A 53,886-nucleotide genomic window follows, 5' to 3' on the forward strand; every position below is an offset into this window, starting at 1 on the left:
TGCACACCCCTAAATGTATATGGATTAGTTTTAGGATCTCTTTGGAGGAACAGAAAGCTCTCCAGAATTCATAAAAAAAAGCTTCATTTGTGTTCCGAAGATGAACGAAAGACTTACGGGTTTTGGTGCAACATGAGGGTAAGTAGTTAATGACAGAATTTCCTTTTTTTTTTTTTTTTTTTTTTTTTGGTGAACTATCCCTTTAAGGTTGAACAAGTCAGCTTTTAGATTTCATAGAATCGTTTTCCTCAGGAATTTACAGACATAAGGTACAAGCATTAACTCATATTAAAAATTACCATTAATATCCTGTTGATATAAATAACATAATTATATTATTGTGAGGAATTTTACTGTTCTAACCTTTGTACTCTGTCCACAGGTTGAGAAACATTTTCGGGATGTGGAGAGCCAAAAATCAGTGCCGCATTCACAACAAGCTCAACAAACACAGAAGGACTCTGCTTTATCATCATGAGCCCAGGCTCAGAGAGAGGAAACAATATGCTGACAAAGGAAGTGTTGTTTGTTTTAAATTAATAATTTCTGATGTTTTTCTTTTTATTTTTATTTTTTTTTAAACCAATTGCCAGACAAAGGTTGAGATAGCTGATACTCAGCGTTTTGAGCAGGGATGACGGTCCTACACATCTGAAGAGAAAAAATGCTTCCACTGACAAAAGAGAGGGCAAAAATAGAGTGCTGTCTTAAAATATCATTTCATATAGAAAACATCCTTTCCAACATTATTAACTCACTAAATCTACCATGCTGGATCTCCTTTTTTTTTCCTCCTGTCATTAAATAACCCATGTGTTTTTTTTTCATCTCATTTGGTTTGCCATCAGAACTACATTTTCACATTTTCTGTTCAAATCCATGATCTTGCTTTGTGCCACATTTTTTAGTGGTAGAAAGGGTGTGAGGGTGGAACAAAAACAATTTTCCCAAGTTAGACTGGATAACTATTGTATGATTTCTTTAGCAGCAAATACAGGGTTTATTTTGTAGGTTTAGGATTATCATGGGCTGAAGGCACAGTATGGGAAATTGAGTTGCACTTAGCATCTACCCAACATCTTATTTTTATATAAAACTCCCTTTTTTTTTTTACTTTTGTCACTTTTTAAGTGATAGACGAAGGAGTAACACTCTTGAGTGCTGTAAGCATCCTTTCAGTTTACTTGTAGAACGTGGTCTTGTTGTCTCTCTTCAGCTCCAGGTGCAGTTGACCAAGAGAGAAATGGAGAGCCAAGACTACTTGGCGGTATATTATTGTCATTTTCTTCCATATTGGTCCTGTACTTGCCATTTTGAATACCTCTTCCATAGTGGGACCATTTTCTATGATGCAATGTTTGTTTGTATTATTATTATTATTATTTCCAAACACATCCAAACTGGAAGGGTACATGCAGTGACCAATGAGAGACTCACACCTCTCTTTGACTTCTTGCATTCCTTCGTTATTCCAGCGACGGTCAATTTTCTTCAGATATGTGTCAGCGTAAGACGGCTCATATCTTGCTCATCTCTCGCGACAGAACTGATTTCTTTCTGAACGGGAATATTTGTAATCACCTGTTTGGGAAAAAGAAATGTTAAAGTGATATCTTGCCATGTTAAGAGACTGGGACGGGGGGTATGGGTGGCACTGGCTCGAAGCCAAAATCCTCCCCATCCCAGCCTCGTGAACCTCGTAGCCTGATTGAGGCTCAAGCAGTGGCGCCAAGCTGTGACGTGTATCCGGGTTGCATACCAGTTTATATCGCTGTGTGTTGACAAGGATGCTGTTCGCCCATAGGTTTCTTTCGCAGTATTTTATTTTTTATTTTAAATAGTTATGAAGAAATAAAAAAAGAGAAAAATCTCACTTGTCTTGTGTTTATCCCTCTTTTATTTTATTCAGAATTGGTTCATGTTAATTTGTTTAACTTGTTAAATGATATACTGTTAGCCTATAATAATGTCTGAGTCAACTGGTTGTCTTCCACTGCATCTTCAATAGTAACCCTATATTCTGTGGTCACATATTGGGGACAGAATAAGTTGGTGACTCATTTTCAGTGAATCGGAGGGGATCCCTTGCCATTGTTTAATGAGTTTGAATGAATATTTACAGCCAAAATATGCCTTTGACTGGAATGAATCATTGATGTTGAGGGTTTTTCCATTATTCATGTACAAACATATGCATTATTTAATCCCACATGATCTCGTATTTCTGCCCCTGACCCCCCATCGCACATGGTGTTGGGTTGGACCGCTGAGTCGTGAGTTTGGCACGTTCACCCAAATGTAACAGAGGGGGGTTTGTACTTGAAACGCAAAAAGAAACACCAGACATAATAGTATGGACTGTTAGTCTCAGTCAAGATTCATTGACGTTATTTTTTATCATATAACCAAAATGAATGGTGACTAAGGGAGGCTTTCATTCATGCATAACTTTGTGTACAACGGAAAAATAAACGTATAGTAGGATATGGGTATCGAATGGTGAGTAAATAATAACTTTATTTTGGGTGTACTGTCTCTTTAAGTCGGCATATAAGGCGGATCCGTTCAAAATGGGTTAAAAAATCCGTAATCCGCTTGCGTCTTAAAAAATCCATTTGAGACTAAATTCAGGGGATATACAGCAGTAATTCTGTGTTATATAATAAATCTCTCGGCTGGCATTGACATTTCTAAATTTAAACATCAGGAATTTGGCTGAGAATATTGTGCGTAATTAAATCACATTGGACACTCATGGGCGTCAGTTTGGTTTGAAATGTGCTGGGGACAGAGACGCATTCGGAAGTGCATTTTCAGAAGTGCTGGGTACAATGACGCATTCATTTTTTTCTCTCTTTCGCGCAGGTTATGTTTTGGAAGACGATGTCCTGTAGCTCAGGCACGGCCCCACTTTTCAACAGGCCCACCCAAAAAAAAAAAAAAAAAAAAAAAAACTTTTACTATATTCTAATTTTGTCAATAATTATAAAAAAATCGCCAATGAGCTCATTTGTGCTAAAATAGTGTTTAGTTTAAAAAAAACATTTTAAAAAGCTGGTTATATTTTGATGTTTCTGCGCAAGTTCAGCAGACAGTGAGGTTCGGGTTTGTTCCGAATCCGATCAGAGCTCGTGAGTGGAGAGCGCATTTCTGAATATTCCGCTCCGCTCGTCCACTTCGTAAAAGTAATGATTATGAATGATTGTTAATAGGCTATATCTTCATAGAGATATAATTAAACAAAAACTAGTCAAAACACATCTAACAGAACATAGCCTAAGTTGTTTATTTTTTACACCTTGTGTTTTTATTTTGTTTAATTAACGAAATGTCAATCTTCGTGTTTGTAACAGAAGATACAATACAATACAAAAATCTTCAAGATGTATAACGGATTGTCACCTTATAAACAGTCCCTTTTTTAATGGAATAATACACCCTTATAATAAAGAAAAAGCTTCAGTGATAAAGAATATGAACGCAATGCATTTAATTATACATTAAGCGTTTTCCTTTCGTAGAAACCCTTTATTATAAGGAAAATAGGTGGCTCTTAACGTGTCTTTCTATGGGAGGATGGCATAGCGGTGCATAGCAAATATTCAATGCATTCAATGAACATATGCAATGGTATTCAATGCAAAACAAATAAAATAAATAAATTATTGTGGCATTAATTAGCCCATAAACAATATTTATTTTAAAGCCTAAACGAATTTGTTTAAAGAAAAACACCAGCGTTGGGCGTTTGTCTGTATAGGCTAAGTGTTTCAGCCGCCCTTTTCAAACTGCCGCAATAAAATGCAACAGAATTTGATTAGTTAAACATGAAGAGGATTATCCGTCTGGCATGGCCGCTCGCTCTAACGTTAACCTAAATAAATGTTTGCTATTAGGAAGCGCATATCCAAGTGTTTGTGCGGAGTATGGAGCGCGCACTATAGCCTATGTGGATGGAGGCGCCGGTGCCATCACTCGCATTTTCCTATCAACAGTGGAAACAACTTAAAATACTCCATTTCTGGTCATACAGAATATAATAATACATCAGTCGCAACTACTTTTATTTGTGTAAACTCACAGCAACAAGAAAACGGTGTGCCTTTGTAAAATAAAAGAAAACGAAGGTGCCTTTGTAAAATAAAAGAAAACGAACAGGGCGCGCTTTCATGATCTCTGTGAATTGGAGCGCGCCTCAAAAATGAACTGACAAACAGTGTATAGACAAGCCTCACAGACATGAGAAATATAACTATAAAGTTACTAAAAAAAATGTCCACCAACGAAAAAAAAATCCAATCGAAAGCAAATACGGTAGCTACCATCTGATTATGTAATCCTGTCCGTATGAAAGGCGCATCTAGGCTACATTACAGCGGAGATGTGGAGATATGTATGCAGGCAGCTTACACTGATTTAGAAAAGACTAGTTCATTAATAAACAATTAAAATGCATAGTTATTTTAAAACGACATAAGATCTCGTTAGTAGACATAATTGAGGTGAAAAAATAATATGTATGTGGCAGCAATGCGTCACGTATGATTCTGCTATATTTACTTTTTATAGCTATATTAAATCCATTGGTTCATGAAACATTGATTAAAATTAAGATATAATTAATACAAAACGAAATTCACTTTAAAGAAAGGCAGCTGTTCTGTTTGAGGTCTCTGTGAAAGTTTTAAAGCAGTCTTTTAGTGCCGCTTTCAGAGCGCTCTGGTCCGTAACCTAAACTGACACGTTGTTTTTTCCCTCATAAATGCGAACACGGAAAATAAAATAAAATGAATATTATAATGTTTTTTTTTGTTGGGTCAGACAATGATTACCAAATTTCTCTCTCATATTGCTCCTCACAACCACTGAAAACGGTCAAAAAAATCGAACCAAAAGTCAAATTAATATGGACGGAAGTTAAAAGTGGTGGGTACAAAATGACTCATGACGAAATCTGGGGGGTACGCGTCCCCCCCGTCCCCCCCGAAATCGACGCCTATGTGGACACTATAAGAACTTTATATGAAGTTATTTTAAATAAAAAGAAAATGCAACGTTGGCTACGTTACACACGGATATCCGTGGTTTAAAACGTATTGGATTATGACCAAATGTGACATCTGCCCCTGTCCTTCAGAGCGCACAAACTGTTCTTTTGAGTCCAGTCTTTTCGACTCATCTTAAATCGTTTGAAATAGATTGATTGTTACAAATATCGCTCTGGAAATGTTTACACGATTTATATAAGCACATTTGTGTAAATGAATATGTAGTCATAAATACATACGATTTTAATACATTAAAATAATGTATTAAAATAAACAAAAGTTTGAGCACACTGATGTTAATGAATTTTAGCACGGTTTAATGCATTTCTAAATTAACCTACTGTTTTTTTAGCTGAATCATGGCTGCAGCCAACTGGCACAAAAAAAACAAAAACAAAAATTCATCGCAAATCCATTTGCAGTAAACAGCAATGTAAATTAAAACGTAAAAGAATCCCCCCCGGTTCTCTGAAACAACCAGAGATTGTTTCCCATCACAAAATCGTCTTCCCATCACCTGTGCGCTGCTTGCCTTGGTGTGGAGCCGGAGTAATTGGGAAAAAACGCTGACAAGAACGTTTTTCCCCCCGTATATTTAGATGCGGAAAGGAATAAAACAGTATAACAATTCTGTTTTTACGCATTATTTGCATGCTGCTACTACTAGTAGGCCTATGTATGTAATTTATTACTGTTTCAGTGTGTGACCGTGTGGGGAGGGGAGGGGAGGGGAGGGGGCTTAGATATTGAGTCGCATATGGTTTTAAGGCGATTAAGTGCTTCTGACAGATATTCCAGCTGCACTGCAGCCTGCGAATATTCTGCCCATCTGTAAAAGTCTGTCCTAAACAAATGGAAACTGCGTTTATCACAGAGATCTCGCTCCTCTTCCGTAGAAAGCTGAGGATCCGTTAATCGACGTCCTGGTCAAACATTTCACGTTTTGTTAGAGCTCCAGGTAGATCTCTGGAATCTGTCATCACATCATGTTGCCTTCTGTCGCGATGCTTTTACTCTTTCTTTCTCCGTCGAGGAGCTCAAGACTGTGTAGTCACCTCTGCCAGTGCTATGAACACTCAGACCTGGTGGACTGCCATGCCAGGGGTTTTGAGGATATTCCACATGGACTTCCCCACGGCACCTGGCTCCTAGACCTTGGAGGAAACAAGCTTACGGAGATCCGGAGTCGAGCTTTCGCTGGCCTTTGGTCTTTACGTATTCTAGTGCTCTCGGACAGCAGCATCCAGGTTCTTCATACGCAGGTAGGACCATTTAGGCTATTCAATCCATATACATAGCCTACTCAAAAAGAAAAGTTTTGTATTGCCATTGATATTGCATGAAGAACATTAACATTCAGGGAACCTTTCCATACATTACACTAAAGGTTCTTTACACTCTTAAAAAATAAAGATTCCTAAAGGGGGACCTAACCTAACTTAAAACTAAGAATCATTTTTTCGTTGTGTGAAGAACATTTTAAAAAATCTTGTGGAAGTGAAAAGTTCCATGGATGTTAAAGGTTCTTCAAAATGAACCATTATTTAGTGGAAAAACGGTTCTACAGATTATTAAATTGTGTTCTTTACAATAAGAAAAAAATGACCTGGTTTCACAGACAGCCCAGATAGCATAGGGGACCGCGGGGCACAAAGTAACGCGGGGCTAGTTGTAACACGCACTTGTACTAAAATGATGGCCAGTCATTAATATGTTTACATTCATTAATATATTCATACAGTTATTTCTTTGTATGAATACATTAATGAATGTAAACATATTAATGACTGGCATTAATTTTAGTACTTGTTTTAAATACTTCTTCCACACATGCTAGCATGAAACTTAGTGTATTTAGCCTACTAGTTGCCATATCAACACTATATAGAGACAAAATTGAAATAAAATAAAAACTGAGAGTCAATGTTCAGAAATTGCTAATTATTAATGTTTTGAACTATGTTGCATACCTGTGTTTTCCTGTGTTCGTAGTCAAACTCAAAAATTAGTTTATTTTCGATTATTAAAAAATGTCATTATTTTATATGAAAAATATTTTAGTTTGTCTTGTATTTTTGTTTGATTGGATCAGATAGCATTTTAATCTGTCATATGGTTATGTTACAATGTGCGGGGCATGTTGTCACATTTCACTTCCATTCTTTTGGGGTAGCCTATATCAAGAAAAAAGTGTATAGGCTAGGCGACTGTATTAATAAAACAAAACCACATCATTGTACTAGACGTGTGGAATTAATGTGGGAAAAAAGAAATACTCTGAACCCTAAGTAGATTTAAACAAACTGAGAAAGTAAAAAAGCGTTACTTTGTGCCCCACTCTCCCTTAATCGGCCTGAGCTCGGCTGCCCCGCGGCGCCTGCGGCTCAGACTCGGCATCGGCGTGTGTTAACGCCCCGATTCCGGCTTGATTGCGGCAGTGTCAGTAATGCCTGGCTCATATGAATTAAATATAAATTGATTCTTATTAAAGTTACTAACTTATTAAAGTTATTCAGAGAAGAGCAGTGAATTAATCTCTCATTTTCTTTTGTTGTTTGATTAACATTAAATGACAGAGAGAGCAGAAGGTTTATTAGGCTGCTGTCACTTTAAGACCAAATGCACAGACCTAATATACTAACAAGCATTTGATTACTTACCCAGCTCTTATGTCACTGAAGACAACTGAATGCGTTTTTTAAAGGACCCAAGATGGACATTTTTACATTTTTGCATGTATTTGTCCATTTAAGCACACACGCGAAGCCCAGAGTAGTCTGTACTTGTCCATGTTTCTCTCCATCTCGGATTGCACGGGCAGAAAGCCGCCTCTTTTGCAGCTCAATACACTTTTACAGGTGGCATTAGATGATTCGGCTTATTTGTATGTTACGTATGGGCGACAGCACACCACTTTAAAGGAAGGAACGGAGAGCGGAATCATGTTTTCATAATCGTTGGAAGCCAAAATCAAAATTGAAACTTAAACCCTGCCCAAAATTACTACTAAATTGCTACTTTATCTGTATCTGATTCAGAACGAGCAGAAATCTGTGAGAAATATAACGACCCAATGACAAAAGAACTGATAAAAATAAGCTGTTATGTAGGAGCAATAGCCTTGTGGGCAGCGCTGTGTCATATGCCACTGCTGTGCACAAAGCAACCAGCGTTCGAGTCTCAGCTCGAGGTTCAGGCTTATTTGTGCATCAATGACGTCATCAGCGACTAGTCGATTCGATTTTAATCACATAAATGTCAACTTTTAAAAAATCTGCTGTCGTTCAACCTCTACCGTATACATTTAACCAAATGTCTGTTTCCCCACAGGCTTTTTTCTCTCTGTCCTTTCTGGAGAAGCTGGACATGAGTCGTAACAACCTCACTAAGATCCCTCCTAATTTCTCTGAGAGCCTGTCTTCCCTACGTGAATTGCGGCTGGACCACAATGCACTGGTGCTGTTGAAACCTCCAGGCCTAGAACATCTGGAGAACCTTGAGAAGCTGGACCTCAGCCACAATCGTATCCAATCTGTTGAACCTGGCGCGTTCCGAGGCCTGTCCCGCCTGCGCCACCTTTACCTCCAAGGGAACCACCTGGGTGTTCTGCGAGACGGATCCCTCACCATGCTGCCCGGACTTGAAGTTCTGCTCCTGGGGAACAACAACATCTCTCGGATCGAGGTAAATGCACTAGCACCATTACACAGTCTTTCTTTGTTGGGCTTGGAGGCGAATCATCTGGAACACCTGAACTTCAAGACATTGCTGAGCTTGCACACGGCTGCTACGCACCTGCAGTTGGCTGGGAACCCGTGGAACTGTGACTGCGACCTGCACCGTGTCTTCAGCAAGCTGCTTAAGGCCTCATTATACTTCTGCGTCGGACATACGGCGGAGCCTATACGCCGTAGGCAACGTGTTGGTTTTAATTTATACTTCTGTGTCGTTGTCCACGTTGACGCGCACCTGGGGAGCATGAAACCCCGAGGGAGGGGTTCTGGCAGACCAATCACAGCGCTTGTGTCCGCGTAGAATTGACGCGTTGTTACATTTTTGGAGAGGTGCACGTCAGGGTACGCCGTAGGGTACGCGCGCTACACACAGCCTACGACGTAGCTACGGCGGCAGTTCGACGCAGAAGTATAAAACAGGCTTTAGTGTGCGGCACCTCCTTGTGGACGACTATCACAACGTAACATGTCGGGAGCCCTGGCAGCTTGCCGGAGCCTCTTTGGCTTGGGTGGACAGCCAGTTGTGTGTGGCTGAGACCGTTACTGTGTTAGTCATCACTGCTACTGTGATTGTGACCGTCTTTGGTGCCTTGGTCATGGCGGAGAGAAAACGCAAGAGAAAATACTGGGAACAGAATGAGGGGGAACCGCAAGAGCAGTGAGGTGACTTATACAGGAGGACAATACAGATTGAAAATGCAGATACGATGGTCTTGCTTTGGCCTCTTTTCCCAACAAAGAGCAAATACACTGATTAAATGGCATAAGTGAATCACTGGTTACTCGTCTTCAGCGTGTCCAAAATGCTGCAGCGAGATTTTTAACAAATACCAGAAAACGGGATCACATAACACCTTTATTGATATCCCTTCACTGGCTACCTGTTAGATACAGAATACAATATAAAGCCGCGTTTCCACCGCAGGAACTTTCCCCAGGAACTAGGAACTTTGGGCTGGTACTCGATGTGTTTACACCGCAGGAACCAGGGTCTAAATGAAGTTCCGGGTAAATATTTCCCCCTCCGATAGTCCCTGCTCATGAGGTAGTACTTTTTCAAAGTTCAGGAACTTTCAGGGGTGGGACTTGTGCGCTGCACAAGCTGATTGGTTGTGTTCACGCCGCATTTTGGTTGGATGACTCCACGCAGCATTTTCTTTATTTTTAACCTCCCTTTTAAAAAGTGGCTTCATGCAGTAAAGTTGTCTGTCTGCAAATATGGAATTTAATAAAAAAAAACTGGGGGACTGGCGACGAGTTTCAGTCTTTATTATTTGGGTATTTGTGGAAGAGGAAACTTTCTGCGCGTTCGTCACAGCCATCTCACGGCCAATGTCTGCAATAGCTGATAACATACAATTTTATATCTAACGTTAGCATTACGAGCTCTGAACACGCTTTATCAGTGCTCGTCTCTTTTCTGCGACAGCTTTTAATATTAAGTCATTATGTTTACACATTGACATCTATTGCAAGGCAAACCATAGGATTGAAATAGCGCATTGAGGTTGGTAACAAACAACTATTTACAAGACTGTCACTATTTATGATTGATAGACGGGGTTCAGGCTTTTTTTAAGCGTATTTGCGCAAAAGGAAATACCTTGTCTAATTTTATACGCATACGAGCTTTCTGAACACGCTTTAGTATCAGTGCTCGTCTATTTTGTTATGTTAATTACCTCGTTAGTAAACCAATAACTGCAGCACAGTTTGAATCTCCTCCATACTTATAAATGTGGCGCTCAAAACTGATTACTGTCCGTCGCAGACTGGGAGGAGCAGTTGCACGCAGTTTACCTTCCCGGTACTTTAGACCGCGGTGTAAACGCAGAAAGCAACCGGTCTGGGGCAAAAAAGGTTCCTGGGAAAAAAGTTCCTGGGACAAATTGTTCCGGGTAATTTCGGTGTAAAAGCGGCTTAAGGTGTTGATGTTTGTTTTTAAAGCACTACATGATCAAGCTCCTGAGTATATAAAAGACATGTTAATTCCTTATCAGTCTCAACGTCACCTTCGCTCCTCTCAGAACATGCTCCTAACCGTCCCACGGTCTCGCTTGAGGCGTAGTGGAGATCGCGCTTTTTCTGTCGCGGCTCCTGCACTTTGGAATGTGTTGCCATTATCTTTAAAAACCTCGTCAGGCATGGATATTTTTAAAAAGGAATTGAAGACTTATTTATTTTATCAAGCTTTTGCCGTTTGATTAGGTCTGAGAACTGTGAGTGATTTGTTGTTTGATTCTCTTGTGTCCTGTTTTAATGTAACTTAATGTTTGTATGTATTTTAGAGTTATTGATTACATATGGACAGCACTTTGGTCCATTCTAATGGTTTTGAAAGTGCTTTATAAATAAAAGTTGAGTTGAGTTGAGTTAAAGCGAGAAACTGGACTGATACCATTTGTTCTGAGTTGATGTGGTGATTGAAATTGAGACTTTTATAATGTAAATCTTGAATAAAAGTATTGGTAACTTGAATCTGATGTAAATCTTTCTAATATGGGATGTTTTCAGATTACAATCTGTGCTAGCTAACCAATTAGTTGTGTATGTGTTATGAATTATATTACAGTATAGTAACCTCTTTCAGACATCCTCTTTGCCTCTTACAAATTCTAGTCAAAAGCTACCTTCAACTCTATCATTACATTTACATAAAACGGCAAAGTTCTTTTTTTTTTTTTACTTTTGATTTGTTCCTTCTCTCTCTCTTTTTATCGCAAAAAAGTTTTTACGCTCGCATGAGGTGTTTTTTCAGGCAATTCGAAAAAGGAATATTTCGCACAACTGTAATGGAAACAGTTTTTGCGCATTTACAGGTCAGCTGACGTAGATGACGCGGTGTGTTTGGACAGAATACGAGACAGAGTTCTTTATTAAATTCATATAAGACAAAAGAATGACAGAAATACTGGATTCTAAACCTCAAAGAAATGCCACAATCAAGATCTCGAAGCAGACATGAGTGAGAAAAACCCAGAAACACCATATGTGCTGCTCACAGTATAAGGTTCTTTCCTTGCCATTAATGCTTGGATAACACGCCTACCTGTACGTTTACTTCCATTTAATAATAATAACGTCTAGTGCGGTAGCCTACTGTGATATATTATATATATAAACTTACCAACGTCTGTTAGCCTACTTGCCATGATTTTTGGAATGACTTATCGCGAGAAAAAAAAATGACGTTTTAGTCGCAAAACATCGGTTAATGGAAACGCCGTCATTTCGCAATAGTTTTTTGTCGATATTTAGAAAAAAATCGCAAAAGTTTTGCGCAAATCTTTAATGGAAACGCGCCTACAGACAAAAGTCTTTCCCTTAGTGGTAATCTTGATGTTTTATTCTGGATATGTTAATAATTAGCCTATGTTCCAGTACAATAAAAACTAAATATATTAATACATTTAAATTGTATTTACTAGTCCCTTCTGACAAAACTCATGGTCTGCATCTATAGGCAGTGACTTGCCTCGCTGCCTTATCAGGCAATGACTTTAGAGGCAGCATTTGTGTACGAAGGTACAGGTACCTCATGAAACTGATTTTAGACAGGCTTCTGTGTCAGCGTACCGGCTAAATAGAGAGGTGATCACCAAGAAAATATTGAATTACTACAGTACGAATTTCTACCATCACGTCAAAAGGACTCAAGGACACATTCTGCCAAAAGCCATCATATGTCCTTGTAGCCTATGCCCAAAACAGACTGTTAAATTAATTTCCTTCTGGTTGGCTGTAAAGCCTAAAAGTTTAATTCTCTGCAACTGCTGTCAAAGGATTACACATCAATTAATGCGCATGGTTCCTCAAGCACCCTTATTGAACTTTCAAATCATAATTTCATGATACAGATTTAGTATCATTGCACATGGGGAAGCCCTTTTGGTAATTATATCGACCTGTTTTAAAACAAGTACAAAATCAAGCACAAAAAGTTAGCTTTACACTTAAGTCGAATCCGTATGTTCGTTTGTAAGTTATTTTACTTTACAAAGTTTTAAATATTTTTCTTACACGAACTCATCGCTTTGCTTCAAAAGGCCTTTATTAACCCCCCGGAGCCACGTGGAGTTCGTTTATGATGGACGGATGCTCTTTTTTGAGCTTCGAACTGATGGTTGCAATTCATTGCCATTATAAAGCTCGGAAGCGTCAAGGTGTTTATTAATATAACTCCGGTTGTATTGATCTGAAAGAAGTAAGTCATAGCCTATACCTAGGATGGCTTAAGGGTGAGTAAATCATGGGGTAATTTTCATTTTAAAGTGAACTATACTCTTTTAAGGCCCGTTCACACCAAGAGCGATAACTATAAATGATAACTTAATTAACGTCCACACCAACGTACAATAACATTCTGTTTATTATAAACGCACTGCAGTTTTGTCACTGTCTCTTTAAATGCTTGCGCAGGTTGCTTTATAGTCGGGTGGATTCTGAATGGATGTCAATGTTTTAATTGTTCATCAGCTGACAAAAAAAAAAAAAAAAAACATTTCTAAAAGTGATTCCAACAACGTTGCCGTTATTGTCTCAGAACGGAAAGCACAGGATTGTGGGATATCAAAGGCAGCGAAAGATACATCTATGCTGCCTTCAAAAATCGATCAGATGAAGGTATATCAGGAGACAAGAAGTGAAGCTAACTTTGGATTCGGATGTGCTTTGATGCCTTCCAACCTTGCAGTGCATCCTCCAAAGGCAGCATTTGTAAGTTTTCGGACACAGCCATCATGTGTCCTTGTATGCCAAAAACAGACTGTTAAAGTCCCCCTGTGGTGAAAATATCTATGTGGTGTTTTTAATATGCTTTAAGACAAACTATGTGCAAATTCATAAGTCAAGACCATCTGAGATGAGCTTTGGCCCAGAGAACTCGGCATCATAGAACAGATGTATAGCTTTCTCCTTGCGTAACAGAGATTCAATTTCTTCATGCAGCGTCAGACTGTGTTGAGTGAAAATGGTTTTCCAAAGTACTCTTGAGCATATGTGGCTGTATTAAACAGAGTATGATGGTTTCTCATGCAATGCCATCTGAGGGCTCGATGGTCACACACATTCATCAGAGGTCTCCTGCCTTGCCTAACTTGTACTGAGATTTCTCTGGATTCCCTGAATCTTTTCACAATACTACATGGTAGATGGTCAAAGACATAAATTCTTTGCAATCTTGCATTGAGAAATTTGATATTTGAATTGTTTGACAATTCTCTCATGATATTTGGTACAAAGTGGTGAGGCATGACCCATTTTTGCTTGCAAAGACTGAGAAGCTCTTTTACACCCAAACACGATTCCCCCATTTACAAAATACAATAATGTTGTTCAGTGAAAACATTGGAAACTTTTCTTTGTACTTTTGTCAATTAAAAAAAAAAGGTTCAAGAGAATTAACAAATAACAGATTCTTGATTTTATTGCATTTTACAAAATGTCCCAACTTTTCTGGAAATGGGAAATTCTTCATGCCTTAAAATAGCTTGAATGTAACTCTACACCCTTGCCTCATTTAGTATACCTGGTTCTATGAATTTGGAAATTCGCTCCGCCTCCACTCACTAGCTCAGAGATCCACTCATTGACGATCACTTACAAGGTAGTTTGGGACGTCAGAAACACCAGCGATTTCAAACCTCGATTTTGAGACTTTGTCTTTGGTTCACTGCAGTTTTAAGGAGAAAATACAGCAATGGTGTTGACTTATGAATGTTTGGTATCAAGATGACATCTTTCCTGGGAAGCAAGACAATGCCAGGCCTCATTCTGCACGTGCTAAAACTGAGTGGTTTCTAGACACTCTGCACCATAGAAGGGATGTGCCTGACTGCCTGCCTGCAGTCCAGATCTGTCTCTTTATTATAAATGTATGACCCATCATGAAAAGGTGAATCAGAGAAGATGTCTTTTATCAGACGAGATTAGGTAAAACTGCAACAATTAGTATCCTAAATTCCCAAATGATTAAAAAGTGTAATTGAAAGGAAAGGTGATGTGACACAGTGGTAAACATGCTTATGTCCAAACTTTTTTTAGAGTGTGTTGCAGCGATCAAAATCAAAATGTATTTATATTTAAAAAATAAAATAAAGTTGGTCAGTGAAAACATTGGAAATATTTTCTTTGTACATTTGTCAGTTAAAAAAAAAAATCCTCTGTTGCATTGCTGTGGCACAGGCTGGGTTTAAGCAGATTTGTGTGGAGATTTTTGTGGACAGAGAAAGTGAAGAAATCCAGGTCAGTGAGTGTTTGGCACCATATGGAGCTCACTGACAGCAGCAGCATCAGATTATTGCTGACAGACTAACAGAGACTGCCTATTGCTTTCTTGAGGGAAATACCAGCTTTTCAAGTTGAATTCATATGGCCAATATAAGACTCTTTGTGCTCCTTTTTGTCTGATATATCCTCCTGAGACCCATATAAAAAAAAAAAAAAAGATTTTTATTTTTTACATCATTACATTTTTTGGAGTTTAAGAAACAAATGGTGGAATTTATTTTTTTACATTTTATATGTCCTATGTAGAGGACACCCAAACTCAGTTAATAAGAAAATGAAAATAAGACTATAACCAAAAAAAAAAAAAAATTATATTCATTATACCACTCAATTTTTAGGTTCCATGCTATTTTATTTTCTATAAGTTGTCCTCTGTAAAACAGATATGAGAACAACGTTGGAGAAAGATATTTAGATTGTGTGTAAATGTTTATATTTTGCATTTTGTATAGACATACTAGTGCCTGCATTTAATAGGGTTTAATATATGGGTTTTCAGGACTTCAACAGCTCTAGGAAACTTCCATCTAAGATCAAAAACCATGATCTTACAAGATTTACATATATCAGACTTATTATCATTTTTACAATTTATTGGTTTGTCTGATAGCTTGCTGTCGTTATAATAACCTATATATATGCTTTATTTTAATTTCCTGACATTTAAGCTAACTTTACCCCGCAACTTTCCTCAAAATAGATAGCAAAATAATTTATTTTCTATTGCACACCACGGGAGCTCCTGACAGCTGATTCAGCCACGTGTCCTCGCCTGGACCATATTCACCCCTCCAAATCCTGATGTGGTCAGCTGAAGGTAGCTTTCGGAGGGCATTAGATTCCTCTGCACAATTCATGGCCAAAGTCAACAGCGGTTCGTCCGGTTGCAGGGCCATGGTCATCATGGCTGACCAGTTTTGGACGAAACCGTCAGCCCTGAGTCAGCAGAGGAGCGGTCATCATCGGCGGAGACTAGTCCCAGTGAACCTGCGCCTGAGGTCAGCCAGTGCTGCGGGACACGGCAGCAAAATCCCGGCGTGGACCCTGCAGGAGCTCCCCAACTGCACCTCCCCGAGCGAGCTCAACCTCTGGTCCAACCGCACGCTGATCTACAGAGATGTCAAGGCTTTTCTCAATCAAATTGGAGGTGATCCACGTGAGGCTCGGTACTGGTTAACACACTTTCAGCGGGCCGGTTTATCGCTAGTGTTTGCGGTACTGCAGGTGCGTGTCTTAGAGTGAGAATATACATGAAGGCAATTTTTGATGAATTAGCCTATATATTACATATGTTTTTAATGTTATTTTTGTACAATTCATATTATATTATACTAATGTTTGTTTTATATAGAAAATATATTAGCTTATATATTTGATACATCTTGGATTTTATATATTTAAATGTAGCCTATCAATAAATTTTTCATATAAATTAATCCTCTTCAACCTAATACTCTTAATAGCTTATAAAATAACAAGTTAGGCTATACTACTATACTTCTATAGTCTAATTAATACTTTAACTCTTCAAACAGCTATAATTGTAATTTGTTCATTGATGAAAGCCATAAAGTTAAGCTATGAAATGTAAAGGGTTAAAAACCTTAATAAATCTGTTTATGTGAGGCAATAACTTGTTTTAATATTTTATTGCTTGTTCATAATCATAAGTAAATGCAACAATATATAAATTGGAAAATTTGAGTCTACTTTAATTGCATATATTAAGTTATCTGTGCTTAAATATTTAAGTTAATTCAGATGGCCATAACTCTATACTGTATGTATATAGCCTAATACTAAAATCTCAATGCAGGTAATTTTATTATATATTTATATAAGTATATGTTAAATATTTACAGCAGCTACATAGGCCTGTATTATTATTAATCAATTATTTAAAAAGAAAATCATGTAAATATATTGTTAAATAGTCTCAGAAGCCAAACTTGAACATTTTATGTGAAGACTCTGCCGACTTGTCATCTATGCTGCTGCTCAAATTGTGCACGAGTGTACATATCCTTTCTGTTGGTTTGTTGACTCTGCAGACAATTGAAGCCTTTTTCTGTTTCAGGATCACTGGTCAAACTAAATTAACCTTAGGTAGGCTGCTATACGCTGCAGATATCTGAGCTCTTCATAGAAGCAGACTCTTTCCGACTTAGTAGTCTAAATGATAAATAACAGTTATGTTTGTTGTGATTGTAGTTATTTTGTAAAAACCTTAACGGCAGCTGATACACGCAGTTGTTCCTTGAGGTCTTGACATTTCAAATAGACATCTGAAGCTGATTTCTGTGTTGTCCTCCTCAGGTTGACACGTCAGTGTTTGATAGCCGTGAGATGGTTCAGAGCCTGGCCTTTGGACTCTCCTTCCTGCAGCGAATGGATATGAAGCTCGTGGTGGTGATGGGATTGCCTCCTGAGATGGAAGAAGAGGACAGCAACAAAACTGGGACTAATTCCACCCTCGCCAGGACGGTGATGGTGAAACATTGCCAGGCTTTAACAGAAGCACTTCAGCACAACTCAGCCAATGTGATGCCCTTCTTTAGTTCAGAGGCCCTTTTACAACTGCGGGACCCTCAGGATGAGAGCAGGTTTAAAAACCACTTTAAGGCCCGTTCACACCAAGAGTGATAACTTAATAAACGTCCAACGCACAATAACATTGTTTATTATTAATGTGCACTGCAGTTTTGTCACTGCCTCTTTAAATGCTTGCGCTGATTGCTTTATAGTCGGGCGGATTCTGAATGGATGTCAATGTTTTATTTGTTCATCAGCTGAAAAAAAAATAAAAAATTCTAAAAGTGATTCCAACAACATTGCCGTTATTGTTATAGTTGTGGTGTGGACTCTATTCATGTTATTCTTTCACATTTAGAATGATTTGTTTAAATGGACCGTGGTGTCATAATGGACTCCTCCTAGTACACATCAGAGTCTCCTCTCTCTCTCTCTCACACACACACAAACACTTTGTCTCTGTGTCCTCTACCAGCAGAAGTCCCTCAGTTGTTGTGGACTCAGCTCTTCTGCAGTGGACTCTGGACTGTAGAGCCATTCCGCTGGTCTGTCCAGTGGGCCGCGATGCAGGTGGTCGTTCTTCTGTTCTCAGCTCGATCCAGGTGACGGCAGCCGTCTCGCAGTCACTGCAGCCTCAGAAAGTCATATTCCTGAACAGCTCAGGGGGCCTCCGTAACCAAAACCACAAGGTACAGTAGGATTAATATGTGAATCTGACTAACAAGAAATCGTTGTATTACTTAATTTTATTAATGGAGGCATTTGTGTATGTGTGTTTGTGTATTGAGGCCAGGGGAGTAAGGTTTACCTGCACAGCTAAACCTTAAATGTCCCTTTTTCAGGATATTGTATTTTAAAGATAACTTTGTACACTCCAAATAAGCTTTACAGATTTTTATTTTAAAGTTTTTAAGCAATGTTTGTCATGCTTATTCATTTCAGTCAAGGACTGGGGTGGCCATTGCAGATGCTTGGTTTCGTGCTCAGTGACCCGTTTTTGTTTTGATTTTGATGTTTGATTTTGGATCACTGTCCTGTTGGAAGATCCAAAAATGGCCCGGTTTTAAACCAAAACCAAGCATCTGCAATGGCCATCCCAGTCCCAGACCTGAACTCTATAGAAAATGAGCGGGCTGAACTGAAGAGAAGAAGCACCAACATGGATCTGGGAATCTGAAGGATCTGGAGAGATTCTGTATGGAGGAATGGTCTGTGATCTCTTGTCAGGTGTTCTCCAAACTCATCAGGCATTATAGGAGAAGACTCAGAGCTGTTATCTTGGCAAAAGGAGGTTGCAAAAAGTATTTAAGAAAAGGGGGCAAATAATTGTTCCCAATGTGTTTTGGAGAAAAACTTTTTATTTCATAATGTGATTTCCCCCCCATTTTCAATTCTTTTACTTCAATGAAAGGTTAGATTTTTGCTCATTTCTTATTATAAAATATCAAAAGGATTAACAATGCAGATTTATTTTTTACAGCCATCTTTGATCATATTTACCAAGGGGGCAAATAATTCTGACCAGCACTGTATTTATATATTTTTATATTATGCTATTTATCGTTCTAAAACTATAAAATGTAAAATAATATTTGAAGCCTATTCTCTAACCAATTTTGTATCTCATTACACATAGCCTATATTTTAAAATTGTCATAGCATTGTAAACAGGTTTGCTTTGCAGCCAATATAGTTTATAAAACTATCATAAACTAAATGTCTTGCTAAATTTCAATAAAGAGTGGTTTAACGGCAGAAATGGTTCAAGAAATGATTGTTGCTTCAATAGCGTAAAGTGAACACAAGGTGGCAGTGTTACAATTTCTACATTTCTGGGTGGTATGCAGCAGTTGATGCCTTCTCTATTCTATTTAATTATTCTTTTTCTCAAATATAAATGCGCACATAATGAATACACATTTTAAATCATTGGCTAAACTGTTCCTAATTAAAATCATGGTCTGTTTTATTTTTCAGGTGTTGGGTTTAGTGTCACTGCCGGGAGATTTGCCAGGCCTGAGTTGTGCGAAATGGCTGAGTGAAGTGGAGAAAAGGCGCATCGGTACCATTGCACAGCTGCTCAACCTGCTGCCAGCTGACAGCTCGGCCGTACTCACCTCAGCTGGCACGCTTCTCACTGAGCTCTTCAGCCATAAAGGTGAGATAAGAGAGAGAACACACACTTACCGAGACAAATGACACTTATGTAGGCTACTCTTTTTCTCTCATTAAAGTCAAAGGACATAATATGACTCCGAGACTGAAACTGGCAACGAGCTTTTGTTTTGTTAAAACCTATTTGTATGCGCATTTTGGGATATCGCATAAAAAACTGCTGGATGGAAACGCCAAGATGCGCATACATTCTAAAAATGCGCTCTTTTGAGTCTGATACATTTTGATCCGATAAGCATGCGCATTAACGACGATGGACACACATTTAGGCTACCGAATAAATTCCTCGATGCGCAGCAAAAAATAATTTGATGGCATAACTGGACTAACCAGAGAACCGAAATGCTATTTTAGTTCTGAATGCCTGAGCAAAGTTTGTGTCTTTGTCATTAGCATTGGATGGAGTAGGCTACTACGGCCCCTTGCAGCTGCTGAATGCGGTGGATATTACAAGGTTTAAGGCCATTGCACACTGAGTCCGAAATTCGCATCCGAAATTTTCGCACGTTAAAAAAAAAAATCGACCTCACGTTATTATGTCAATCACGCTTGCACACTGTCTACGAAACTTTCGTCCGTAATAAAAAAATTCGGATTGGGTTCGATTTTCTGCGTTTTTCGCATCCACAGCCAGTATTTTGAGAGGTTTTTTTTGACAATTCAGAGCCACCTCCCCTTTCAATCAGATCGAAATTTCGGAAAATATAACCTGTATACAGCTGTTCTGTCTGCCCAGCGCTTCCGCCGAAATTGGTGGTCTTCTTTTTAATATGTGGCTCCAGTATCGCTATAGCAAAGCATCAAACTGTTCCACTGACATTCTGAGGTAAATTTTGAATCGCTCGGGATAATTTCGCAACTCCTTGATGAGGAGGTGAAACTCTCCTTCCTCTCGGCGCAATCTCAGGATTAAGATAGAGTTTGATTAATGATAACAGAATATCTTGGACCAGTAAAAAAAGAGCAATGTTTCTACGTTTGTATTTCTTAAACCCACAATGTAACATTAAGGAAACATGTCTGTATTGTTTTACCCGTCTTTCAGGCTCAGGCACCCTGTTTAAAAATGGAGATCCCATCCACAGGTATGCGAATTTTGCAGTTTATTTCTTCTAGTCTTTCCCTTTTAAGATTTTTTTTAAGTCCAAATGTTCTACCTATCCACCATATGGAACGTTTTAAAATGCTGTTAAAATGTCTGCGTACAATCACAGTTTCCCAATTTCACAATCAGCTTGGTCAGAGTTTTAGGCTGTCATTAAATAATCAAGAATAAACAAACAGTTTTTACCACAGGTGTCATCTCAGTGAAGTACTGTAAAATTAGACCATAGGCATTTATTAGAGATAAATATTTAAGATATTGTGTTCACTGTGTGTAATCTGATATGAATGACGTCAAACCTGACAAAGATTAGCAGTGAATGACAGCTTTATTTCCGGTCACAGATACAACAGCCTAGATGACATTGACACTGGCCGTCTCTTGGCACTGATCAACAAGTCTTTTGAGAGGAACCTGAAAGAGGATTACATAGCATCTCTCAATGGCAGACTGCATACTATTTACCTGTCTGAAGGGTAAGAACAAGTTGTTTAAACATCAAGCCTCAATGAAAATGTTTTACAACATACTGTATGGCCAAAGAAATATGAAAGAAAATTATCCAGTGTCACAATTTGCTCCATGTAAAGGGAAAGTTTAATCTTTGGGAAATAAGAAAAAAGTCAATAGAAAACTTTTTTTTGTTTGTTTCTACAGGTGGTAGTAGTATTCGTAGTAGTAACAGCATTAGTAATAGTATTTTTGTCAAAGACTACGTCCGGTGTTGTGTGAATTTTGACTCCCTGCTAAATTATTACCCTCTTTGTTGAAGCCGCTACCTGACTGCCTAATCCTAAACCTACCCATACTGGGGATTTAGGGCGGTAATAATCTAAATATAGCCTAAATATAAGTGATTTATATGCAGTGTAATTTTTGATGGTCGCGGTAAAATATGTATAATAATGTATAACAGTTAAAAACACGGATTGCCTGAAAATTCCGTCAATGGCAGGGAAAGAGTTAAGGGTTTAACGCAGCTCACTCAATGACACACCTTACCCCTCTCACTTCTTTACAATGACACAGTTGTGGTATTTTTAAATGACGTTTCACCCTTGTGGTAAATCATGCTCATAGTTTTATGCTTCTAGAATATAAGCTTACTGAATCTGTGCCTGTATGCATTTAATTGCAGGTACAGTGCGGCTGCTATAATCACCACAGAGCCTGTGAACAGCGGCACTCCGTACCTGGACAAATTTGTGGTCAGCAGCAGTAAACAAGGTCAAGGAACTGGCCAGATCTTGTGGGAGTGTATTCGTCAGGACTTGGGCAAGCTCTTCTGGAGATCCCGCGCCACTAACCGCATCAATCCCTGGTGTGTCCCGTCCTCCGCATTGCATTGTTGTGATTCCCATTTTTTGCCCATCGATCATTCATCTCTCATTCTGCTTTCAAATCCTCAGGTATTTCAAGCACTGTGATGGCAGTTTTGTAAATGGTCACTGGATTGTATTCTGGCTTGGCCTTACAGACATCCGTGAGTCTTACGTGCTGGTGGAGTACGCCAAGTGCCTTCCTGACTCTTTCTGCTCTCATACCGCAACAGAAGTGAAACCCCTTCAGCAACCCCAAGGGTCATAAAACCATACTCATCCCATGACCTTGTTATTATTATCAAGAAGAGCTTCATATCTTCACATTTTCTTGGAGTATTGGTTAAGTAGCTTAAAGGAACAAATTGAATGTCGTCCCAAATGCATAACACATTATTTCTTGAGCACAAAAGGAGTTTTGAGTCATCTGCTTTTTGATTTGATTTATAAATACATCAAATACATAAAACAAAAGGCATCGAATACAATCGAGGGTAAAAACACAATAAAGTCAAAGGACTTATTTCCATTGTGGTCCTCAACACATAACATCAGGACAAGACACTTACATATTGTGTGATAATCAATGACAAAACATACTGTACAAACTTTTTCCTTAAATAAATATGGACGTAACTGGCCCCTGGTCCTATTCCGCTACCCTCTCTAATAACCAGTCCTTGGTCCTCTTTTTAAAAGAGGTCATGCTTGAAATCACTTTAATTTGCCAGTCTAACTTGTTCCACTGAACTGCCCCTATATAGGCAAATGTTTCTTTCTTTCTTTCCTAACACTGTCTTGAATGCATAAGGATAGAGGTCTGATATACTGCCACGAGTGTAAATAGTGTGTGTGTCCTTCACCTTAGTAATAAGACACAACAAATAATTTGGGACATTACCATACAATATTTTATGGGTCATGGTCAGTCTTGACATAATAACACGCGACTCAACAGGAAGCCAGTTAAGCTCAACAAATTGTGACCTACCTATATGAGACCTATGGCCCATGTTTAGAATTACTCTTATTAATTTATTTTGTGCTGTTTGCAGCCTCCCTTTAAGTCGTTTTGTTAGGCCTTCAAACCAGGAAGTGCATGCATATTCAAACTGGTTTAAAATGAAGGCGTTAGCTAAAATGATCATTGTTGACCTATCTAAAAATGTAGAATTTCTGGCTAAAAACTTTGTAAGCCCGGTGACTTTACTCAGAACCTTATTGGCCAGAAATGAATGATGCTCCTGGCCCTCATCACTTTCTTTAAAAAAAAAAAAAAAGGTTCTAAAAAGGGGTTTTTGTAGCAATGGCAGATAAAACAGTGGATCTCAATCTTGATAACCATGTCCTCCTGGTTAAGAACCACTGTCATAGAAGAATCTGTCTGTGAACAGTTCTTAAAAGAAAAACTTACTGTGAAAAACAGTATAAAAAAACTGGGGCCATATGTATAAAGCCACTCAGAGTAAAATTTTTGTATTAAGACTGTCATAATTCTAAGAATGACATAATTTGACTCTTTATTCCTAAACTTAAGAATAAGTGTGATACATAAAGGTTCCTAAGTGTTAAGACTAGGTCTCAACTCCTAAATTATTTAAGAGTGCTGGAGAGGTATCCTAACCACACAGCCTACGGCGTAAGTTCGACGCAGAAGTATAAATTGGGCTTTAGGAGTAACAAGATGGCAGCAGAAAGGAGGAGGCTTCACACTTTTCAATGAAAATATTATGTATTGGAGTTAAATAATGACGGAGTTGATCAAACGATAAAAGTTTGATCATCAAGGTATTCTTTTTGTAACTTCTCTTTAAGAAATTGAATAGCTTCTCCCACTCTACAAATCAATGCTCTAACTGCTGAAATGAATGTAATAATTGCATTTTTGGCAACTGGAAAAATGCAGCAGTGCACCGGTGATGACTTGGGCTCATCAGTCCACAGTAAGCAGGGTCTTAAATAGCACTATTGTGGCACTGACCACACCAAACATACAGTAGTGACCAAAAGTGATGTGCGGAGTTATTTTTTATTTTTTAAATGACCCTTCAAGTTTGTTTAAACCATCAAATTATGAGGAAAATATTTGTATTTATTATTATTTTTATATATATATTTTAAAATATGAGGGAAGAACAAAACACTAAACTTAGTGAATGTATTTATCTGACAAGTCACCTTTATTTATATAGCGCTTTTTACAACACAGATTGTTTCAAAGAAGCTTATTGATTAGGCTACAGGAAAAAAATACAACAAAGTTGGTTTTGGTTGTACAGCAGATCAAGAAGAAAAATAGTGTCATTGTCCAGCTTAAAGGTTGTATCAGCGATTTCAGGCCCAAAAAAGGCCCAAACATAAATGATCACATTCATCTAATCTTTCCTAACGATCCGCTAACTGCCCGCCCCATAAGCAGGCCGTCAAAAAAACGCGTATCTGTAGGCAGCCTATAGGCTCTGAGATCTGCACACAAAAACAATTGGTTTCACCAGCCACTCAAAACCAAAACAAATAGTGTTCCAACCAATCACCGACAGGGGTGGGTGTTGTAAGGTTTTGCGTTCGCGCACGACTGCACGCGAAGTCGGAGAACACAACTTATGGCGCTTTTCCACTGCATGGTACGGCTCGGTTCGACTCGCTTCGCGTTTCCACTGCGTGGTACGACTCGATTCGGTACGGCACGGTTCGGTTCGCTTTAGCTCGGTTGCTTTTCCACTGCAGTTAGTACCGATTCAAAGTGGGTGGGACTGATCGTTATAGGTGCTGTCTCCAGGGGCGTGTCTAGAGCATTTTCAGTGGGGGGGCCATGCTGGGGCACTGCCTCCAAACGGGATGGCCGCCAGTGACCAAAAAAAAAGAAGAAGCTAAATTCTACAGTAGCCTATATTACGTAAATCCTACTGATTTTATTTTTTTTAACTTGAATAAAGTTACTTGTAAGCACATTTTTTATTAATTTAGTTTTTTGTCATCCCTGCATCCATTAAGTTAAATTTGAGAGCCAGTGTTTATTATTTTTTGTGTTTTCATAAAACTAACAAGTTTATAAAATAAAAGCAATTTTAATAATGAGCCATTTTAAAAACCCAGAAGCAGAAACGATGTCAACTATTTTCTTTTAATTAGTTTGGCCATTACAATATACAGTAGTTTTATTCACAATCTCTTTCAAATAATTATAATAAAAAAATAAAATAAAAACAAATTCCCCCCACTGTAATAATTCAAATGGTTTGGCCAAAACATCAGTGTTTCATTCAGCATTTCTTTCAGACTCATTTACAAAAAAGCTGAGTAACTCAGAGTTAAAGGGATGGTTCACTTTGAAATTAAATTTTGGTATGTTTTAGCTTATGTATGTTTAAGGGCATTCAAGATGTAGGTGTCTTTTTTTTCCGCAGTAGTTTCAATTTTGATATTTTTAGGTCAAACCGTTCTTGTCTGTCAGTCATAATGCAGGTCTATGATCACTATCTCAAAGAGCATGCACAATGAAGTCCAAATTAAACAATTCCCCATCGTAAGTACACATTGATGGCCTAAGACACGAAACGAGCGGTTTGTGTGAGAAAAAGAGCAGTGTATCACCGTGATCAGCGCGAGATGCATGCCGGTTAGAAATGTGTCCGAGTACGGTCCGCCTTTCTCTGATGTCATGCTGACGTATGTCAAAAATCTCTCGCGAGCGCAAGGCACACCTGTCGGATTCTGCAGTTGCTCTCCACCGACTGCGCTGATCAAAAGCATGATGGGAAACGACTTACTGACAACACAGCTTGCTGTTCATTGGTTTAAACAACTGTGATGTATTGTTCTCTTTTAAAATGTTTGATTTTAAAACTCTGATATCATGTTTTATGTGTATACATTATGTGTTAATATTCCCAAACTATCTAACAGTGCGACCTCTATGGGTTATGCAATGTATTTTTTATAAAAAAAAACGAAAAAAAAAAACATGTCTGTATTAAAGAAAAAAAGACTGATAAACATGTAGAGAAGAGAGATCTGTCCGGCTTGCCTGCGCTTTTTTCACTCCTCTCACTGCAGCCGCCTATACTCTCGCCTACATTTCAGGCGAGGCTAGGCGCATCTCAAACAAGCCTTTTGTCTAAGTTTCACTGTCATTCATGTATTTATGGGGGACCTACAAACTGGACCTTAGGTGTCCCACATTAGGCAGTGTCCCACATTAGGGCAATTCACCCAATTCACCCCACATTAGGGCAATTCACCGCTCCTCGGCAACCAACGAGAGCACCTCGTTGCACCTCGTCCACTGACCACGATTCAGCCATTTATTTTTTTGAAGTTTATACTCTTTTATTTTTTAAGCAAATACTTTTAAACAGGTGCTACAGCGTTGGCTGTTGTCTGCTCTGGCTATTTAAATCTAGTGGGTTTAGTGTCTGGTGTCGCAAATACAATGACGCTGGTAGTGATGATTCTGTCTGTCTGACCAATCAGTGATCTGCAGTGTTTTCACGTCACATTTTAGTATCGGTACGGTACGCTTGGAACCTCAACCTACCATTTAAAGCGAGCCGTAGCGTACCGTACCATGCAGTGGAAATGCGCCATAAGTGAGCCGTACCGAACCGAGCCGTACCGTAGCTACCATGCAGTGGAAAAGCGCCATTAGTTAATTTATCTATACAGCCGCTCTGGAGAAAACAGTGATGTCATCATCCAGCTCAGTTCAGTTCTCAGACAATGGTGTCAATACAGGCAGATCAATAATATTGTTGAATGTTAAGTGTCAAATAAGGCAAACTACAGCTAGAGATTTTAGAAAAACTAAAAAGCTCTCAGAAAAAAAAATCATACATTGACTGCAACATTTAATATCATTTTAATTTCAATTATTAATATTTCACTGTCCTCTCTTGTTTTTTCATGTGTTTATAATTTCTTTGTATGACAGCCTGGCTAAACATTATGTCTGTACAATTTGGCATGTGTCATTGTGTTATTACAAATCAACTACTGACTCCAAGCACAACTACACAATATGCTTACACGATCTTTAACACATTTTTAATACTATTTGAATAAAGGGTGAATATTTACATTTTCCTTTGCCGGACATCACTTTTGGCCACTACTGTGTTCAGTTCATTGACTTTCCAACTGATCTTCAAATCTTGCGGCAAAATCAAGCCACTTTTATGAGGATTTTGGGCTTCCCTGCAGTTGTTGGAGCAATTGATGGATCTCATCCATCAACTGTAAATGAGGAGACATATCAATGGAAAAGGATTCCACAACATCAATACTAATTTGTGATAATTTTGCACAATGCAAAATATTATTAGTTATAGTAATATAACAAAATATTTAAATATTAAAGTTATAGTCTCTTAATTAAATTACTTTTTTATTATAATTACATTAAATGATTGGTGTCATGCTGCTGTGACTTCACCCTTGCAGGCTCACTATTGGCTGATTCAGTGGTTGAGGGCGGCCATTTTTGGTTGACATCATTGTTAGTCCTTAGTTTCCAACACTTAAGTGCCACTTCAGTCAGCACTTAAAAATCTGTCTTTGACTTTACTGAAAGTTGCTTTTAGCTTCTTTATAAAAGTCTCCTACTCTTAGAGAAGTCCTACTTTTTACTAAGAATTTTTTGACACTTAAGTCAAAGCTTAAGACTATTCTTAAGAACATTTCTTAGAAGTTTTATACATACATACATGCATACAGTACGGGCCCTGGGGCCATATTCACAAAACATCTTAAGGCTAAAAGTAGCTCCTAACTTGCCGATTTAGGAGAAACTATTACAAATAAAGGGCGTGTCAGTCCTAATTTTAGGACTCTTCAATTTTTACTCTTAGAGTATTTCACAAAGCATTTTAGCACAAAAACCAGTTCCTAAATCTGTGAAAAGTTGGTGTAGTCAAGAGAGTAGGGTTGCAAAGGGGCGGAAAATTTCCGGTAAATTTCCATGGGAAGTTAAGCTGGGGAATTTTGGAAATATTCATTACCACGGCAACCGCTTGCGCGTCCACTCTGAAAGTAACTGTACACATAAGAGACGGATAGATACATTATTTAAGGTTATTTCTATTCGTTAGAATATTGATATATGAACTTGTTGTCAAGTAAGCCCCGTTGTGAGCATGTGCGTCTCTCTAAACTTTCAGTGTGCTGCACTGCTCTAGTTGACTTCTGCACCTTCCCCCCCGAAAATATCACGTTAATTTTGAAAACGTAATCATTTTTGCGGATCCTCTTAGTCATTCTTCATGTTTCTTTGACAAATATCAGTGTCTGGTATCTGGTATCAGTGTTAACCACGCCTACTTATTTACATGTCGCGGTATACACGGAATAAAAAAATCTGTTACGGTTGACATTTTCTTCCATGGTAACGATATATACCATGATATATACCATACCTGTTCAATTGGAATCAACAAGGGAAGATTTCAAGCAAACAGAAATTAAATTGAAAGTGCTGTCTGACAAGAAAAAACTTGGGGAAATCAAGAAGGAGCTTGAACGCCATCGTATTGACTGTACCAGCGAAATCAGGAGTGTTAAGAGGACCAAGTTTGCACGGGATGCTGAGGATTACAAGCAGAGCAAAGTCTACTTTTGGAGGGATGGAAAACCAGAATCTCTAGCTAAATCGCAGCACAACCAGGGACAACGAACACGACCTGCACGCCAACGACAACAAGGGAACAGAAAACCATGGTTGTCTTCATCATCGTATGATTCAGGCTCAGATGTGAGTGGTCAATCAGAGCGCGGAGTGTCTTTTTTAGGATACGGCCTGAGAAAACCTCAAAATTCACAACGATGGCGAAGAGCAGACCTGTTTCAAAGAAAAAACGATGCCGAAGAAGTCAGCGAAAAAGGTCACAGGCAACCCCGCATTCAGACCAGCAGGAGAGTACGGTAATTAATCTTTCTGAAAAAACTTTGTCTGAGGCTTGTACGTCAGCCTTAAGTAAAGGACTGAGTTTTGTTCCAACTACTCTTACTAATGACTTTGAGACTATTATTGATTTCCAGAAGTTCTTTCGCAATCTTAGATTGAGGGAGTTTTTCCACTCTGATATGAAGGACAGTTCAACCAGGAGTGTTTCGGCTCTGGACCAAGTCCTGCCGCCTGTCACCTCTGCCACTAGTGACTTGTCTCATAGCCGTTTTAAGAAAAGATCGACATTTATTCCTCCTAAGCACCGCAATGCCTCTCTGGATACGTACTGTCGTTTGGTTGAGAATGATGTTAAGGGTCTACTAAAAAATAAAAAAGAATATAAAGTGTACAATAACCTGACTAAAGAGGAAAGAGAAGCTATAATGGATTTGAGTAAGGACAATAGCATTGTGGTACGGCCTGCTGATAAAGGGGGGAGCTGTTGTTTTGCAAAATGTTGTTGATTATGAAAAGGAAATTAAAAGACAATTAAGTGATTGTACATTCTATGAGAGATTATCATGTAATCCCACAAACAGGTTGAAGAACGTGGTATATTCCCAATTAGAAGATCACTTTAATAATGGCGAGTTTGAAAAAAGTGCCTTTGAGTTTCTTAAGGTTGAACATCCAGTGATCCCTGTAATTTATACACTCCCCAAAATCCATAAGGGCTTAGATATCCCTCTGAAGGGAAGACCTATTGTCAGCGGGATTGGTAGCCTAACTGAAAATATATCTGCCTTCGTTGATCATTTTATTAAATCAGAAGTGGTTACCCTCCCCTCTTATATACGTGATTCTATTGATTTTATCAATTCGCTAAAAACCTTTGATCTTATTTCTGATGATTGTTTATTGGTCACTTTTGATGTTCAGAGTTTGTACACAAATATTCCGCATGATGGTGGCCTAGAAGCTCTTCAGTATTTTCTCTCTCTAAGTAAGGTTGAGCTAAAACCTAGCACTGAGTGCATATTAGACTTGGCTAATATAGTTCTTACTAATAACTTTTTTCGCTTCCAAGATGAGTTTTATATTCAAAAGAAAGGCACAGCCATGGGAAGCAAAATGGCCCCTAATTATGCCTGTTTATATATGGGTCGTTTTGAGAATCAATTTGTGCTGCATCAGAGAAATTCTTTTTACTCTAAGATCTTATTTTACAAGAGATTCATTGACGATATTTTTCTTATTATTGACTGCACACTGCACAGTGGATGAATTAAATGTTTTTCATGAGTATCTGAATTCTTGTAACGAACATTTGAAATTTACCTTGGAATATGACAGACAATGCATCAGTTTTCTTGATATTCAGATATATAAAGATGGTATGAGCTTAAAAACTGATCTTTTTCGCAAGCCTACGGATCGCAACACTATACTGCATGGGGATAGTTTTCATCCCAGGCCATTGGTCAAAAGTCTACCAATCAGTCAGTTTAGTCGTGCACGCAGAATATGCAGCGATAACACATCTTACTCGAAGCAAGCTGCGGACTTGACAAAAAGATTCCTCAACAGAGGGTACAAACAAGAGTGGGTTAATTCAGCCAAAGCACGCTTTGATCAGATAACGCAAGATGAGTGCCTTCGATCAAATAAACGCACAAAAAACCCAAATAAGTCTCCTCTATGTTGTGTAAAATATTCTCCACTTGTGTCAGAATTTAGAGGATCTGTTTACAAACATTGGCATATTATTGATTCGGACCCTAAATTAAACAAAGTTTTCCCAGAAAAGCCTAAGCTTATTTTTAAGCGTGCTTCTAACTTAAAAGACCATCTAGTTAAGAACGACATACGTCCACAACTTACAACGCCTTTTCCTAGCATGCCAGATGGCAATTATAGATGTGGCAGTTGTGCCCAGTGCTCGTACACATATAAGTGTAAAAATTTTAATCATCCACACACTGGTAAGACATTATCTATTCGCGGCACTATCACATGTAGCACCACACATGTTATTTATTTAATCAGTTGCCCATGTGGGTTATCATATGTTGGTAAAACAACGAGAGCGCTACGTACTAGAATCAGTGAGCACAGAAGCACCATCAGAAAAGGAGATGAACGCAGTCCTGTTGCCGCTCATTTTAAATTAGCTGGGCATAATGTCAGCGCCCTTAGATATATCGGGGTAGAGCGGGTCAATAAACCGTTTAGAGGAGGAGATCATGGTAAAAGGCTTCTCCAACGGGAAACTTTTTGGATTTATTATTTAAACACAATGTCTCCTTATGGGCTGAATGAAGAGTTTGATATAAAGCCATTCTTATAATGTATGGCTTTGCCATGTTATATGTCATAATATAATTTGTATTTATGTAGCCTATGTAATTGATTGTGGGTTTATATATATACATGACATGTATGTGAGTATTTACTGATTGTTTAGGTAATTTCTTGTTTCTGACTACATTTTAGCAAGTTATATGCATATGTGGGGCTTTTTCTCCAAAAAATTCTTTTTGTGGGGTTAATATGTGTTGTTGGGGTTAACTTATATATATATATGGAATTGTTTCCTGTGTATGTTGATTGTTTTTTCTATGCAATTGTTCTCTTAATTCAATAATGAGTGGGGTCATTAGGCTTGTTTAGACCCAATCAAGCTAATTGTAATCACAGGGTGGGTCAGTTGATTGTAAGGCCTACATATCTCTGTATCAAATGTGCTTTACCATTTGCCTGAAGAAGACCCAGTAGGGTCGAAACGTTGCTTTTTTATTAAAATATGGGAGTAAGCAGTGTTGCGGACATTTCAATCTTTTCTATTTAGTAGTCCTTTTTGTCCAGCACCTGCCAGATGTTGGGATGTGCACACAATAATCTCAACGATATATACCGTAATACCGCCCAGCCCTACTTATGTGGTAAATAAAGTTATGCTAGCTTATTTAGCATCTAACTTTTCAGCTTGCTATCTACTAGATGAATACATTTGTATGTGATATTTGCAATTTAAACATTTAATAAATATATTTCCCCATAATATCTCCAAAACTTACTTCACTTTGTTTAGTCCACAGGCTCAAATGTGTGCCTTCAATAGTCTTGTGCTTTGGGCTTCTGTACATGTGATGGAGGCATGCAAAGTGCCAGCAGGGGGTGTGGTCTCAATAGCCATGCAGTAAGCAGTGTGCTATGTGCATGTGATTGAGGAATGGCATGGATATTCAAGTGTATTTGAATGGCATCTGTTTGTTTTAGTCAAGATTATGCTAAAATATACTTTCCTCAACTGTATTTAAGTTCCCTATGAAGAGCCAACCCTCAACTTTGAAAATTCCCAGTTTATTCCCGTTTATTCCCATAAATTCCTGTTAATTCCCTTAAATTCCCATTAATTCCCATGGAAAGTTTCCATCTTTGAAAATTCCCAGAATTTTGCAACCCTAGTCAAGAGGACTCCTTAATCCTAAAAAGGCTGTTGCCACAATCCGCCTCTGCAATCCGCTCAAAGATACTGTACACTTTTGAGGCATCTCTATCTATCTATCTCTCTCTCTCTCTCTCTCTCTCTCTCTCTCTCTCTCTCTCTCTCTCTCTCTCTCTCTCTCTCACCACTTCGCTTCCTGTCTGTCCAATCATAATAAAAAGGCAAAAATTGATCTTTGAAACAAACAATACGAAAATAATGTTCAATGGCAGTTATTTTCACGAGTTCACACTTACAAATGATCAAACAGAGTAAAAGAGTAAAGAGTATTTGGTGTGCTGTCTGAGGGGATTGAGGACTCCAAACCCATTGTACTCCCCTGTATCCCCAGCTGGGAATAGGAACCAGCCGAGAGTGAGGAGTCAGGGTTGCGGAGGGATGCTGTCGAGGTCACTATATAGGTAAGTCGGCTGTATGTATGCCTTCTCTCAAGCTTGATTAGACAGACCATTTGAACGTGCTCCTCCTGAATTTTGGTCGCTTGAATTATGCAAGACAATTAGCTAAACATACTTGTTTAATTAGTGACACTTGGCCTACATTTTAAAAACTTAAATTGATTATGGCAACATGATACCTCATTCTACAATATTACTGATTAAATCACTGACAGAGACCCCTCTCCCATCAGCCAATCACTGTAGTCATAGTTAGTAAATGTGTTGACATCATACATAGCAGAACCCCGCTTCTCTTAGCTTATAAGACCTCAGTAGTTATAACCCTACGGCACCTGTCAAAATGATTGATGACTTCCGGTCCCGCCCCCAGATAAGACATCTGGTCACCGCCCTTCCGGTTGTCCGTTGAGCTGTCCCGCCCTTTCTGGCGTGTATAGATATGGATATGGATTGTCGTATTGACCGTTCGATCATGTGTTTTGACAGTTTTATCTACCGGTGTCTTTCCGGCATATGTTGTTGTTATGGTTTGCCCTATCGTCCTAGCTAGTCGTAGATCATGTGGTTTTGACAGAAAGTTTTTGACCCTATTTGACCCTTTTTATCCGTAGATCATGTGGTTTTGACAGAAAGTTTGAAGACTGTGTCACACAAGCATTATCTCTTGCACACAAGCTGGGTGTATTTTCTGTGTTTGTGTACTGGTCATTTTAGCAGTCCGTTTGACTTTACGATCTGTATTCGCTGAATCGGACATAAACACTGATATCTCTGCTACACAGACGTCCACCCTCACATTCCTGAGGTAACAGCAAAAGTGAGAAAAAAGAGAGTTGTCCCTAATCATGTTTTATATTTCACACAAATGATATACAATAATATCTTAGCAAAAATCTACTGAAACCATTTAATTCAGTTTTAGATAAACAAAAAGAATAAAAAATCATATTACATAAACATTCCGTTCTTTAGGCCTATAAGTGTATAAAATAAAATAGCTATCTTGTTAATTTAACTAAAGTTGAAAACCATTCAGTTCTTTATAAAAGTATATAATGAAATGCTTATAAAATAAATATCTTATTGATCCAATTGTTTTTGATAAACAAAAGAATAAAAATCATATTACATAAAACATTCCGTTCTTTATATACATTAAAATGGTTATCTTGCTAATTTAACTAAAGTTGAAAAACATTCTGTTCTTTAAAAGTATATAAAAAATAAAAATAAAAAAAAATCTACTGAAATTTCAGTTTTAGATAAAAAATAAAATTCATCTAAGTCTGATGACTGAAGATTTCATGAAGCACCAGACAAATGGTATGTGTGTGTGTGTGTGTGTGTGTGTGTGTGTGTGTGTGTACGTGTGTCTGTGACAGGTTCCGGTAAATTAGCGTGCCATCATCTTTCTGAATTTATTTCAAAACATAATCGTAAAAGTTTAAATATGATCTTTTAAAATTAAAAGACTGTTTAAATAAAATCTTTGAAGTTTGAATACATTCATATCTTCTATTTATCTTTTAGAAGATTACTGTAATGATTTTGTTTAACGGTGACCTAAAGTATAATTGTTATTAAACAATGTCTGTCTGTTCAAAAACTTTAGATTGTAGAAAAACTGTACTTTTTAGTCGTCTTAAATCTCATTTATATGAAAAGATTCAATCAGCATTTTTTTGTCCATGCGGGGTTTCAATTTTTATGGTGGGGGCTTTCCATAGCTATAATGAATTTTGTACCGTACACCTAAACACAGAAAACTACATTTGTACATTTTCAAAATGAAATAAATAAACAAATCATTTAATATAATTTTGTGCACACACACGGTTCTAAAAAATGAACTAATCTCTATTTTAAATTAAATTATTATTAATAACATATGTTACTAAAATGTAAACAAAGTTTTAGCTAAATAAATATATAAACAAAAACACCTTACAGCCCCAGATCCTTCAGAGATAAACCACAGTGTGAACTGAAGCTTCAAGAAACAGGGTATCAGAGCAGATGAGTCTCGGGGGACAATGTCACAGTAAATCTAGTCTGCTAACGCCTTTCCAGAGTACATCCAGAGTTTATACTAAATTCATTTAAAAGCATAACCTTAAAAGTTTAAATCAAATCTTTAAAGTTTTATTAAAATCATATCTTATATTTATCTTCTAAGAAGACTTATGTATTATTTTTAATAAACAACGTCTGTTCAAAAACATTAGATTGTTGAAAAACTGTGCTTGGGCATCTTAGATCTTTTGTCCATACAACATGTTGTCAAAGTTTTGTTGTTGTGTTGTTTTTAAGAAATCCGAGGACTCCACATTGCTCTTATTTAGACTAAGTTGTATCATTTGCAAAATCACTGACACGGCATAAGTAAAGTTGGTCTTGAGCGAATATTTAATTTTACTCGTCTTAATTCAAAGTATAAGATCATATCATTTTTACTTGCATCTCCCGAACTATCCTTAATCAGTGTGGAATCACACTGAGAATATCGGTTATCTACTCAAAATATATGTAGAAGTGTAAATCTGGTGTTTAAAATCTGTCTGGTGGCCGCATGAATAGACTTTGGGGAGAGCTGATGATACTATCTATAGCAGGAAGCATGCCCTTTGACCTCCTCGATTGTGGAGGCTTTTTTGTTTGTTTGTTTGTTTTTTGTTAAAGACCCAACTACAAGTTAGTTCTCCCAAAAGAATTTCTCCCATCTAGTGGTTCTCCCATCTACTCGCTTTTCAAATGCGTGTTGCAACTGCGGTAGCCGTAATGTGTCAAGAAGCTATGACAACATGGCTTCCAATAGCACATCATTGAGTTTAACGATACATGTTCTACTGTTATGGCAGCTATATAATGATTTACACAAGCAATGAAAAAAGCTTGTAATTTAGACCATACCTTTGACTTACCTGTCGAGAAGAAATCAGGCAACTTCCCTTTCAAAGTCTTTCTCCTTCATTAGCTCTTTCCACATGGGGAAAAGCTATCCCGATATTTATTTACATACCGATAAATTAAGATTTAGCTTTTAGGCGATGAGGATTCCTTCTCCTGCATAACTATGATCCAGCATTATAATGTACTGTGCAGCCTTTTCAAATTTGTCTGGGGCAGTATCAACGTCTCTCATATGGTCTAGCGGTTAGGATTCCTGGTTTTCATCCAGGTGGCCCGGGTTTCGACTCCCGGTATGGGAAGACAATTTTTTTTTTTTTTTTTTTTTTACATTGTCTACAAAATTCAAGTTATTCAATAATCATTTTTAGTAATTCATAGTCTTAGAGGCCTACACGAACTGCAGAAACAAGCACAAGATATGTAAAAACTCATAAATGCTGTTTCAGTACTGAATCATTTTCACAAATACAATTATATAGAATTCAGAAAATTTCACTATGGAATATTTACTTTATCATTTAGTACATCATCATTTAAACTTTTCATCTCATAATTATGACGCATAGTCATAATTTTAATTTAAACTTTTTGTCATAATTATTACTTAATTCAGAATTACAATTTTTGTCAATTACGCCTTTTTAACGTAACACTATTTTGATGGTCCTTTTGAATGTGCTGTTGACTATAGTAGTGTTGATGATGAAACGTGTTGAGTTAGGCTAGCGCTTTTTGTCCCTCTCTGTTATTATAGTGTTTCAAGATGGCGGAACGGCACGGAAGCCTCCTTGGACTTACCCGCCCCATGTAAATAAAGATAAGTAATGTTTCGCTTACGAGGATAAGTCAGATCATTGGCAGAGGTCATTTTACACCCATGAGGACATATTTTATGAATACAGACAATGATTTTAGCTAATAAAATACCATTTTTTTCAACGAGCGAATCTACACATGAGAGGCCTTCAGAAGTCATAACTCCAGGGGTCAACAGCTTAGGCCCGTTGGTTTAGGTATTTGTAAAAATCAAATACTGTATTACACTTTTCAAAGTTACAATAAAAAGACCTGTTGTGTTCTGACACAAGGCCATTAACTTGTTTTTATAAATGTATTTTGCTTATTTCTACAAATATCGGCCTGAAAAATGAAAATCAGGAAATAAGAAAAACAGTGTTTTAAAATACAACAAAACCATGATAATGTTTAGATGTGGATGATTAAGTTTTAGGCGTAGTGCAACCAGATTTCTCTAACATTGCGAGGTATCACGACACACAACGTTGTAAATAAACATTTTCAAAATGTAATTTAACCATATTTTATTAATATTATGTTAATTTAAAGTTTTTGTTATTAACAAATACCTTTTAACATCCGGCACAAAATTAAAGAGATCTCAGATCACAATCTACAGTTAGATATTCTCCTACTTAGTATCTTTGGGTGTATTTTGTCACACCGTACTGATGCAAAGTTCTACACTCTATGGACTAACTTATCAGACACTCACCACACTGATGTTAACATCACCATAAATTGTCTTTTCTACCATGATTGGAGCAACTATTGTCCCACCATTCTTTTGGTCAATTGTGAAGGTAAGCTGATTAGGGATCTGAATTAATAGCCGTCCGAATGATGTAGAATTATTATTATTATTATTATTAGTATTATTATGCTGTCGTTGTAGATGGTTGTTAGGCTGTTGGTTTGTCATGTTTCCAGAATGTGTTTGAATGCTCAGCGTCTGAACGTCACCATCTGTTAAAAAAAAAAATTAACAATTAAATACACAACCAAAACCATGTAAACATTATAGTAAAGCTTATTGAAGATTGAGAAACATATTGATTACTAACAAAGTAAATTATACAACTTTTCCTACGTTTGATATTCTTTTTTCTGATTTTTTTCACTATGGACTTGATCCTTTTTAATGCTGTTTTCTCTCCATATTTATTCTGTAGTTCCTCTACTGTGTCTTCCAACCTCCCTGTTGTTCCTCTCCAGCTGTGTTAACCAAAGACAAACAGTTAGAAGAATAAAATGTATGTACAATAGCAAAAATAAAGTTAACATAAAATAAACACATTCATACACAAGTTCAAAGTCAATGAACAAGCTGATGCTGCAGTGTTAGAGCACATGATGGACGGTGAACAGACGCACAGCAGGTTAAACCAGAGCTAAAACAATAGTCTATGTTAGGACAAAAGTATCTGATAATAGCTGATAACGGTCATAAAGTGCTAGATAAGGTGCAAGTAGCTAAACTAAACATTTCATATTTGACAAATGTTTTGAGAAATGTTAAACAACTACAAAAATAATCAACTTGTTTCTAATTTCTTTTTTTTTCTAAATTGTGATTTAATGTGAGAGGAGAAGAAACACATAACATGTGTGCATGAATGAATGTGTACAATTTAATAAACGTATTTACCTAACACCCATAAAGTAAATTAAGGCTAAGTTCCTTTTTGTGGACAAAGTGAACTTTGGAGTGCTTACGGGGTCAAAAATAAGTGCCATTTGGAACTCTTTTATCAAAAAAATATATGTTGATAATGATTAGTTATGCCAAATGATAGTTTGGCATGCATGGGATTGGTTGTCCATAGTGAGAGAGAAATACTTTTATTATAGAAATGGCTATTTTTTATTCTATTCTTTAATCCACAAATAAAATAGGTTTTTATACCTGCTCAAGTACTTCTTGATGAGTTTCTTCTGTATTAAACAGCGAATCTTCTCAGTCAGATCGTCGCAAGATCTCAGGAATCCTCTCACACTGCTCGTGTTCACGCGTTCCATCGCTGCACTTGTGTGTATGACTCGAACGATTCAAACTTCCATAAAGCGCACCAAAACAGCAGCGCGGAGATGTGACGTCATGTGTCGAGCGGGCGCTCGTAAAAAGCACATCTTTGCATTTCTTCTGAAACAACAATTTTTAACATCACTAGCGCAACACTTAGCGTATTCCCGGGTGTGATTGTAATGTTTTGTATGGCGTTTTCTTTACACTCTCCCCGGATATCTGTTTCCTGCAGTTAGCTATAATGTTAGTGAACTCTAGGTCTTCTCTTTGTTCATATACGACAGTATTCACATGAATTGGCTTGATTTGATAAAATTATGTTTTAAACCATCATCTTCACTTGAGACATTATACCGTCCTAGTTTTTAAATAGCGCTAAAATGTACATTTTAACCCTTTATGCGGATATGCCGCACAAGGTTCTCTGTTCTCTGGTTCTGTGTTTTTAAAAATAAAGACAAGGATACCTCTTTCTATAAGCGACCCTTAAAATCTGTGCATACAACAAAACACGTGTAGGTGTACGATGATTTATCAGAAAATTACTTTTGTTTGAAGAAATACTTAAATCAGCTGGTGCTTGATAACTATTGAAGTTATGATGCGATATTTATCACGTTTTCATTTTAACTCAATACTCTATGAACTTTAACATCTTGTTGGTCAAATTAACTTAAAGCCTGCGCATCCTAGCTACTTTCTAAATGTGTGTAACAGAACTTATGGTGAACAATTTAGCCATATGTTTTAAACGTGTAATGTTTAAACAAATTTTGTTACTGGACTGAGTGAAAATAATAAACTTCTCCTTTGTTTTTATTATTTATTAAGTTAAATGCAAATGATAGGAAAACTTTAGGATAGGAAAGTACGGACAGCGCCTTTGACCAATCCTCTACATATGGGGCACTTGCGCAGAGAAGGTGCACATTCTTTGCACACAACTAGGTGACCACAGGGGATGAAGACAATGTTCACTTCCTTATCCATGCAAACTTTGCATGTGCGCTCCTCTTGAAGTCTTTTTAACTGTTCCTCCATAGGCAAGTCTGAAAGATCTTGACTAGGGGATGCAGCTTCATTTGTCTGGGGCGTCGGGCCACACTCAAATTCCATCTCTAAAGCAGACTTCACCACAGGATTGTTCTCTTGTTCTCTCACAAATTCTCTTGAGTCGCTGTCTCCATTAGTCAGTAGCTGCTCAAATAGTCTTGGCAATCTTGCTTGAATCTGATGAACAAACTCTTGGCCCTTTTCTTGCAAGAGGTATTCACATCTTGGAAACCACTTGGCATGTTCTACCCATGGATCATCACCAGACTCCCAACATCCGAGTACACCATCGCAACAAAAGCACTTCACGTCAACATTACGACCAACATAGTAAAAACCAGCCTTAGCCAATTGGTCTGGTCGAACAGTTATTCTTGAGGGCCAGTAGACAAATGTGAGCAACCTTTCTTCACACCGTTGCATTGCCGATACATTGAAAGGGCTAGATAAAGGTACATTATCTGCACAGTCACCTCGAACGAAACGGCAGTTGGGGTAATGCCTCTGGTGTTCTGATACTGCACGATCTCCCGGTTCCCAGTTGCTAAGCTGGCCTCCACAACTGAAGCAAGCCACTCTGTCGCCCTGGCCAAGGTAGTAGAAACCAGCTTTGGCAAGCTCGGCCGGAGATAATGCAGCAGGAGTCCATTTCTTAAAGGTGTCAAGGCGTTCCTGTTCCCGACACATGCCAAGATTGTGACAAGCCGGAGGGCGCTGGTGAGACATATCCATGTAACCGGGTCTCATTCTGATACTTCGGTGATGGCTGGTGTTGTACCCCTGCATAATGTCTTGTAAAACATCTATGTATTGTCGGGAATTTGTAGCCGTTAAAAATCTCCACATACGACTCTTTAACGTTCTATTAAATCGTTCCACGACGCTGGCTTTCAAATCGGTGGCGGTAGCGAAATGATTAATGTCGTGCTTTTTCATTACATCTTGAAATTGTTTGTTAAAAAATTCCTTTCCCTGATCCGTCTGCAATTTCTGTGGCACACGGCCCTCTTCGAGGATAGACTCGAACGCTCTAGCGACCTCGGGACCAGGTGACGCGAGTACGCGAGTCCACGCGTACTTGCTAAATACGTCTATGCACGTCAGTAGATATTTATTACCGTCGTTATCCTAGGTGTAGGCGATCATGTCGACTAGATCGGCCTGGAACTGCGTATCGACCCCGTACACAACCACTCTATTTCGTTTGTATTTTATAGGGGCTGTTTTGTGTAATGTGTAAGCATCCTCACCAGCCAGCCATTCTGAAACCTTTTTATCGCTTAAACGGACCCCACTTTCTTTTAAGACGGCGTCCTTTAATCATTTTTTACCCCCTAAAGAGCCGGGGTTGGAGGGTGTATAATAAGCCTTTTTCATGAGCTCCGACATGCTGCCGTTTCAACCGATGCAAAAGAATAACGCGTACATGTGGTTTGAATCAATCTTTTATTAAAAAAGTTACAGGATACATGATATAAGTAAACATGGATAAATGATGTTAATATAACACAAGTAAAAATGGATATAATAGAAGATAGTAAAAATGATTATAATACAATATACATGGATATAATAATAATAATGTTAGTACAACAAAATCTAAGTAAAATTGAATATAATGATGTTAGTACAAAATGGTTATACCATAAAATATAATACAATTGGATATAACAATGTTACATGCATAGTCTAAGTAAAATGAAGTCAACGGTAATCTAACCAGAAAAGAAAGTCACGGCAGGCCATCATGTTACGATCTAGGATGTAATCGACATACATTTCGATAATTTTTTCAACGTTTTTAATCACTTCGACAATTTGAACAGCATCATCCTCATCATCGGAGTCATATTCTTTTGAATTCTTTACCAGCTCGGTACAGACATCCGCCACATACGTACAAGTACACAGCACATCGGTGATCCCTAGTAGGGATTGTGATTCACACATCATATCTAGAACCTGTTTTATCATTACATCAGGCGGATCGGTACCATAAGCGCATTTGTCCGTCAAATCGTCCCATGAATTAGCCAGTCCTCTTATATGTATCATATTTTTCTTGAGATTTGCCTCACACACAGTTTCATAACACGGTGTATCAGGGTGGGATGCATCCGCAATAATCTTATTCATCAGTTCGGTCATCTGGTGTCTGTAATGGTCTTTAAACATGAATTCCATACAGCTCTTTAGGCTACAGGCAGCACCCATACTGGTGGGGTCTTGGTCACTCTCCATTCACGATCGAGAGACCTTCCCAGAGATCAACGACGTCGTGCACTATTTCCTCGCAGGGTTTGTCCAGAAGTCTCGCGCTGATTTCTTCTAGCTTAGCGGCGATGAATGGTTTGTCTTTTAATTCATGCAGAATAGTCCCGACTGTTCCTTGAATCTCCTGAGTCCTTGCGGCACAATTATCCAAGCCTTGTGTTTTTGGGTCGGAAGTTTGCGTCAGGTTCAGGCAAACAGGACTTTCAACTTTTGTTGCAGTAGCACAGCAGTCTGTGGCTAGTAGAGCTAGATCGTGCGATGTCCTGAAATATTTATCATGACAACGACTGGGGTCCGCCTCTCGCCTCAGCATAGGTGAATTGTTCGCAACAAACATTTTGCGCAGGCTTTAAGTTAATTTGACCAACAAGATGTTAAAGTTCATAGAGTATTGAGTTCAAATGAAAACGTGATAAATATCGCATCATAACTTCAATAGTTATCAAGCACCAGCTGATTTAAGTATTTCTTCAAACAAAAGTAATTTTCTGATAAATCATCGTACACCTACACGTGTTTTGTTGTATGCACAGATTTTAAGGGTCGCTTATAGAAAGAGGTATCCTTGTCTTTATTTTTAAAAACACAGAACCAGAGAACAGAGAACCTTGTGCGGCATATCCGCATAAAGGGTTAAAATGTACATTTTAGCGCTATTTAAAAACTAGGACGGTATAATGTAAATGTCTCAAGTGAAGATGATGGTTTAAAACATAATTTTATCAAATCAAGCCAATTCATGTGAATACTGTCGTATATGAACAAAGAGAAGACCTAGAGTTCACTAACATTATAGCTAACTGTAGGAAACAGATATCCGGGGAGAGTGTAAAGAAAACGCCATACAAAACATTACAATCACACCCGGGAATACGCTAAGTGTTGCGCTAGTGATGTTAAAAATTGTTGTTTCAGAAGAAATGCAAAGATGTGCTTTTTACGAGCGCCCGCTCGACACATGACGTCACATCTCCGCGCTGCTGTTTTGGTGCGCTTTATGGAAGTTTGAATCGTTCGAGTCATACACACAAGTGCAGCGATGGAACGCGTGAACACGAGCAGTGTGAGAGGATTCCTGAGATCTTGCGACGATCTGACTGAGAAGATTCGCTGTTTAATACAGAAGAAACTCATCAAGAAGTACTTGAGCAGGTATAAAAACCTATTTTATTTGTGGATTAAAGAATAGAATAAAAAATAGCCATTTCTATAATAAAAGTATTTCTCTCTCACTATGGACAACCAATCCCATGCATGCCAAACTATCATTTGGCATAACTAATCATTATCAACATATATTTTTTTGATAAAAGAGTTCCAAATGGCACTTATTTTTGACCCCGTAAGCACTCCAAAGTTCACTTTGTCCACAAAAAGGAACTTAGCCTTAATTTACTTTATGGGTGTTAGGTAAATACGTTTATTAAATTGTACACATTCATTCATGCACACATGTTATGTGTTTCTTCTCCTCTCACATTAAATCACAATTTAGAAAAAAAAAGAAATTAGAAACAAGTTGATTATTTTTGTAGTTGTTTAACATTTCTCAAAACATTTGTCAAATATGAAATGTTTAGTTTAGCTACTTGCACCTTATCTAGCACTTTATGACCGTTATCAGCTATTATCAGATACTTTTGTCCTAACATAGACTATTGTTTTAGCTCTGGTTTAACCTGCTGTGCGTCTGTTCACCGTCCATCATGTGCTCTAACACTGCAGCATCAGCTTGTTCATTGACTTTGAACTTGTGTATGAATGTGTTTATTTTATGTTAACTTTATTTTTGCTATTGTACATACATTTTATTCTTCTAACTGTTTGTCTTTGGTTAACACAGCTGGAGAGGAACAACAGGGAGGTTGGAAGACACAGTAGAGGAACTACAGAATAAATATGGAGAGAAAACAGCATTAAAAAGGATCAAGTCCATAGTGAAAAAAATCAGAAAAAAGAATATCAAACGTAGGAAAAGTTGTATAATTTACTTTGTTAGTAATCAATATGTTTCTCAATCTTCAATAAGCTTTACTATAATGTTTACATGGTTTTGGTTGTGTATTTAATTGTTAAAAAATTTTTTTAACAGATGGTGACGTTCAGACGCTGAGCATTCAAACACATTCTGGAAACATGACAAACCAACAGCCTAACAACCATCTACAACGACAGCATAATAATACTAATAATAATAATAATTCTACATCATTCGGACGGCTATTAATTCAGATCCCTAATCAGCTTACCTTCACAATTGACCAAAAGAATGGTGGGACAATAGTTGCTCCAATCATGGTAGAAAAGACAATTTATGGTGATGTTAACATCAGTGTGGTGAGTGTCTGATAAGTTAGTCCATAGAGTGTAGAACTTTGCATCAGTACGGTGTGACAAAATACACCCAAAGATACTAAGTAGGAGAATATCTAACTGTAGATTGTGATCTGAGATCTCTTTAATTTTGTGCCGGATGTTAAAAGGTATTTGTTAATAACAAAAACTTTAAATTAACATAATATTAATAAAATATGGTTAAATTACATTTTGAAAATGTTTATTTACAACGTTGTGTGTCGTGATACCTCGCAATGTTAGAGAAATCTGGTTGCACTACGCCTAAAACTTAATCATCCACATCTAAACATTATCATGGTTTTGTTGTATTTTAAAACACTGTTTTTCTTATTTCCTGATTTTCATTTTTCAGGCCGATATTTGTAGAAATAAGCAAAATACATTTATAAAAACAAGTTAATGGCCTTGTGTCAGAACACAACAGGTCTTTTTATTGTAACTTTGAAAAGTGTAATACAGTATTTGATTTTTACAAATACCTAAACCAACGGGCCTAAGCTGTTGACCCCTGGAGTTATGACTTCTGAAGGCCTCTCATGTGTAGATTCGCTCGTTGAAAAAAATGGTATTTTATTAGCTAAAATCATTGTCTGTATTCATAAAATATGTCCTCATGGGTGTAAAATGACCTCTGCCAATGATCTGACTTATCCTCGTAAGCGAAACATTACTTATCTTTATTTACATGGGGCGGGTAAGTCCAAGGAGGCTTCCGTGTCGTTCCGCCATCTTGAAACACTATAATACCAGAGAGGGACAAAAAGCGCTAGCCTAACTCAACACGTTTCATCATCAACACTACTATAGTCAACAGCACATTCAAAAGGACCATCAAAATAGTGTTACGTTAAAAAGGCGTAATTGACAAAAATTGTAATTCTGAATTAAGTAATAATTATGACAAAAAGTTTAAATTAAAATTATGACTATGCGTCATAATTATGAGATGAAAAGTTTAAATGATGATGTACTAAATGATAAAGTAAATATTCCATAGTGAAATTTTCTGAATTCTATATAATTGTATTTGTGAAAATGATTCAGTACTGAAACAGCATTTATGAGTTTTTACATATCTTGTGCTTGTTTCTGCAGTTCGTGTAGGCCTCTAAGACTATGAATTACTAAAAATGATTATTGAATAACTTGAATTTTGTTGACAATGTAAAAAAAAAAAAAAAAAAAAAAAAAAAATTGTCTTCCCATACCGGGAGTCGAAACCCGGGCCACCTGGATGAAAACCAGGAATCCTAACCGCTAGACCATATGAGAGACGTTAATACTGCCCCAGACAAATTTGAAAAGGCTGCACAGTACATTATAATGCTGGATCATAGTTATGCAGGAGAAGGAATCCTCATCGCCTAAAAGCTAAATCTTAATTTATCGGTATGTAAATAAATATCGGGATAGCTTTTCCCCATGTGGAAAGAGCTAATGAAGGAGAAAGACTTTGAAAGGGAAGTTGCCTGATTTCTTCTCGACAGGTAAGTCAAAGGTATGGTCTAAATTACAAGCTTTTTTCATTGCTTGGTTGTGTAAATCATTATATAGCTGCCATAACAGTAGAACATGTATCGTTAAACTCAATGATGTGCTATTGGAAGCCATGTTGTCATAGCTTCTTGACACATTACGGCTACCGCAGTTGCAACACGCATTTGAAAAAGCGAGTAGATGGGAGAACCACTAGATGGGAGAAATTCTTTTGGGAGAACTAACTTGTAGTTGGGTCTTTAACAAAAAACAAACAAACAAACAAACAAAAAAGCCTCCACAATCGAGGAGGTCAAAGGGCATGCTTCCTGCTATAGATAGTATCATCAGCTCTCCCCAAAGTCTATTCATGCGGCCACCAGACAGATTTTAAACACCAGATTTACACTTCTACATATATTTTGAGTAGATAACCGATATTCTCAGAAAAGGGTTTCACCCTGTGTGATTCCACACTGATTAAGGATAGTTCGGGAGATGCAAGTAAAAATTATATGATCTTATACTTTGAATTAAGACGAGTAAAATTAAATATTCGCTCAAGACCAACTTTACTTATGCCGTGTCAGTGATTTTGCAAATGATACAACTTAGTCTAAATAAGAGCAATGTGGAGTCCTCGGATTTCTTAAAAACAACACAACAACAAAACTTTGACAACATGTTGTATGGACAAAAGATCTAAGATGCCCAAGCACAGTTTTTCAACAATCTAATGTTTTTGAACAGACGTTGTTTATTAAAAATAATACATAAGTCTTCTTAGAAGATAAATATAAGATATGATTTTAATAAAACTTTAAAGATTTGATTTAAACTTTTAAGGTTATGCTTTTAAATGAATTTAGTATAAACTCTGGATGTACTCTGGAAAGGCGTTAGCAGACTAGATTTACTGTGACATTGTCCCCCGAGACTCATCTGCTCTGATTCCCTGTTTCTTGAAGCTTCAGTTCACACTGTGGTTTATCTCTGAAGGATCTGGGGCTGTAAGGTGTTTTTGTTTATATATTTATTTAGCTAAAACTTTGTTTACATTTTAGTAACATATGTTATTAATAATAATTTAATTTAAAATAGAGATTAGTTCATTTTTTAGAACCGTGTGTGTGCACAAAATTATATTAAATGATTTGTTTATTTATTTCATTTTGAAAATGTACAAATGTAGTTTTCTGTGTTTAGGTGTACGGTACAAAATTCATTATAGCTATGGAAAGCCCCCACCATAAAAATTGAAACCCCGCATGGACAAAAAAATGCTGATTGAATCTTTTCATATAAATGAGATTTAAGACGACTAAAAAGTACAGTTTTTCTACAATCTAAAGTTTTTGAACAGACAGACATTGTTTAATAACAATTATACTTTAGGTCACCGTTAAACAAAATCATTACAGTAATCTTCTAAAAGATAAATAGAAGATATGAATGTATTCAAACTTCAAAGATTTTATTTAAACAGTCTTTTAATTTTAAAAGATCATATTTAAACTTTTACGATTATGTTTTGAAATAAATTCAGAAAGATGATGGCACGCTAATTTACCGGAACCTGTCACAGACACACGTACACACACACACACACACACACACACACACACACACACACACACACACACATACCATTTGTCTGGTGCTTCATGAAATCTTCAGTCATCAGACTTAGATGAATTTTATTTTTTATCTAAAACTGAAATTTCAGTAGATTTTTTTTTATTTTTATTTTTTATATACTTTTAAAGAACAGAATGTTTTTCAACTTTAGTTAAATTAGCAAGATAACCATTTTAATGTATATAAAGAACGGAATGTTTTATGTAATATGATTTTTATTCTTTTGTTTATCAAAAACAATTGGATCAATAAGATATTTATTTTATAAGCATTTCATTATATACTTTTATAAAGAACTGAATGGTTTTCAACTTTAGTTAAATTAACAAGATAGCTATTTTATTTTATACACTTATAGGCCTAAAGAACGGAATGTTTATGTAATATGATTTTTTATTCTTTTTGTTTATCTAAAACTGAATTAAATGGTTTCAGTAGATTTTTGCTAAGATATTATTGTATATCATTTGTGTGAAATATAAAACATGATTAGGGACAACTCTCTTTTTTCTCACTTTTGCTGTTACCTCAGGAATGTGAGGGTGGACGTCTGTGTAGCAGAGATATCAGTGTTTATGTCCGATTCAGCGAATACAGATCGTAAAGTCAAACGGACTGCTAAAATGACCAGTACACAAACACAGAAAATACACCCAGCTTGTGTGCAAGAGATAATGCTTGTGTGACACAGTCTTCAAACTTTCTGTCAAAACCACATGATCTACGGATAAAAAGGGTCAAATAGGGTCAAAAACTTTCTGTCAAAACCACATGATCTACGACTAGCTAGGACGATAGGGCAAACCATAACAACAACATATGCCGGAAAGACACCGGTAGATAAAACTGTCAAAACACATGATCGAACGGTCAATACGACAATCCATATCCATATCTATACACGCCAGAAAGGGCGGGACAGCTCAACGGACAACCGGAAGGGCGGTGACCAGATGTCTTATCTGGGGGCGGGACCGGAAGTCATCAATCATTTTGACAGGTGCCGTAGGGTTATAACTACTGACCTCTCTGTTCCTTAGTAAAAGTTGGTCTCACTCTCAGCAGCTTTGTGGTTTTAAGAAGAAACTCTTACCCAATAACTTTTACTGCTATTTAGGAGAACTCTTTGTGGTAAGAATGTTATGTGAATCAGCCTCCAGTCCAGAATAACTTAAATGACAACGCTGATGCAAAAGTTACAAAGGGTGAAATTTGCAGTCAAACCTGCATTTCTGCTGTGGCAGCTCTGTCATTTGAATAAAAAGTTTCATTTGAATTTCACTCACCTGAGACAATGGAAAAGACATTTGCAACGTGCAAATGGGTTGACAGGAAGTTAGTATGAGGAATATTTTCGGGTGTTTATGAATCACATTTAAATGTGTAAAAAATTATTAATTTTACATTATGACGTGTGCTGCCGACTGCTGCCTTTATCATTCACACTTTTGGACAAGAGCATTAAAAAGAAAACACTTTTTTTCCTTTGTACTGGTTCAGTTTAGTTATGTAACTGTAGCAATTCATTTATTTTGACAAGTAGAATGCTAAACATTAAATTTTCATTTGCACGTTTTTAAAAGACACCGATAATTGTTTAAGAACTGACTGAGCTTTTTCTATTAATATTCCTGGAAGTGAAGAATAAGACTAAATTTGTCAGATTCACCCAGTAGGCTTGTGTTTGGGCACTAAAACAGTCTAGTACTTTATTGCCAAACTCATGTTGAACATTTCTGTGCAACTTTAGACTGCTTTCTGGCTCCTGCCAAACCAACCCCACTGAGCTAAAAAAAAAAAAAAAAAAAAAAAACTGGATGACCCACTAGCTATACTTGTTAGGTGAGTTCAGAGAATCACTGCCATTTCTATTGTATAAACCCATTGAGTAGCTTTTTATTACATTGTCCGGACTCTGAGGTAATAATTTTCAAGATTTAAGGTGAGTTTCTTTTCTGAATTATTTGCAGCATGATCTAGGCTATATGCCTATTATTTTCAATAATTACTAATTACATTATTTGTAAATATTTAGCCAAAGTAAAAAGTATCTCATTATGTCAATGTTTTCTGGGTTTATGAATCCATTGGACTTGTCTAAATTGCACTGGCATGATTACATACTTATGGAATACATGATTTTGTGAGATTACTGTAAGGTTTTATCTTAGTTTGGGGTGAACCAGACTTGTAAACGATTTAGCCTATGTCATGTAACTAGTAGCCTATGTGCTAAAACACAGACTTGACATTCAATGTAAAAGTTATTGCACCCAAAAGTAACTTAAATTGGAGTTGTATAACTTTGATCATAAACAACTCTGAATTAGCCCGAAAATGGTCACTCATTTCAATTTGAACTAGATGGCATGAAAAAGCCTTGCCAGAAAGTTTGAAGAATTTTTAAAAGCTTGAAGTTTGAAGGTTTTAGTTTAGTAGTTTTAAAAGTTTGACATTTTTCAGTTTTAATTAGTTTAAGTTTTAGTTTAGTAGTTTTAAAAGTTTGTAGAAGTTTGAAGGTTTTCAGTTTAGAAATATTAGATAGAATGGAAGCTTAAATAAGTCTAGATGGATTAGAAATAGTTCATAGAGCGGCAGCTAATGGAGCCTCTCCAACTGTCAAAATTTGAATTTAGTTAGAAAGAAAGAAAGAAAGATTAGTTAGTTAGAAAGAAAGAAAGAAAGAAAGAAAGAAAGAAAGAAAGAAAAAGAGCAAAAGAAAGAGAAAAAAGAAAGAAAGAAAGAAAGAAAGAAAGAAAGAAAGAAAGAAAGAAAGAAAGAAGGGAAGATTAGTTAGAAAGAATGATTAGATAGATAGATAGATAGATAGATAGATAGATAGATAGATAGATAGATAGATAGATAGATAGATAGATAGATAGATAGATAGATAGATAGATAGATAGATAGATTAGAAATATTAGATAGAATGGAAGCTTAAATGAGTCTGGATTAATTAGAAATAGTAGGCTACATAGAATGGCAGCTGATGGAGTCTAATGAACCTCTCCAACTGACAAAATTTGAATTTGAATAAATAGTCTTGGCTCAATTTGAACATTCCGCAATGAAAGTCTATGGGATTTTTCCAAGTTTTTATCAGCAATTTTAGGAAAACAGCAAGTCTGATCAATCTAAATAGATGAAGCAACTCGAGTCAGAACAGTTTGAAGGTCTATCTGAGTTTAGTGGTTGTTGTTTGAACAGTTTAGGAGGAGTTGCGTGGAGAAATTTAGTCTAATAATAATAATAATAATAATCTTAAGTAGGCTACAATATCAGTAAATTGGCTTTTCCAAGCCAACTTAATAATGGGATTGTAATAAAGTCACATAGCTGCCACCGGAAGCAGCACTGGCACACACACACACACACACACACACATACACACATACGCACATACATAGGCCTACTGACCTCATTCATCAACGTTTCGTTCCTCCCTGCCATTCATTGCCGCTATCATAGGAGCGGGTGCACACGCGATGATGATAGCACATGGACATTCTAATTCATTTCTCCACTCCCCCTTCCATATTCATTCCCCGGTCATTTCATACACGTAGGCTACACTGCACTATCTTGTCGTTTCGTCCGTGTGTTGTTTGTCTGTTTTTTTTATTGCACTTCAAACAAACATAGTCAATGTACAGTCAGAATTGCAATACAAATCGGAATGTATATTTCGATACAAATTTTTTTTTTATTAATTTGTATATTACAAATTTCTGATTTTGGGAATGAAAGATAGTCTTGATATATAATTGCATTTCTTTTTCAAGAACCAAAAACAAAGGTAGGGTTTTATTGAACTTACATTTATGTAGGGTGAATAGTGGTAAAGTGGGACACTTTCTGATAATTTACCTTCTGCATAATGTTTTATTATGATCCAAATGTCTTAGCCCCTCATATGATACAATTCTAAATAGCTTAAGTGCTCTACTCTACTATACAGAATAAAAAATAAAGAAACATTAAACAAAGGGTGGATGACCTTCACTCAAACACACATGGACCCCAAACCACATTTTTCCAGGTGCTACTGTCAAACTGGGACACCTTTATTGGCAAACTGGGACACTTCAAACACATTAAATTGTTATTCAAATGTAGACTCAATGAATTAAATACACAATAACAATATAAACAACAACAACAACAATAATAAAAATCACTTTTTTTAAGGAGGGGTGCAGTTTCTTTCCACCCCTCCCTCCCTCGCCTGTCCACAATATTTTGTATTGGGTTTAGTTTATTTCATATAAATTTAAAAAATAGAAATTTTCTTAAACATTTCTTCTTATAGGCTAATTTTGTTCCACACAGGCTAAGTTTCATTTCTTATTGTTGAAAAGTTTTTTGCAAATATTGCAAATGTCCCAGCCATCCAAGCTTGTATCATTCATCTTTCTTTTTCTTTTTTTTTTTCTTTTTTTTGGAATTGGCATTGGTTTTTAAAATCAGTTTACAATTTTTGTTAAAATATCTAGCTAGCTATAACTAAATGTATGAGGGGCATACAAAAAGGGAACTCAATTCCCCCATTAGAATGACTTAAATGGCTGTCCCAGTTTGCCAGTAATACCCTGTCCCAGTTTAACAATACGCTATTGGCAAACTGGGACAGTGTCAAAATCACATAAAAAACAACAAAAAAAGATTCATATGAATGTGATTTTTACAAATTCTGATTCACCATTACATCCTATAACAAAATATATAACAATTACAAATGATCCATGAGTGTTTTAATTTTTATAATCTTAACAATATTCACCTCAGAATGCTATGTCATTTTACTTTACATCACGATTCACTGTAAGGTTGTTGAATATGGTGTGCCACACCCCCGGAAGTGATGTCATAGCCACAGAATCTATATATTTTTTATCACATACTTGCTTATGATGAGCTCAGTGTTGATTTTTAGTAATGGAATAATTTACATGTAAAGATAGAAATTAAAAAGCTTAACTGTCCCACTTTACCCATTGTGCCACTTTACCACTATTCACCCTAGCCTATATGGAATTTAGCAAAACATTTAAATTAAATGTAGCCTATAATATAGTAGCCTACTCTTTCCTTTTATTTGAGAGAATATTATTAAAACCAAATATAACATTTTCTAAACAAAAAGAAAAAGTGTGGTCAATGTTGTCAATTATAAAGACAAATCTTTCCAAAATGTTCTTACATGAAATAAATGAAAGAAGGTTTCAGCCAATGTATTGCAAAAAGAACAGTTCAGATCAATATCCTTTTTAAATTTAACAAGAAAAGTATTTACTGGGTAGTACATGTGTAAGATTTTGAAACTTATTTCCTTTATTTTATTTACCAATAAATACTTGATTGGTAAAGTCCAGATGGCCTTCCATAACAAACCTTCAACCAGTCTATTCCAGTAAACAATACAGTTTGGCCTGGTGACAATGGGTCTCATTCATGAAACACGAGCAGAACGAATTTTTGTGTAAATCATGTGTAAAGTGGTTCTGGCGTAAATTTTCGGATTCATTAAAATGTTCGTATTTTCCAAATGTTAGTTGGTACGAAAGAAATCTACACCTGCTCCCAGCCACGCGTAAATAGTGCGTTTAACATCCGAACGTTTTGCTCAAGGCTGCATTTTAATTCACCTTAATCGGGTAGGCCTAACATATTTACAAGGCATTTTGAAAAAATATTATATGTAGTAATTACATACGGTTTTTCTTTTTACTTTTATTACGAGAGCCAGTAATAGCATCTGCAAACGGAACACAAGTCCGCAAGTGTTTTTTTTTTGTTTGTTTTTTTTGTTTTTTACAAGTCCGCAAGTCACAAGTGTTGCAGTCAAGCTTCATGTCGAACCATTTTCTTTTCACTTCTGGGACTGTTCGATTAACAGATGAAACTCCATTAACTGCATCTGTAATATGCTACCAAGCATTTTTACCTAAAAAATCATTTTTTTAGGACCTGATACGCCACTATGTACGCTTGAAAATAAAATGCGGCGTTTTGAATAAACTTCTGATAATAAAACTTCAATTTCTGCATCTGAGAAATTTCTCTTCTTCATTCGCTTTTGAGAAGACATGTTGAAATTCTTTGTTTGGTGTCATAATATGATGCCCATATATTGTCAGTCGGTTTTAATGGGCGGGATTTATGTTAATTGAGAGAATGAGCGTGCACGCGCGTCCCATTTACGACTGATTGGAATTCATTAACACACACACACATTTCACTATCAAATCTGACGTTTACGAAGTATTTGTGAATCAGGAGAAGAATTTTCGGGAATGTCTCTTTACGCGCAAATCACTCACATATTTACTCGTATATTTACTAATGTTTCATGAATGAGACCCA

General features: G+C 37.0%; 4 protein-coding genes and 2 long non-coding RNA genes across 6 annotated transcripts in view; 4 read left to right on the top strand and 2 right to left on the bottom strand.

Moving 5' to 3' along the window:
* lsm12a (LSM12 homolog a) overlaps positions 1 to 1,873 on the top strand; it is a 12,991-nt gene extending 11,118 nt beyond the window's left edge. Inside the window, exon 5 of the mRNA XM_084393441.1 lies at positions 383 to 1,873. Within this exon, the coding sequence (XP_084249567.1) occupies positions 383 to 478 (96 nt within the window). The 3' untranslated portion in view covers positions 479 to 1,873. The remainder of the gene's footprint in view (positions 1 to 382) is intronic.
* Positions 1,874 to 5,826: 3,953 nt separating this feature from the next.
* On the top strand, positions 5,827 to 11,147 carry LOC311304784 (uncharacterized protein). The gene is made up of 3 exons (XM_084432019.1): positions 5,827 to 6,310; positions 8,379 to 8,930; positions 9,190 to 11,147. The coding sequence occupies exons 1-3, from the start codon at positions 6,035 to 6,037 to the stop codon at positions 9,442 to 9,444; spliced, it is 1,083 nt and encodes a 360-aa protein (XP_084288145.1). The 5' UTR covers positions 5,827 to 6,034; the 3' UTR covers positions 9,445 to 11,147.
* Positions 11,148 to 15,925: 4,778 nt separating this feature from the next.
* nags (N-acetylglutamate synthase) lies at positions 15,926 to 22,842 on the top strand (the record flags this gene model as incomplete). Its single annotated transcript, XM_084425871.1, has 8 exons — positions 15,926 to 16,294; positions 17,387 to 17,673; positions 18,081 to 18,291; positions 19,580 to 19,760; positions 20,823 to 20,862; positions 21,227 to 21,358; positions 22,021 to 22,203; positions 22,292 to 22,842. The coding sequence occupies 8 exons, from the start codon at positions 15,926 to 15,928 to the stop codon at positions 22,467 to 22,469; spliced, it is 1,581 nt and encodes a 526-aa protein (XP_084281997.1). The 3' UTR covers positions 22,470 to 22,842.
* A 14,740-nt stretch (positions 22,843 to 37,582) lies between these two features.
* On the bottom strand, positions 37,583 to 38,809 carry LOC311289789. The gene is made up of 3 exons (XR_014627229.1): positions 38,605 to 38,809; positions 37,789 to 37,913; positions 37,583 to 37,664 (listed from the first exon to the last, which is right to left on the bottom strand). It is a non-coding gene; the product is annotated as an uncharacterized lncRNA (long non-coding RNA).
* Positions 38,810 to 39,539: 730 nt separating this feature from the next.
* Positions 39,540 to 40,537, bottom strand: LOC311298734 (putative inhibitor of apoptosis). The gene has a single exon (XM_084421919.1). It carries the CDS (start codon positions 40,522 to 40,524, stop codon positions 39,580 to 39,582), a length of 945 nt encoding a protein of 314 aa, XP_084278045.1. The 5' UTR covers positions 40,525 to 40,537; the 3' UTR covers positions 39,540 to 39,579.
* A 2,461-nt stretch (positions 40,538 to 42,998) lies between these two features.
* Positions 42,999 to 44,398, top strand: LOC311297717. Its single transcript, XR_014628868.1, has 3 exons — positions 42,999 to 43,203; positions 43,895 to 44,019; positions 44,144 to 44,398. It is a non-coding gene; the product is annotated as an uncharacterized lncRNA (long non-coding RNA).
* Positions 44,399 to 53,886: the final 9,488 nt, after the last annotated feature.

Source organism: Rutilus rutilus (assembly GCF_951802725.1).
Source record: "Rutilus rutilus genome assembly, chromosome: 1".
In the NCBI taxonomy this organism is placed as follows: domain Eukaryota; kingdom Metazoa; phylum Chordata; class Actinopteri; order Cypriniformes; family Leuciscidae; genus Rutilus; species Rutilus rutilus.

Bases quoted from the DNA above. Each gene is read 5' to 3' on its own strand.
- LOC311304784 (XM_084432019.1), top strand. From the start codon at position 6,035: ATGTTGCCTTCTGTCGCGATGCTTTTACTCTTTCTTTCTCCGTCGAGG. The intron at 6,311-8,378 runs GTAGGACCATTT...GTTTCCCCACAG, and splicing joins TCCAGGTTCTTCATACGCAG to GCTTTTTTCTCTCTGTCCTT. The intron at 8,931-9,189 runs GTCGGACATACG...AGTTCGACGCAG, and splicing joins AGGCCTCATTATACTTCTGC to AAGTATAAAACAGGCTTTAG.
- LOC311298734 (XM_084421919.1), bottom strand. From the start codon at position 40,524: ATGAGACCCGGTTACATGGATATGTCTCACCAGCGCCCTCCGGCTTGT.